At 42.9% G+C, this 66,712-nt stretch overlaps 4 protein-coding genes across 4 annotated transcripts; 3 read left to right on the forward strand and 1 right to left on the reverse strand.

Annotated features, from left to right (window-relative positions):
* The first annotated feature begins 3,251 nt into the window (after positions 1-3,251).
* LOC118800406 (probable phospholipid-transporting ATPase IM) lies at positions 3,252-28,443 on the forward strand. Its single transcript, XM_036560615.1, has 7 exons — positions 3,252-3,606; positions 25,431-25,654; positions 26,157-26,240; positions 26,765-27,012; positions 27,483-27,616; positions 27,909-28,039; positions 28,291-28,443. Exons 1-7 carry the CDS (start codon positions 3,252-3,254, stop codon positions 28,441-28,443), a joined length of 1,329 nt encoding a protein of 442 aa, XP_036416508.1.
* Positions 28,444-32,356: 3,913 nt separating this feature from the next.
* LOC118800410 lies at positions 32,357-34,791 on the forward strand. The gene is made up of 5 exons (XM_036560618.1): positions 32,357-32,873; positions 34,097-34,198; positions 34,296-34,394; positions 34,470-34,580; positions 34,685-34,791. Exons 1-5 carry the CDS (start codon positions 32,384-32,386, stop codon positions 34,789-34,791), a joined length of 909 nt encoding a protein of 302 aa, XP_036416511.1. The 5' UTR covers positions 32,357-32,383.
* A 41-nt stretch (positions 34,792-34,832) lies between these two features.
* Positions 34,833-37,723, forward strand: LOC118800411. Its single transcript, XM_036560619.1, has 6 exons — positions 34,833-34,971; positions 35,076-35,174; positions 35,355-35,459; positions 35,713-35,820; positions 36,623-36,762; positions 37,322-37,723. Exons 1-6 carry the CDS (start codon positions 34,848-34,850, stop codon positions 37,721-37,723), a joined length of 978 nt encoding a protein of 325 aa, XP_036416512.1. The 5' UTR covers positions 34,833-34,847.
* Positions 37,724-53,782: 16,059 nt separating this feature from the next.
* On the reverse strand, positions 53,783-63,405 carry LOC118800407 (class I histocompatibility antigen, F10 alpha chain-like). Its single transcript, XM_036560616.1, has 8 exons — positions 63,293-63,405; positions 62,532-62,688; positions 56,506-56,766; positions 56,137-56,409; positions 55,381-55,663; positions 55,157-55,294; positions 54,908-54,940; positions 53,783-54,787 (listed from the first exon to the last, which is right to left on the reverse strand). The coding sequence occupies exons 2-5, from the start codon at positions 62,587-62,589 to the stop codon at positions 55,467-55,469; spliced, it is 789 nt and encodes a 262-aa protein (XP_036416509.1). The 5' UTR covers positions 62,590-62,688; positions 63,293-63,405; the 3' UTR covers positions 53,783-54,787; positions 54,908-54,940; positions 55,157-55,294; positions 55,381-55,466.
* Between the last annotated feature and the right edge of the window lie 3,307 nt (positions 63,406-66,712).

Consider the following 66,712-nt stretch of genomic DNA (forward strand, 5'->3'; position numbering starts at 1 on the left):
TGTGGTTTATTTACTGTGCTTGTATTTTTCCTTTTGTGTGTCACGTGAGTGGAAGTGATTTGACTTTAAGCCCAGTGGGTTCTACCTTAACCGTGGGACAATCAGTGAAGGTTGTACTGGCCATATAAGTATGTTTAAGACTTAATTATGGAACCTGAGTGCAGTTAAACTTTTATTTGTTTAGTTTTTAATGTACATCTGCCATCTGATGTTCATTTATTTGAACAGACCTTCTCTCATCTCCTTATTGAGAGTGGCTCAGTCGGATAGTTTGGGCTTTTAAGGGGACCAGCGCCGCCGCTCACGCCCACATATGTGTCTTTGACCCTGGTTTTAGTGACCATAATGATCAAGCCTTTTTAAATGACCTGGCGCTCAGCGACATCCACTACACCTCTGAAATCTCAGATATCGATTTAGCGCTAGACCATTTTTGCTAAAAACTTTCCTGCCTGGTAAATAAGCCTATCCCCTATAAAAACATGGGAATCTGAGATCAAATCCCTGGTTCATCTCTGGAATATCTTCTTGCTCATGCAGTAAATAAGCAGAGAACTGGTGCCATGCGCCCCACTGACTTACCGCTCAGCAGCTGAGGAATAAATGTACTTACATCAGAAAAGCTGAAGCAGAATTCTACCTCCAGATATTTACAAACTCCTCTAAATTCTGGAAGATGATTCATTTGCTCAATAATAAATCAGTGCCCATTCTAACTCATACTTGTATTACGATCACGCTCACTGAGAGAGAGAGAGATTTGCGAGCATTTATACTTGCACTTTGAGGCCGCTGGACATTTATTTGATAATATTAACATGAAGCACCTCTCAGTCACTCACACACAAAACACCTTTCATGCGTCTCCGCTTATGCAGAGACACATCCTGAACATATGTTATGTGTCAGAACTCTGCGTAAGAAGTCTGTATTCAGGCTAACTTAGTATTGACATCTCTCTTCACTTACTACGTTCACTATTACTGTTCTCTGTCAACTCCAACACTGACAAGCATGAGAACCACCACAACCACACTAATGATGACACCAACCAACCCTCTATCTGAAACACCTGAGTGTTACATAAGGACATCTGTTATCTGCCCCATCAAATCATTTTTGAAACTGAAACTGAAAAGCGACTCAAACCTTGCAGGACTCTGAGATCAGACACCTGTAACAGTCCTTTTCCAGGCTGCTGTGCTGTGCACTGGTGTGCAGTCATGTTGGAACAGGAAGGGACCGTCCCCAATCTATTCCCACAAAGTTGGGAGCAAGAAATTGTCCACAATCTCTTGGTGCTGAAGCATTAAGAGTTCCTTTCACTGGAACTAAGGGGCCGAGCCCACCTCCTGACAAACACCCCCACACACTATCCCCCTCCACCAAACTTTACACTTGGCACAATGCAGTCAGACAAGTACCGTTCTCCTGGCAACCGCCAAACCCAGACTCGTCCATCGGATTCATTAAATTTGAACACGTCTATAACTGACAATAAGCCTCAGTATGTTATTCCTCATCATCTCTGCTGTTGGAATGACGACAACCAAGATAACAGAGCAGCTGAGTTCAAACAAACAGAACTTCTGCATTAACAATAAAAATCTGAATCTCCGAAAACATAAACTAGGCTGTGAACTACATTATAGTCTGTATGGAAGCACTCAGTGTTTCAGTTTCTGAATTGAAATGACTGTTAAAAACATGAAAAATAAGCCCTTTGGCGCATATGCAGTGGTTACAGTTCAGTATTACCTCTGTTTTATTCTGAGAAAAGATACAAATTATTACATTCCCCAAGCACTACAAGCACTGTGTCCATGTTCATACACTTTATCTCCATCACATTATCAGTGCAGCAATGATAGTTTCTTAGAACGAACTCTATAAATGAATTAATGTGGAGTTTTCTTACTACTTCTGAGCACCTTGTGAAGAAACGTCTTCACCAGAAAATCTCACATCTACTCATCAGACCTTCATACCACCCCACAATGTCCAACAAAAAGGACTGTCCTATTGTACAATGCTAACTTTGTACATTTAAATACATCTGAAATAAAATCAGTTTCAAATGATTACATTTAAACACATGCAACATGAAGTATATACACTAAATAAATTAGTAGTAAAGTAGAATCTGTTCAACTAAATTCAACTAATGGCAGAAATGAAAACTCAGCAAACATTAAGCAGAAGGCTTATGTGATAAACCCAGACTACCCATAATGCAGCAGTGACCTAATCTGATTTTACAGTGCCACCTTGTGGTGTCACTGTATGAGAGCTACTCATATTCAGATCAGTGAGTGTCTGTAAGGTAAAGTGTTATTAGAAGCAGATAGACGTGTTTAAAGTGTTTCAACTACCTTTACAACTCACTCATTTCATCTCTGTCAAACAAGCAAACCCTACAGCAGCCTCTTCTCTCTGCCACATGGATCTTTTTTAGAATCATTAAAACAAAACAATGTTGTTTTATCACTGTTTAAAGTTTGTGGCCTTCCAGCATCCAAACAACACGGTTCAGTCCATCATTAGGAGATGATTAGTGAGTTCAGAACCCACAAATGCAATCTTTGTCAAGGCAGCCAAGAGAGCCAGGAGACCCAGAGCACGTCTTTCTTTCACACTGATGGTCTCTGTTTCGCTCCCTGTGCTGATACTGATATAGTTTCAAAGCACCAGCCGCTAAAACCTTTCATGAAACTAGATCTTGTGAGATTTTTCCTTTTTGTTGAATCGACCTGAGTGGATGTAGATGTTCGACTCCCAGTTCCTCTGATACATCTTTCATATCTGAGTTGCTTGTAGACCATTTAATGGCATACATCCAAGAGGTCTCACCTTTTTTCTGTCGAAGCTTCTCAGCTAAGAGCTTCCAGAAAATCCAGAGTGAGGATACTCGGACCGAGGCAGCTCAGGAAGTGAGTAAAATCTTACTTGAGTCTTCAAGCTTCCTTGTAAGTTCTCCACGTTCCCGGCATGCTCACACTAGCCAAAGACATTGAAGTGTGGAACCAACTCCGTCGGAATGCTTGGTTAAGGCATTCGACCTCGTCGATTCCGTCATTGATGGAATTTGCAAACATCTGGATTCTACAACATCACCTGATGGTTTGAAAGAAACACGGTCTGAAGCTTTGGGTTGGATGGAATCAGGTGTTGACGCCCCTGAGGAGATTCTGTGCTACACTGTGTGTAGTACTTACAACAGTGCCATGAAACGCCTAAGGGATTTTTCTGCAATGTATCAGCAGAAACCACCTAAGGTGGATCCTTTAGAGATCAGTGTTGGGGGAACTGTTGGTAAGAAATCACACCTTGAAAGACCATCAGTGATTGATGAACACGAGCCACCCAAGAGCAGAGAGAGGGTTTCAATGGCCTCTTTACTGGACACCATGATGGCCTCCCTGGATTTACAGAGCTCAGGTCCTTTTAACTCTCTTGAGGAGTTATCTGCAGCAGCAGAAAGAGTGGAGGACCTGTTTTCAACCGCAGCCCCTCAGGAGTTGGCCAAAATGGTCCAGCTCATACTGACAGACAGATTAAGTTCTCTGAACATGTCAGTTCTACAGCGCTACCCTCACACCCTTTTTGGTGTGAAACACTGTTCTAGAGAAACTTACAGAGTCAGAGCTTTTCACAGTGGTGGTGATAGGAACCAGACGACCACCTCTAACAGCTCCCTCACAGACAGTTACTACATGACATGGTTATGAATTCACTGCCTGATGACTGACACATTATTTTACCTTAGTTTAGAGAAAGTTTGGGCCTAAAATGTCTTGTTAATCCATTCATGGTGGAGGGACACATGCAGGACGTCGTGAGGCAAAACAGTCCACCCAAAACGTATCACTTTCAGATTTATGACTATTTTCCCAAAATTAACATTCCATATAAACTCAGAAGACTCGTGTAGGTTCACTGGTGGTTTTGAATAGTAATTAAAATGTCTATATTTGTGTTGTAGTCATGGCGACACCTGGTTCCTATCACCACCACTGTAAAGAAACCTGAACCTGAAGCCTCGTTAAGCTTTGACTTTGGAGATCAGTTAAAAGTGCTTTTGTGACTTTTTTAATCGATCAACCAATCAATCAATCAATCAATCAATCAATCAATCAATCAATCAATCAGTCAACCAATCAATCAATAAACCTTTATTTTGACTCAGAAGTACATTGAGGGTGACCTTCATTTACAGTGTAGCCGAGCAAATTAAACAGAAACTGAAAAAGCTGAAGTGAAATTCATCAACTAGAACAAGTGAAAATCAGCAGAACTAAAAGACGTATAAAACAATAAATACATAAATATTAATGTATATAAATCAATAACGGCTGAAATAGGAAACAGGCAGAACCATTTCTCCATGTAAAGAAACATAAAAGCATTGAAATGGTTCTCTATATACCTCCTGGTTCTAAACAGAACCATTCCCTTTATTAAAGAATCTTAAAGAACCATCCTTTTTAAAAGTAATACTAATATAGAAACAGCCGAATAATTTCACTGAATTTTCTTGAAAATTGTTCTAATCGATTATATATAATATAATATTGATGCAGTTGAATCAGCTCCTCCAGATTAATGAGCTTCAGTCTGGATGAAGTGCGAATCTCCAACTTTGCTGCTTTTACCTTCCAGCGACGCCAGATGTTGCTTGGATGCTACTCAATGTGTTGATGCATCTATAAACATATTATAAACATGCTACGTCAGAGAAACATGAAAGGAACAAAAAGAGGATCAATCGCTGATCTTGGTCCAGCTTTTTCGTTTTTGTCCGCGTTTTGCGCACCTTGCGCATTATACGCGTAAAAGCGCGCACACTGCGTAAAAGCGCATTATACGCGTAAAAGCGCGCAACCTGCGTAAAAGCGCATTGTACGCGTAAAAGCGCGCAATCTGCGTAAAAGCGCGCAACCTGCGTAAAAGCGCGCAACCTGCGTAAAAGCGCATTATACGCGTAAAAGCGCGCACCCTGCGTAAAAGCGCGCAACCTGCGTAAAAGCGCATTATACGCGTAAAAGCGCGCACCCTGCGTAAAAGCGCGCAACCTGCGTAAAAGCGCGCAACCTGCGTAAAAGCGCGCATCCTGCGTAAAAGCGCATTATGAGCGTAAAAGCCCCAGAGCGCGCTCGATCATAGCGTATCCATATGCTGAGTCTCTGCGTGTAGATTAAAAACAAACAAACAAACAAACAAACAGAAACAGAGCAGCACAGTTCATTCAGTACAGAGAGGCGCGCACCGGAAAAACAGATCAATGGGAGGACAAACAAAAGACTGGCGGGAGTTTCAGACCAATCAGAGCGCGAGACTCCGCCTCTTGGACGTTCGGTGTTGAAGCGCGAGCGCCGTTCCTCCTTTTAAAGCCAAGCGCGACCGTTACAGCCGTTTACAGTGAGCGACTCAGTCAGGTCGCTAACGCGGTCAGTTTAATCGAGTTAGTTTAGTGAGTGTTAAACCTGATAAGACTCTCTTACACTCCTTACTGAGACAGCGCCGCCTGCCGGGTGACGCGTTCAGCTCCACAAACGAGGAGTTTCAGCTGCGTAGCTGACTGAAGTTACCTGACCGGACCCACTGGATTCTGTGAGCTTGTGTGCAGCAGAATCAGTCTGTTGAAGCATTTAGGTAGCTGGAACAAATGAAAGGCTGCAGAGTGAAACCTAAGACTGATCACAGTGCAGCAGGGTCAGCACACTGAAACACACAACAATGAGACTGAACACAGTCCGTCAGTCTGTGTAGCTCAGAGAGGGTAGTAATCATTTTAATTTGCTCAGTTACATTTACTCCAGTAACGTCTCGGTGGATTTGTACTTTCCAGAGTATTCTTAAAATATATTATTTGTGCTTTAGTTTAATAAACTACGTTTTACTCAGCTACATTTTAGTCAGTAATATATAATGACCAGTTTGTTTTGTGTTTAAGTTCATTGTTATGCTTTGCTGTTATTATTGTTTTGCTGCATTTACCTCATGTGTCTGTTTGTTTTAGATGTTTCTCATCAGAAATCATCTGAAGCTGAGCAACTGGTGAGACTCAAGTTTTAATTTTTTAAATAAAACTATATGAATGTCAGACAGATGTTTAGATTTGGTGGGTATTTCAAACTAATATACTTCATGAAGTATTTATGGTAATACAGAAGAGCAGAATGTTTAGGTAAAGCCGGACTCAAATATCTGTGCTTTATTCATTCAACTTATTAATATGTTATTTTCCGTTACGGCTGTGTTCAAAATATCGATATGGTAATATCACCAACACTGTATCAATATTTATAGATTTACTTCTTCACAGTGCTTTAATGTGTAATACTGCAAGTCTCAGAGTTCTATAATTTATAGCATACAGCATGTGGTAAACATGATCTAATAGAGTTCAGCTCTTATTAATAATCATTCCATGTAATAATTCTCTGTGAGAGAGAATTCCTTTGTTACAAGATGATGTAATCCTATAACACAATCCTTATTGCCCACCTACCAGCGAGCTTGGCACGCCCTCACACAACACATCGCATCAACCGGGGGCCGTGTATTGGTGGAACCACTCTGGCGCTTGGTCAGTCAGAACCAAGTGAGCGAGCTGACTAATCAGAGCGTACTGGGCTCATCAGGAAGGAGGGGCTTAAAGACACAGGAGCTCTAACAGAGCGTTTCAGACAGAGGGTGAGTAGAGATTTACAGTATGAGAAAAATAATGTGTTTCAGCTGCGTAGCTGACTGAAGTTACCTGACCGGACCGACTGGAGTTACGACTGGAGTTACGACTGGAGCTACGACTGGAGTTACGACTGCAGCGGTCAGACTCTGCTTTAAAAGGTGAGTAGTGACCGAATGAGATAAGCAGCCTCACAAACGGTCAGCTGGAGTAAATTCTTCTGTATTTCTGGTCGATCTGCCGAGTGAAGACACCAGTGGTAGGTTAGCGTATGTAGTTAGCTAGGTTAGCTAGCGGCTAAGCGCCTTGTCTGTTTACGCCTCGCGGCTGCGTCAGATTAGCACCCGCTCCCAGCAGCGCCCTGTAACCATAGTGACCGCCCAGTTCAGCTCTGTACAGCTGTCTCACCCAGCAGCGTACTGTAACCATAGTGACCGCCCAGCTTCACATCTGTATAGCTGTCTCACCCAGCAGCGCACTGTAAACATACCACCCAGCTTCACATCTGTACAGCTGTCTCACCCAGCAGCGTACTGTAACCATGGTGACCGCCCAGCTTCACATCTGTACAGCTGTCTCACCCAGCAGCGTACTGTAACCATAGTGACCGCCCAGCTTCACATCTGTATAGCTGTCTCACCCAGCAGCGCTCTGTAACCATACCGCCCAGCTTCAGCTCTGTACAGCTGTCTCACCCAGCAGCGTACTGTAACCATAGTGACCGCCTAGCTTCACATCTGTACAGCTGTCTCACCCAGCAGTGCACTGTAACCATACCGCCCAGCTTCAGCTCTGTACAGCTGCCTCACCCAGCAGCGCGCTGTAACCATAGGGACCGCCCAGCTTCACATCTGTACAGCTGCCTCACCTAGCAGCACACTGTAAACATACCGCCCAGCTTCAGCTCTGTACAGCTGTCTCACCCAGCAGCGCACTGTAAACATACCGCCCAGCTTCACATCTGTACAGCTGTCTCACCCAGCAGCGCAGACCTCCGTCTCTGTAACAGTCAGAGGAAACACAGTCCAGTGCATTTAGGCTGAATCACAGTATTGTTGAAATGTAATCACACGATTTAATATTATTTATTTATTAATATACTGTATTATTTATGTAATACAGTATATTAGTATTCTGTATGAAATCTGTTTCTGCATTGCTAATATTAAAATATGACAAAAAAGTTTTTCTTTCTGCAGAACACGACTGACCACTCACTAACTTTACATCATTCAAAACATAATAAAACATCTGCTTACAAACTACTTACAAACACACACGTGGAATATATCTGTTTGTCTGTCTACCTACCTGTCTGTCTGTCTATCTATCTGTCTACATATTTATATGTCTCTGTCCACATATTTATCTGTCTGTCTCTATCTGTATATCTGTCTGTCTATGTCTTTCTATCTGTCAGTTTGTCTGTCTGTTCATCTACCTGTCTGTCTATCTGTATGTCTAGCTGTCTGTTTATCTATACTTCTGTATATCTGTCTGTCTGTCTTGCTTTCTGTCTACCTGTCTATCTATCTGTTTGTAGGTCTGCATGTGCATCTTTCTTTCTGTCTACATGTCTGTCTGTTCGTCTATTTATATTTCTGTCTAACTGTATGCTATGTGTCTATCTACTTATGTATCTATATATCTGTCTGTCTTCATATCTGTCTAAATGTCTACATATCTGTCTGTATATCTATCTGTCTGTCTGTCTATCTGTCTGTCTTTCTGTTCATCTGTGTATGTGTGTGTAATTCCAGGCGTGCGCTCTGGAGAGCAGTATGGAGGTGGTATTTTTTGTGTATCTGTCTGTCTGTCTCCATATCACCCATCTCCAAATTACCCATCTCCAAATCACCCCTCTCCAAATAAATTCTCTCCAAATCACCCGTCTCCAAATCACTTGTCTCCAAATCACCCGTCTCCAAATCACTTGTCTCCAAATCACCCGACTCCAAATCACCCATCTCCACATCAGCCATCTCCACGTCACCTGTCTCCAAATCATTTGCAAATATAGAATAATCTGTGTTAAATTAAAACACTTCATAGTTTGGTGCAAAATCTCATTTTTAAAATGTACGTCACAGAGCACCCCTCTCCACATCACTCCTCTCCACATCACCCCTCTCCAAATCACCCCTCTCCAAATCACCTCTCTCCACATCACCCCTCTCCACATCACCCCTCTCCAAATCACCTCTCTCCACATCACCCCTCTCCAAATCACCCATCTCCAAATCACCCATCTCCAAATCACCCCTCTCCAAATCATTTGTCTCCAAATCACCCATCTCCAAATCACCCCTCTCCACATCACCCCTCTCCAAATCACCTCTCACCAAATCACCCCTCTCCAAATCACCCGTCTCCAAATCATTTGTCTCCAAATCACCCATCTCCAAATCACCCCTCTCCACATCACCCCTCTCCAAATCACCTCTCACCAAATCACCCCTCTCCAAATCACCTGTCTCCAAATCACCCCTCTCCAAATCACCCCTCTCCAAATCAGCCGTCTCCAAATCACCCGTCTCCAAATCAGCCGTCTCCAAATCACCCGTCTCCAAATCAGCCGTCTCCAAATCACCCGTCTCCAATTTACCCGTCTCCAAATCACCCCTCTCCAAGTCACCACTCTCCACATCTCCTCTCTCCAAATCACCCCTCTCCAAGTAAATTCTCTCCAAATCACCCCTCTCCAAATCACCCCTATCCAAATCACTCGTCTCCATATCACCCATCTCCAAATCACTCGTCTCCAAATCAGCCATCTCCAAATCAGCCGTCTCCAAATCACCCATCTCCAAATTACCCATCTCCAAATCACCTGTCTCCAAATCACTTGTCTCCAAATCACCCGTCTCCAAATCACCCATCTCCACATCACCCATTTCCACATCACCCATCTCCAAATTACCCATCTCCAAGTGACCCCTCTCCAAATCACCCATCTCCAAATCAGCCGTCTCCAAATCACCTCTCTCCAAATCACCCCTCTCCAAATCACCCGTCTCCATATCACCCCTCTCCAAATCACCTCTCTCCACATCACCCCTCTCCAAATCTCCCATCTCCAAATCACCCCTCTCCAAATCACCCCTCTCCAAATCAGCCGTCTCCAAATCAACCGTCTCCAAATCCCCCGTCTCCAAATCAGCCGTCTCCAAATCACCCGTCTCCAAATCACCCCTCTCCAAATCACCGATCTCCAAATCAGCTGTCTCCAAATCATCCATCTCCAAATTACCCGTCTCCAAATCACCCATCTCCAAATTACCCCTCTTCAAATCACCCATCTCGATATCACCCCTTTCCAAATCACCCCTCTCCAAATAAATTCTCTCCAAATCACCCCTCTGCAAATCACCCGTCTCCAAATCACTCGTCTCCAAATCACCCGTCTCCAAATCACCCCTCTCCAAATCACCCCTCTCCAAATCAGCCGTCTCCAAATCACCTCTCTCCAAATCACCCGTCTCCAAATCACCCATCTCCAAATCACCCATCTCCATATCACCCCTCTCCAAATCACCTGTCTCCACATCACCCCTCTCCAAATCACCCATCTCCAAATCACCCCTCTCCAAATCAGCCGTCTCCAAATCAACCGTCTCCAAATCACCCGTCTCCAAATCAGCCATCTCCAAATCACCCGTCTCCAAATCACCCCTCTCCAAATCACCCATCTCCAAATCAGCCGTCTCCAAATCACCAATCTCCAAATTACCCATCTGCAGATCCCCCGTCTCCAAATTACCCCGCTCCAAATTACCCCTCTTCAAATCACCCGTCTCCATATCACCCCTGTCCAAATCACCTCTCTCCAAATCACCCATCTCCAAATTACCCGTCTCCAAAGCACCCGTCTCCAAATCACCCATCTCCAAATTACCCCTCTCCAAATTACCCCTCTTCAAATCACCCATCTCCATATCACCCCTCTCCAAATCACCCCTCTCCAAATAAATTCTCTCCAAATCACCCCTCTCCAAATCACCCGTCTCCAAATCACCCCTCTCCAAATCACTCATCTCCAAATTATCCCTCTCCAAATCACCCCTCTCCAAATAAATTCTCTCCAAATCACCCCTCTCCAAATCACCCGTCTCCAAATCACCCCTCTCCAAATCACTCATCTCCAAATTATCCCTCTCCAAATCACCCCTCTCCAAATAAATTCTCTCCAAATCACCCGTCTCCAAATTACCCCTCTTCAAATCACCCATCTCCATATCACCCCTCTCCAAATCACCCCTCTCCAAGTAAATTCTCTCCAAATCACCCCTCTCCAAATCACCCGTCTCCAAATCACCCTTCTCCAAATCACCCCTCTCCATATCACCCATCTCCAAATCACCCATCTCCAAATCACCCCTCTCCAAATCACCCCTCTCCAAATCAACCCATCTCCAAATTATCCCTCTTCAAATCACCCCTCTCCAAATCACCCGTCTCCAAATCACCCCTCTCCAAATAAATTCTCTCCAAATCACCCCTCTCCAAATCAACCCATCTCCAAATTACCCCTCTTCAAATCACCCATCTCCATATCACCCCTCTCCAAATCACCCCTCTCCAAGTAAATTCTCTCCAAATCACCCCTCTCCAAAGCACCCGTCTTTAAATCACCCGTCTCCAAATTACCCCTCTCCAAATTACCCCTCTTCAAATCACCCATCTCCATATCACCCCTCTGCAAATCACCCCTCTCCAAGTAAATTCTCTCCAAATCACCCCTCTCCAAATCACCCGTGTCCAAATCACTCGTCTCCAAATCACCCCTCTCCAAATCACCCCTCTCCATATCACCCATCTCCAAATCACCCCTCTCCAAATCACCCATCTCCAAATTATCCCTGTCCAAATCACCCCTCTCCAAATCACCCATCTCCAAATCACCCCTCTCCAAATCAGCCGTCTCCAAATCACCCCTCTCCAAATCACCCATCTCCAAATCAGCCGTCTCCAAATCACCAATCTCCAAATTACCCGTCTCCAAAGCACCCGTCTCCAAAGCACCCGTCTCCAAATCCCCCGTCTCCAAATTACCCCTCTCCAAATTACCCCTCTTCAAATCACCCATCTCCAAATCACCCCTCTCCAAATCACCCATCTCCAAATCACCCCTCTCCAAATCACCCCTCTCCACATCACCTCTCTCCAAATCACCCCTCTCCAAGTAAATTCTCTCCAAATCACCCATCTCCAAATCACTCGTCTCCAAATCACCCCTCTCCAAATCACCCCTCTCCATATCACCCATCTCCAAATCACCCCTCTCCAAATCACCCATCTCCAAATGAGCCGTCTCCAAATCACCCCTATCCAAATCACTCGTCTCCATATCACCCATCTCCAAATCACTCGTCTCCAAATCAGCCATCTCCAAATCAGCCGTCTCCAAATCACCCCTCTCCAAATCACCCATCTCCAAATCAGCCGTCTCCAAATCACCTCTCTCCAAATCACCCCTCTCCAAATCACCCATCTCCAAATCACCCGTCTCCATATCACCCCTCTCCAAATCACCTCTCTCCACATCACCCCTCTCCAAATCTCCCATCTCCAAATCCCCCCTCTCCAAATCACCCCTCTCCAAATCAGCCGTCTCCAAATCAACCGTCTCCAAATCCCCCGTCTCCAAATCAGCCGTCTCCAAATCACCCGTCTCCAAATCACCCCTCTCCAAATCACCCATCTCCAAATCAGCTGTCTCCAAATCACCCATCTCCAAATTACCCGTCTCCAAATCACCCATCTCCAAATTACCCCTCTTCAAATCACCCATCTCGATATCACCCCTTTCCAATCACCCCTCTCCAAATAAATTCTCTCCAAATCACCCCTCTGCAAATCACCCGTCTCCAAATCACTCGTCTCCAAATCACCCGTCTCCAAATCACCCCTCTCCAAATCACCCCTCTCCAAATCAGCCGTCTCCAAATCACCTCTCTCCAAATCACCCGTCTCCAAATCACCCATCTCCAAATCACCCATCTCCATATCACCCATCTCCAAATCACCTGTCTCCACATCACCCCTCTCCAAATCACCCATCTCCAAATCACCCCTCTCCAAATCATTTGTCTCCAAATCAACCGTCTCCAAATCACCCGTCTCCAAATCAGCCATCTCCAAATCACCCGTCTCCAAATCACCCCTCTCCAAATCACCCATCTCCAAATCAGCCGTCTCCAAATCACCAATCTCCAAATTACCCATCTCCAGATCCCCCGTCTCCAAATCAGCCGTCTCCAAATCACCCGTCTCCAAATCACCCCTCTCCAAATCACCCATCTCCAAATCAGCTGTCTCCAAATCACCCATCTCCAAATTACCCGTCTCCAAATCACCCATCTCCAAATTACCCCTCTTCAAATCACCCATCTCGATATCACCCCTTTCCAAATCACCCCTCTCCAAATAAATTCTCTCCAAATCACCCCTCTGCAAATCACCCGTCTCCAAATCACTCGTCTCCAAATCACCCGTCTCCAAATCACCCCTCTCCAAATCACCCTCTCCAAATCAGCCGTCTCCAAATCACCTCTCTCCAAATCACCCGTCTCCAAATCACCCATCTCCAAATCACCCATCTCCATATCACCCATCTCCAAATCACCTGTCTCCACATCACCCCTCTCCAAATCACCCATCTCCAAATCACCCCTCTCCAAATCAGCCGTCTCCAAATCAACCGTCTCCAAATCACCCGTCTCCAAATCAGCCATCTCCAAATCACCCGTCTCCAAATCACCCCTCTCCAAATCACCCATCTCCAAATCAGCCGTCTCCAAATCACCAATCTCCAAATTACCCATCTCCAGATCCCCCGTCTCCAAATTACCCCGCTCCAAATTACCCCTCTTCAAATCACCCGTCTCCATATCACCCCTGTCCAAATCACCTCTCTCCAAATCATCCATCTCCAAATCACCCATCTCCAAATCAGCCGTCTCCAAATCACCCATCTCCAAATCAGCCGTCTCGAAATCACCCATCTCCAAATTACCCGTCTCCAAAGCACCTGTCTCCAAATCACCCATCTCCAAATTACCCCTCTCCAAATTACCCCTCTTCAAATCACCCATCTCCATATCACCCCTCTCCAAATCACCCCTCTCCAAATAAATTCTCTCCAAATCACCCCTCTCCAAATCACCCGTCTCCAAATCACCCCTCTCCAAATCACTCATCTCCAAATTATCCCTCTCCAAATCACCCCTCTCCAAATAAATTCTCTCCAAATCACCCGTCTCCAAATTACCCCTCTTCAAATCACCCATCTCCATATCACCCCTCTCCAAATCACCCCTCTCCAAGTAAATTCTCTCCAAATCACCCCTCTCCAAATCACCCGTCTCCAAATCACCCTTCTCCAAATCACCCCTCTCCATATCACCCCATCTCCAAATCACCCATCTCCAAATCACCCCTCTCCAAATCACCCCTCTCCAAATCAACCCATCTCCAAATTATCCCTCTTCAAATCACCCCTCTCCAAATCACCCGTCTCCAAATCACCCCTCTCCAAATAAATTCTCTCCAAATCACCCCTCTCCAAATCACCCGTCTCCAAATTACCCGTCTCCAAAGCACCCGTCTTTAAATCACCGATCTCCAAATCACCCATCTCCAAATCACCCCTCTCCAAATCACCCCTCTCCAAATCACCCCTCTCCAATTCACCCGTCTCCAAATCACTCGTCTCCAAATCACCCCTCTCCAAATCACCCCTCTCCATATCACCCATCTCCAAATCACCCATCTCCAAATCACCCCTCTCCAAATCACCCCTCTCCAAATCACCCATCTCCAAATTATCCCTCTCCAAATCACCCCTCTCCAAATAAATTCTCTCCAAATCACCCCTCTCCAAATCACCCATCTCCAAATTATCCCTCTCCAAATCACCTCTCTCCACATCACCCCTCTCCAAATCACCCATCTCCAAATCACCCCTCTCCAAATCAGCCGTCTCCAAATCAACCGTCTCCAAATCAGCCGTCTCCAAATCACCCGTCTCCAAATCACCCTTCTCCAAATCACCCCTCTCCAAATCACCCATCTCCAAATCAGCCGTCTCCATATCACCAATCTCCAAATTACCTGTCTCCAAATCCCCCGTCTCCAAATTACCCCTCTCCAAATTACCCCTCTTTAAATCACCCGTCTCCATATCACCCCTCTCCAAATCACCTTTCTCCAAATCACCCATCTCCAAATCACCCATCTCCAAATCAGCCGTCTCCAAATCACAGATCTCCAAATCAGCCGTCTCCAAATCACCCATCTCCAAATTACCCGTCTCCAAAGCACCCGTCTCCAAATCACCCATCTCCAAATTACCCCTCTTCAAATCACCCATCTCCATATCACCCCTCTCCAAATCACCCCTCTCCAAATAAATTCTCTCCAAATCACCCCTCTCCAAATCACCCGTCTCCAAATCAACGCTCTCCAAATCACCCATCTCCAAATTATCCCTCTCCAAATCACCCCTCTCCAAATAAATTCTCTTCAAATCACCCGTCTCCAAATTACCCCTCTTCAAATCACCCATCTCCATATCACCCCTCTCCAAATCACCCCTCTCCAAATAAATTCTCTCCAAATCACCCCTCTCCAAATCACCCGTCTCCAAATCACCCTTCTCCAAATCACCCCTCTCCATATCACCCATCTCCAAATCACCCATCTCCAAATCGCCCCTCTCCAAATCACCCCTCTCCAAATCAACCCATCTCCAAATTATCCCTCTCCAAATCTCCCCTCTCCAAATCACCCGTCTCCAAATCACCCCTCTCCAAATCACCCCTCTCCAAATCACCAATCTCCAAATCACCCTTCTCCAAATTACCCGTCTCCAAAGCACCCGTCTCCAAATCACCCGTCTCCAAATTACCCCTCTCCAATTACCCCTCTTCAAATCACCCATCTCCATATCACCCCTCTCCAAATCACCCCTCTCCAAATAAATTCTCTCCAAATCACCCCTCTCCAAATCACCCGTCTCCAAATCACTCGTCTCCAAATCACCCCTCTCCAAATCAGCCGTCTCCAAATCACCCGTCTCCAAATCACCCCTCTCCAAATCACCCATCTCCAAATCAGCCGTCTCCAAATCACCAATCTCCAAATTACCCGTCTCCAAAGCACCCGTCTCCAAATCCCCCGTCTCCAAATTACCCCTCTCCAAATTACCCCTCTTCAAATCACCCGTCTCCATATCACCCCTCTCCAAATCACCTCTCTCCACATCACCCATCTCCAAATCACCCATCTCCAAATCAGCCGTCTCCAAATCACCCATCTCCAAATTTCCCGTCTCCAAAGCACCTGTCTCCAAATCACCCATCTCCAAATTACCCCTCTCCAAATTACCCCTCTTCAAATCACCCATCTCCATATCACCCCTCTCCAAATCACCCCTCTCCAAATAAATTCTCTCCAAATCACCCGTCTCCAAATCACCCCTCTCCAAATCACCCCTCTCCAAATCAACCATCTCCAAATTATCCCTCTCCAAATCACCCCTCTCCAAATAAATTCTCTCCAAATTACCCCTCTTCAAATCACCCGTCTCCATATCACCCCTGTCCAAATCACCTCTCTCCAAATCACCCCTCTCCAAGTAAATTCTCTCCAAATCACCCCTCTCCAAATCACCCCTCTCCAAATCACCCTTCTCCAAATCACCCCTCTCCGTATCACCCATCTCCAAATCACCCATCTCCAAATCACCCCTCTCCAAATCACCCCTCTCCAAATCAACCCATCTCCAAATTACCCCTCTCCAAATCACCCCTCTCCAAATCACCCCTCTCCAAATCACCCATCTCCAAATTATCCCTCTCCAAATCACCCCTCTCCAAATAAATTCTCTCCAAATCACCCCTCTCCAAATCCCCCGTCTCCAAATCACCCATCTCCAAATTACCCATCTCCAAATCACCCCTCTCCACATCACCCCTCTCCAAATCACCCTTCTCCAAATCACCCCTCTCCAAATCAACCCATCTCCAAATTATCCCTCTCCAAATCACCCGTCTCCAAATCACCCCTCTCCAAATCACCCCTCTCCAAATCACCCATCTCCAAATTATCCCTCTCCAAATCACCCCTCTCCAAATCACCCTTCTCCAAATTACCCGTCTCCAAAGCACCCGTCTCCAAATCACCCATCTCCAAATTACCCCTCTCCAAATTACCCCTCTTCAAATCACCCATCTCCATATCACCCCTCTCCAAATCCCCCCTCTCCAAGTAAATTTTCTCCAAATCACCCCTCTCCAAATCACCCCTCTCCAAATCACCCTTCTCCAAATCACCCGTCTCCAAATCACCCTTCTACAAATCACCCCTCTCCATATCACCCATCTCCAAATCACCCCTCTCCAAATCACCCCTCTCCAAATCAACACATCTCCAAATTATCCCTCTCCAAATTATCCCTCTCCATATCACCGATCTCCAAATCACCCATCTCCAAATCACCCCTCTCCAAATCACCCCTCTCCAATTCACCCGTCTCCAAATCACTCGTCTCCAAATCACCCCTCTCCAAATCACCCCTCTCCAAATCACCCCTCTCCATATCACCCATCTCCAAATCACCCATCTCCAAATCACCCATCTCCAAATCACCCCTCTCCAAATCACCCATCTCCAAATCATCCCTCTCCAAATCACCCATCTCCATATAAATTCTCTCCAAATCACCCCTCTCCAAATCACCCATCTCCAAATTATCCCTCTCCAAATCACCTCTCTCCACATCACCCCTCTCCAAATCACCCATCTCCAAATCACCCCTCTCCAAATCAGCCGTCTCCAAATCAACCGTCTCCAAATCAGCCGTCTCCAAATCACCCGTCTCCAAATCACCCTTCTCCAAATCAGCTGTCTCCAAATCACCCATCTCCAAATTACCCGTCTCCAAATCACCAATCTCCAAATTACCTGTCTCCAAATCCCCCGTCTCCAAATTACCCCTCTCCAAATTACCCCTCTTTAAATCACCCGTCTCCATATCACCCCTCTCCAAATCACCTTTCTCCAAATCACCCATCTCCAAATCACCCATCTCCAAATCAGCCGTCTCCAAATCACAGATCTCCAAATCAGCCGTCTCCAAATCACCCATCTCCAAATTACCCGTCTCCAAAGCACCCGTCTCCAAATCACCCATCTCCAAATTACCCCTCTTCAAATCACCCATCTCCATATCACCCCTCTCCAAATCACCCCTCTCCAAATAAATTCTCTCCAAATCACCCCTCTCCAAATCACCCGTCTCCAAATCAACGCTCTCCAAATCACCCATCTCCAAATTATCCCTCTCCAAATCACCCCTCTCCAAATAAATTCTCTTCAAATCACCCGTCTCCAAATACCCCTCTTCAAATCACCCATCTCCATATCACCCCTCTCCAAATCACCCCTCTCCAAATAAATTCTCTCCAAATCACCCCTCTCCAAATCACCCGTCTCCAAATCACCCTTCTCCAAATCACCCCTCTCCATATCACCCATCTCCAAATCACCCATCTCCAAATCACCCCTCTCCAAATCACCCCTCTCCAAATCAACCCATCTCCAAATTATCCCTCTCCAAATCTCCCCTCTCCAAATCACCCGTCTCCAAATCACCCCTCTCCAAATCACCCCTCTCCAAATCACCCATCTCCAAATCAGCCGTCTCCAAATCACCAATCTCCAAATCACCCTTCTCCAAATTACCCGTCTCCAAAGCACCCGTCTCCAAATCACCCGTCTCCAAATTACCCCTCTCCAAATTACCCCTCTTCAAATCAGCCGTCTCCATATCACCCCTCTCCAAATCACCCCTCTCCAAATAAATTCTCTCCAAATCACCCCTCTCCAAATCACCCGTCTCCAAATCACTCGTCTCCAAATCACCCCTCTCCAAATCAGCCGTCTCCAAATCACCCGTCTCCAAATCACCCCTCTCCAAATCACCCATCTCCAAATCAGCCGTCTCCAAATCACCAATCTCCAAATTACCCGTCTCCAAATCACCCCTCTCCAAATCCCCCGTCTCCAAATTACCCCTCTCCAAATTACCCCTCTTCAAATCACCCGTCTCCATATCACCCCTCTCCAAATCACCTCTCTCCGCATCACCCATCTCCAAATCACCCATCTCCAAATCAGCCGTCTCCAAATCACCCATCTCCAAATTACCCGTCTCCAAAGCACCTGTCTCCAAATCACCCATCTCCAAATTACCCCTTTCCAAATTACCCCTCTTCAAATCACCCATCTCCATATCACCCCTCTCCAAACCACCCCTCTCCAAATAAATTCTCTCCAAATCACCCGTCTCCAAATCACCCCTCTCCAAATCACCCCTCTCCAAATCACCCATCTCCAAATTATCCCTCTCCAAATCACCCCTCTCCAAATAAATTCTCTCCAAATCACCCGTCTCCAAATTACCCCTCTTCAAATCACCCATCTCCATATCACCCCTCTCCAAATCACCCCTCTCCAAGTAAATTCTCTCCAAATCACCCATCTCCAAATTACCCATCTCCAAATCACCCTTCTCCAAATCACCCCTCTCCATATCACCCATCTCCAAATCACCCATCTCCAAATCACCCCTCTCCAAATCACCCCTCTCCAAATCAACCCATCTCCAAATTAACCCCTCTCCAAATCACCCCTCTCCAAATCACCCCTCTCCAAATCACCCATCTCCAAATTATCCCTCTCCAATTCACCCGTCTCCAAATAAATTCTCTCCAAATCACCCCTCTCCAAATCACCCGTCTCCAAATCACCCATCTCCAAATTACCCATCTCCAAATCACCCCTCTCCACATCACCCCTCTCCAAATCACCCTTCTCCAAATCACCCCTCTCCAAATCAACCCATCTCCAAATTATCCCTCTCCAAATCACCCGTCTCCAAATCACCCCTCTCCAAATCACCCATCTCCAAATTATCCCTCTCCAAATCACCCCTCTCCAAATCACCCTTCTCCAAATCACCCCTCTCCAAAGCACCCGTCTCCAAATCACCCGTCTCCAAATCACCCCTCTCCAAATTACCCCTCTTCAAATCACCCATCTCCATATCACCCCTCTCCAAATCACCCCTCTCCAAATAAATTCTCTCCAAATCACCCCTCTCCAAATCACCCCTCTCCAAATCACCCCTCTCCATATCACCCATCTCCAAATCACCCCTCTCCAAATCACCCATCTCCAAATCACCCCTCTCCAAATCAGCCGTCTCCAAATCACCCGTCTCCAAATCACCCCTCTCCAAATCACCCATCTCCAAATCAGCCGTCTCCAAATCACCAATCTCCAAATTACCCGTCTCCAAAGCACCCGTCTCCAAATCCCCCGTCTCCAAATTACCCCTCTCCAAATTACCCCTCTTCAAATCACCCGTCTCCATATCACCCCTCTCCAAATCACCTCTCTCCACATCACCCATCTCCAAATCAGCCATCTCCAAATCAGCCGTCTCCAAATCACCCATCTCCAAATTACCCGTCTCCAAAGCACCCGTCTCCAAATCACCCATCTCCAAATCACCCCTCTCCAAATTACCCCTCTTCAAATCACCCATCTCCATATCACCCCTCTCCAAATCACCCCTCTCCAAATAAATTCTCTCCAAATCACCCGTCTCCAAATCACCCCTCTCCAAATCACCCATCTCCAAATTATCCCTCTCCAAATCACCCCTCTCCAAATAAATTCTCTCCAAATCACCCGTCTCCAAATTACCCCTCTTCAAATCACCCATCTCCATATCACCCCTGTCCAAATCACCCCTCTCCAAATCACCCATCTCCATATCACCCCTCTCCAAATAAATTCTCTCCAAATAAATTCTCTCCAAATCACCCCTCTCCAAATCACTCATCTCCAAATCACCCCTCTCCAAATTACCCCTCACCAAATCACCCCTCTCCAAATCACCCATCTCCATATCACCCATCTCCAAATCACTCCTCTCCAAATAAATTCTCTCCAAATCACCCCTCTCCAATTCACCCGTCTCCAAATCACCCATCTCCAAATTACCCATCTCCAAATCACCCCTCTCCAATTCACCCGTCTCCAAATCACCCCTCTCCAAATTACCCCTCTTGAAATCACCCATCTCCATATCACCCCTCTCCAAATCACCCCTCTCCAAGTAAATTCTCTCCAAATCACCCCTCTCCAAATCACCCGTCTCCAAATCACCGTTCTCCAAATCACCCCTCTCCATATCACCCATCTCCAAATTATCCCTCTCCAAATCACCCCTCTCTAAATAAATTCTCTCCAAAGCACCCGTCTCCAAATCACCCGTCTCCAAATTACCCCTCTCCAAATTACCCCTCTTCAAATCACCCATCTCCATATCACCCCTCTCCAATCACCCCTCTCCAAATAAATTCTCTCCAAATCACCCCTCTCCAAATCACCCGTCTCCAAATCACTCGTCTCCAAATCACCCCTCTCCATGTCACCCATCTCCAAATCACCCCTCTCCAAATCATCCCATCTCCAAATTATCCCTGTCCAAATCACCCCTCTCCAAATCACCCATCTCCATATCACCCCTCTCCAAATAAATTCTCTCCAAATAAATTCTCTCCAAATCACCCCTCTCCAAATCACTCATCTCCAAATCACCCCTCTCCAAATTACCCCTCTCCAAATCACCCCTCTCCAAATCACCCATCTCCATATCACCCATCTCCAAATCACCCCTCTCCAAATAAATTCTCTCCAAATCACCCCTCTCCAAATCACCCCTCTCCAATTCACCCGTCTCCAAATCACCCATCTCCAAATTACCCATCTCCAAATCACCCCTCTCCAAATTACCCCTCTTCAAATCACCCATCTCCATATCACCCCTCTCCAAATAAATTCTCTCCAAATCACCCCTCTCCAAATCAGCCGTCTCCAAATCACCCTTTCTCCAAATCACCCCTCTCCAAATCACCCCTCTTCTTATCACCCATCTCCAAATCACCTCTCTCCAAATCACCCCTCTCCAAGTCAACCCATCTCCAAATTATCCCTCTCCAAATCACCCCTCTCCAAATCACCCATCTCCATATCACCCCTCTCCAAATAAATTCTCTCCAAATAAATTCTCTCCAAATCACCCCTCTCCAAATCACCCATCTCCAAATTACCCATCTCCAAATCACCCCTCTCCACATCACCCCTCTCCAAATCACCCATCTCCAAATCACCCATCTCCAAATCACCCCTCTCCAAATCACCCGTCTCCAAAGCACCCGTCTCCAAATCACCCATCTCCAAATTACCCCTCTCCAAATCACCCATCTCCATATCACCCCTCTCCAAATCACCCCTCTCCAAATAAATTCTCTCCAAATCACCCCTCTCCAAATCACCTGTCTCCAAATCAACCCTCTCCAAATCACCCATCTCCAAATTATCCCTCTCCAAATCACCCCTCTCCAAATAAATTCTCTCCAAATCACCCGTCTCCAAATTACCCCTCTTCAAATCACCCATCTCCATAATACCCCTCTCCAAATCACCCCTCTCTAAGTAAATTCTCTCCAAATCACCCCTCTCCAAATCACCCGTCTCCAAATCACCCTTCTCCAAATGACCCCTCTCCATATCACCCATCTCCAAATCACCCATCTCCAAATCACCCCTCTCCAAATCACCCCTCTCCAAATCAACCCATCTCCAAATTATCCCTCTCCAAATCTCCCCTCTCCAAATCACCCGTCTCCAAATCACCCCTCTCCAAATCACCCATCTCCAAATTATCCCTCTCCAAATCACCCCTCTCCAAATCACCCTTCTCCAAATTACCCGTCTCCAAAGCACCCGTCTCCAAATCACCCCTCTCCAAATTACCCCTCTTCAAATCACCCATCTCCATATCACCCCTCTCCAAATCACCCCTCTCCAAATAAATTCTCTTCAAATCACTCCTCTCCAAATCACCCGTCTCCAAATCACTCGTCTCCAAATCACCCCTCTCCAAATCACCCCTCTCCATATCACCCATCTCCAAATCACCCCTCTCCAAATCACCCATCTCCAAATTATCCCTGTCCAAATCACCCCTCTCCAAATCACCCATCTCCAAATCACCCCTCTCCAAATCAGCCGTCTCCAAATCACCCGTCTCCAAATCACCCCTCTCCAAATCACCCATCTCCAAATCAGCCGTCTCCAAATCACCCGTCTCCAAATCACCCTTCTCCAAATCACCCCTCTCCATATCACCCGTCTCCAAATTACCCCTCTCCAAATTACCCCTCTTCAAATCACCCGTCTCCATATCACCCCTCTCCAAATCACCTCTCTCCACATCACCCATCTCCAAATCACCCATCTCCAAATCAGCCGTCTCCAAATCACCCATCTCCAAATTACCCGTCTCCAAAGCACCCGTCTCCAAATCACCCATCTCAAAATTACCCCTCTCCAAATTACCCCTCTTCAAATCATCCATCTCCATATCACCCCTCTCCAAATCACCCCTCTCCAAATAAATTCTCTCCAAATCACCCCTCTCCAAATCACCCCTCTCCAAATCACCCCTCTCCAAATCACCCATCTCCAAATCACCCCTCTCCAAATAAATTCTCTCCAAATCACCCGTCTCCAAATTACCCCTCTTCAAATCACCCATCTCCATATCTCCCCTCTCCAAATCACCCCTCTCCAAGTAAATTCTCTCCAAATCACCCCTCTCCAAATCACCCCTCTCCAAGTAAATTCTCTCCAAATCACCCCTCTCCAAATCACCCCTCTCCAAGTAAATTCTCTCCAAATCACCCCTCTCCAAATCACCCGTCTCCAAATCACCCTTCTCCAAATCACCCCTCTCCATGTCACCCATCTCCAAATCACCCATCTCCAAATCACCCCTCTCCAAATCACCCCTCTCCAAATCAACCCATCTCCAAATTACCCCTCTCCAAATCACCCCTCTCCAAATCACCCGTCTCCAAATCACCCCTCTCCAAATCATACCTCTCCAAATCACCCATCTCCAAATTATCCCTCTCCAAATCACCCCTCTCCAAATAAATTCTCTCCAAATCACCCCTCTCCAAATCACCCGTCTCCAAATTACCCGTCTCCAAAGCACCCGTCTCCAAATCACCCATCTCCAAATTACCCCTCTCCAAATTACCCCTCTTCAAATCACCCATCTCCATATCACCCCTCTCCAAATCACCCCTCTCCAAATAAATTCTCTCCAAATCACCCCTCTCCAAATCACCCGTCTCCAAATCACTCGTCTCCAAATCACCCCTCTCCAAATCACCCCTCTCCATGTCACCCATCTCCAAATCACCCCTCTCCAAATCACCCATCTCCAAATTATCCCTGTCCAAATCACCCCTCTCCAAATCACCCTCTCCAAATCACCCCTCTCCAAATAAATTCTCTCCAAATAAATTCTCTCCAAATCACCCCTCTCCAAATCACTCATCTCCAAATCACCCCTCTCCAAATTACCCCTCTCCAAATCACCCCTCTCCAAATCACCCATCTCCATATCACCCATCTCCAAATCACCCCTCTCCAAATAAATTCTCTCCAAATCACCCTCTCCAAATCACCCCTCTCCAATTCACCCGTCTCCAAATCACCCATCTCCAAATTACCCATCTCCAAATCACCCCTCTCCAAATTACCCCTCTTCAAATCACCCCTCTCCAAATCACCCCTCTCCAAATAAATTCTCTCCAAATCACCCCTCTCCAAATCAGCCGTCTCCAAATCACCCTTTCTCCAAATCACCCCTCTCCAAATCACCCCTCTTCTTATCACCCATCTCCAAATCACCTCTCTCCAAATCACCCCTCTCCAAATCAACCCATCTCCAAATTATCCCTCTCCAAATCACCCATCTCCGTATCACCCCTCTCCAAATAAATTCTCTCCAAATAAATTCTCTCAAAATCACCCCTCTCCAAATCACCCATCTCCAATTCACCCGTCTCCAAATCACCCATCTCCAAATTACCCCTCTCCAAATCACCCCTCTCCACATCACCCCTCTCCAAATCACCCCTCTCCAAATCACCAGTCTCCAAATCACCCATCTCCAAATCACCCCTCTCCAAATCACCTGTCTCCAAATCACCCATCTCCAAATCACCCCTCTCCAAATCACCCATCTCCAATTCACCCGTCTCCAAATCACCCATCTCCAAATTACCCATCTCCAAATCACCCCTCTCCACATCACCCCTCTCCAAATCACCCCTCTCCAAATCACCAGTCTCCAAATCACCCATCTCCAAATCACCCCTCTCCAAATCACCTGTCTCCAAATCACCCATCTCCAAATCACCCCTCTCCAAATCACCTGTCTCCAAATCACCCATCTCCAAATCACCCCTCTCCAAATCAGCCGTCTCCAAATCACTCGTCTCCCCCTCCAAATCTGAGTTTAATCTATGTTTATTGATAATAGTGCATTATACAGTGTCAGAAACCATATATTCGTTTCTATTAGAGATACTGAACACCTCCACACAGTTTGAGGCCAGTGTGATGATTTCCTCATGCAGTTAGCACCAGGCTAATTAGAGGAGTAAAGTCCTCGTAGCTTAGTGCTAAAACTAAAGGAGCACTTCAGACACCAAACACAGGACTTAGTAAACCTCTCATAAATCCAGGGCCAGTTTGTACATTACAGCTCACAATGCTAACGTTACCTTTTCCTTCTCTCTGTCTGTAGCGGCTCATATCGGCGTGGGTATCAGTGGTCAGGAAGGCATGCAGGCCGTTCTGTCCAGCAATTTCTCTTTCGCTCAGTTCCGCTTCCTGCAGCGCCTCCTGCTGGTGCATGGCCGCTGGTCCTACCTGCGCATGTGCAAGTTTCTGCGTTACTTCTTCTACAAAAACTTCACCTTCACCTTCGTCCACTTCTGGTACGCCTTCTTCTGCGGCTTCTCTGCCCAGGTGAGGAAACGTCCACTAACGTCCTTTCTCCAAACATCCTGACCAGAGCACTTACTCCAGATACAGTAGATCAGCCAAGACATGTTTGGTGCCTGAAGATTAATTCTTTGGTTCTAGCACTGGAGCTGCAAAGCTAATGTAGCTATCAAGAATGGAAGCTTATACCACATCAATTAGCATGGTGCTAACTGCATGTCTACATCATCACACACTCGTCTCAAACTGTGTGGAGGTGTTCAGTATCTCTAATGGACTATGTGGTTTCTGACTCACTTTTATCTGTAAACCTGGACAAAACTATGTTAGCATTGCTAAAAGTAAAAGCATCCTGAATTTTGTCTGCACTGCTGTCTAGTACAAAACTAAAGAAGCAGATATATTTTGGCTGATACACTACAAAGGGGACACTGGACTGCAGATGTGGTCATTTTCATCTTTTAATACATTTTCTGAATTTCTCTCAACTGTATATTAATGTGATTATGTTGTTCATTTTCTGCAGACGGTTTATGATGAAGGCTTCATTGCTCTCTACAGTTTGGTGTACACATCCCTCCCAGTCTTGGGCATGGCCCTGTTTGACCAAGTATGCTGAATGGTGATTTCGAGTTGTTTGGTATGAAATGGTTGATTGTAGAGACTCCGATTTCTTTACAGTGGTGGTGATAGGAACCAGGCGTAACCATATATATGTATACCACCAGTGACCCTACACGTCTTCTGTTTATATGGAATGTTAATGATGGCAAAATAGTGGAAATTTTAAAACATTAAGTTTTTTTAGGGGACTATTTTGCCTCACAATGCACTACATGTGTCCCTCCACCATGAGTAGATTGGAATTTTAGGCCAAGACAGGCAGTGAATTCATAACCATTTAATGTAGTAACTTTCTGTGAGGGAGCTTTTAGAGGTGGACGTCTGGTTCCTATCACCACCACTGTGAACAATTCTGACTAAGTTTCTCTAGAACGGAGCGTTTCACACCAAACCGCTCCAATTGACTCTCTTTACACCCTAAACATTTAATTCTGAAAAATTGGTGGACTTCCCCTTTGAACTGAGCTGAACTGAAGGGAGCTGATGCTCTCTCTGTGTCTCTGTGTTCAGGATGTTAATGACGGCTGGAGTCTGGAGTTTCCTCAGCTGTATGTTCCGGGTCAGCTGAGTCTGTACTTCAGTAAGACTGCGTTTATGAAGTGCGCTCTGCACAGCTGCTACAGCTCACTGGTGCTGTTCTTCGTTCCCTACGCCACCGTGTACGACTCCATGCGCAGCGACGGAAAGGAAGGAGCCGACTACCTATCATTCGCCCTGCTCACTCAGACCTGCCTCACCTTCACTGTGTGCCTCCAGGTGTGTAGAACCAGAGCTCAACTACTGTTTCTGTATGAAACAGTAGAAGCCATATCGCCCCCTACACTTCCTGTAGTGTATTACAGTCTGTCAGAATGACTGTGTGGATCATATGAACATTATAGAGGCTTTTTAAATGAAACAGTAGAAGCCATATCGCCCCCTACACTTCCTGTAGTGTATTACAGTCTGTCAGAATGACTGTGTGGATCATATGAACATGATACAACATATCATATTAAACTTAAAAGGACCTTGATGCATTTTTAATAGAGGGTAAAAGAAAAAAGAATGAAACAATTAAACATGAAAATAATGAATGTGTAAAATACAGTATTAATGTATAAAAATGAGCTAATGAGCTGCTAATAAAATGGTGAATGAAATAAGCATATAAAATGTTGCTGTCTGTAATCAGGATGCTGCATTATCAATCTTTTGAATTCTCTCTTCTCTCTCCTCTGCGGCTGAGCTTGGACCTGTCCTACTGGACAGCGGTTAATCATTGGTTTGTTTGGGGCAGTTTGGGGATGTATTTTATTGTGACGTTCACCATGCAGAGTGACGGACTGTACCAGCTTCACCCACCATCCTTCCGTTTCGTAGGTGAGTGCCAACAGCTTTCACCACAGTTTCAGACATAGCACAAAACAGTGCACTATATAGTGAATAGGACATCAATTCAGTTATATAGCTGAAAATATGGCACTATATAGTGGCGAATAGTGTTTTTCTGTTTTACAACACTACTGGGCTGCTTAACATGTCTGGAAAAAAATTAAAAATCACTTAATCTAGCCAGTTTAATGGAAATAATGCACTGAATTTATTGAAAGGAAATATTGTACGTCTTTACCGTGTGAGCACAGACAGTAACTGTATGTGTTTGTGCTGACAGGTACATCTCGTAACTCTCTGGATCAGTTCAGCGTTTGGCTGACGGTTTTCCTGACGGCCGTACTGTGTGTTCTACCAGTGCTGGTTCATCGATTCATCTTCATCCAGCTTAAACCCGCCATCAACGACAAGGTACACAGACAGAGTTCATCCTTCTACACCACTGTACACTCTAACTAACCAACTCCCCTCTACCACAGTCCAGTTTAGACTTGCAGTCCTTTCTGGTGTCCATCTTTTGGTGTATTGTGTGTAGTAATATCCAGTAATAGCAATGCATAATGTTTGGGTGTTATATATAACAGAAAAATAATAATATGACATTATTATTATTATAATCATTATGAATGGATAATAACTCCACTGTCTTGTTCTTGATGCAGGTGAGATTTAAGGTCCATCAGAAGAAAGACCAGCGTCCTTCCCCTCAGCGTCGGACCAAAATCCGTCGCTCCAGCACCCGCCGCTCCGGCTACGCCTTCTCTCACGCACAGGGCTACGGTGACCTCGTGACCTCCAAACGGTTTCTATGGTGACCTGCAGCCCCACGCTCCACAGGCTTCACCCCGAAGGGCCGCTCGCCCGGATTCAAACCCACAGGATGATCGACTGGTTACAGTCCGTCCAGCATTAAACTGAACACAGTCCGTCAGTCTGTGTAGCTCAGAGAGGGTAGTAATGAGTTTAATGTGCTCAGTTACGTTTACTCCAGTAACGTCTCGGTGGATTTGTACTTTCTAGAGTATTTTTAAAAGATATTATTTGTGCTTTAGATTAATAATCTACGTTTTACTCAGTTACATTTTAGTCAGTAATATATAATGACCAGTTTGTTTTGTGTTTAAGTTCATTGTTATGCTTTGCTGTTATTATTGTTTTGCTGCATTTACCTCATGTGTCTGTTTTGTTTTAGATGTTTCTCATCAGAAATCATCTGAAGCTGAGCAACTGGTGAGACTCAAGTTTTAATTTTTTAAATAAAACTATATGAATGTCAGACAGATGTTTAGATTTGGTGGGTATTTCAAACTAATATACTTCATGAAGTATTTATTGTAATACAGAAGAGCAGAATGTTTAGGTAAAGCTGGGTTACAGTATTCAAATATCTGCGCTTTGTTCATTCAATTTATTAATATGTTATTTGCCATTACAGCTGTGTTCAAAATATCGATATGGCAATATCACCAACACTGTATCAATATTTATGAATTTACTTCTTCACAGTGCTTTAATGTGTAATACTGCAAGTCTCAGAGCGCTACAGTTTATAGCATAAAGCATGTGGTAAACATGCTGTAATAGAGTTCAGCTCTTATTAATAATCATTCCATGTAATAATTCTCTGTGACAGAGAGAATTCCTTTGTTACAAGATGATGTAATCCTATAACACAATTCTTATTGCCCACCTACCAGCGAGCTTGGCACACCCTCACACAACGCAGCGCATCAACCAGAGGCCGTGCAGAACCACTCTGGCGCTTGGTCAGTCAGAACCAAGTGAGCGAGCTGACTAATCAGAGCGTACTGGGCTCATCAGGAAGGAGGGGCTTAAAGACACAGGAGCTCTAACAGAGCGTTTCAGACAGAGGGTGAGTAGAGATTTACAGTATGAGAAAAATAATGTGTTTCTGGAACACTGAAGCATGTAAATATATTATAGTAGACCCAAAATAAAATTATGAACATTGGAAATTAGCATAACAGGTCCCCTTTAAATTCAGCCTGCTTGTGTACGCAGATCTAAAAGTAATTTCAGTGATTTTCCATACCCCCTTAAATTACATTACAGTAATTTATGTGAACTTATTATTGTTCTTGTTCTCCTTCTCATTATTATTATTTTAAAATTTGATAAAATGATACCTTCATTAAAAAATGAAGCAACTGTAAAAATAGTAATTGTAGAAAAATGTATTTTAAACACATTTTTGAAAACAATTAATTTTTGAAAGGATTAATTACTATAAAAAGGTTTACATTTTGCAGCAACACTGTATTATAAATAATTAACAATTTTTTTTTGCTGTAAATAATGTTACATTTTAAAATTCCCTTAAAAATATTTAAAAGTAGAAGATTTATTTAAAAAAATTTAAAAATACAGATTATGCATCCTACATCTTAAAACATCTTGGGATGTTATTATAGCCAAAACATCTTAAGATCCGTGTCTATAGACGTCTTAAAGACATGTCTTCATTTCTTAAGACATGCCTCAAGATGTCCTAAGACATCTTCATAATGTGTCTTTAGACATGTCTGAAGACATCCCAAGACATGGTAATGGCTGGGTATGAAAAGGGGGCTAACAAAGTATCAGAGAATCAGATGGACTACAGACTGTAACTGTAGAAACAAGGAGGTGGTCATAATGTTATGACTGACCGGTGTTTATCAGAATTAAAGACACAAACACAGCCGGTTTAACTGTGAGAGATAAAGAGAGTTTGGAAAACATTCATGTAAAAATGAATTATGAATTATTATATTTCACTGTTCTGTACAGGGAGGCCCAAAACCCCACTGAGCAGCTCACTGAGAGTCTGGGATGTCTTCATGAAGCCTTTTGAATGAAGAGGAACTGTTGAAGGTTCTGCTGTGGTTCTAGCTCACTGTTTAAACTGGAGCAGATCTGAGACGCTGACCATGCTGAGCTCTTTGTGCTGAAAGCTCAGGTTTGGTTTTAGTCTCGTCTCTTTCAGTGAAGCTCGTGTTCAGGCGACTCTCAGGTGGATCTGATCTGCTCATCAGAGGCTTTTACACAGACTTGTGGACGTCATGCAGCTCGAGTGGACGCTGTCATTAAAGCTAGAGAGGGACACCCCACCAAATACTGAGAAATTCGGACATTCATGTTCAAATTTCAAAGATTCTACTGTTCCTGATTTGTGGTGAAAAAGGTGCATTAAATTAGTAGTGAAGGCTAAACAGAAGCCTTTTCTCTAGCGCTCTCAGACTTTCAGACCCCATTGTATTGATATTTAAATGTAGGTTCTTTTTGACTTTCACTAAATTATATATTTTGGCTCCACGTTTCGTTTTAATCAGTAAAAGTTTGACACAAAATCTCCACCCAGAGATCCTCCTTCACTGAAGTAGAGCTTCTCTGTCCTTTTTCCTCCTCTGCTTACAGTAAATTCAGACGTTTACTGTAGTTCACCTCAGGATCCTCCACACGTCCTATAGATTACTGTAAAACAGCTCCACAGGAGCGCCACACAGAGGAGGATATAGATTATTACAGCAGGATTATACACAAATATAGATATCTGAGAGTTTATTATAGTGCTACTCTGGATTTGTACTGTAAGGGTGATGAAAGTGTGAGTTACAGCACTTTATCTTAAAGCTGTCAATCAGCAGAAACTCTTTCTGACTCAGATTATGTGTTAAATATTTGGGGATCTGATTAATTAAACAGCAGCTTCACTGTAATTCACCTGTGAACAAGAAGCAGATTTAATACAGCAACATTAAACCTGAAGATACAGAGAACAATAAAAGTACATTTTTTAACATACTGTTAAGACACACAAAACACTTAAAATTATTTTTAAATGCCATCAACCTACCTGGATTTTTAGTGTAATGTTTTCTAAAGAAATGACTTTTAAAGTTCGCTTTATTACATTTTGTTGCATTTTCATTGCAATATATTTAAATTTAAATATCATAGTGATATTGATGCATCTAAGAGTTCACATTTAAAATGTTTAATCTTTAATATTTGTAATATGTATTTTAATATATTTAGTGCATGTAAGTGTAGAAGAATTTGAAATTCATCACAACATAAGTTCTAGTTTAGAACAGAAAAGCACTTGTAGACAAAGAAGATGAATTTCAACATTAGTTAAATATAATCAAAGTGGTTTTAAGTTGTATTTATTAATTTCTAATATATTTTAATTCAGTGTTTATACATTAACTGTTTTTGAAAGTATACTTAAATACATATTTTATTTGTTTAATGTATTTAAGTATATTTACATGATTCCAAGTGCATTTAAGTGTATTTTGGTTGCACTATAACTCAATAAGTAGGACTGAAGTGTTTCAGTAAATCAAGCAGAATATTTAAAATCTATTTCTCGTGTAATAAAAGCTCATAAGTAGTTCAAAAAAAGCACCACAAAACAAAACTAAATGCGTTTAATATATTTAATTACAGCTAAATTCCAACTTAAACACAAACATCATCATAAGATGGACAAAAGCAGCACATTCAGTCTGAACTAAAGGAAGTTTAAAGTGTGAACATTAAAAGTTTGTACTTTTCATATTAAACACACTTTTGAAAAGTTCACTTGAATGTGTTTCTCTTCCTCAAGGGTCACTACAGTTTGTCCACTAGACTGTAGCTTCTCCCTCACTGGTCAGCAGTGAGAGTGATAGATGTAGAAAGCTGTTTGAAGTTGTGCTCTGACGTCATAATGGACTAAAGGCTACAGGGTGTGAGGTCATAAAGGTGATGCAGATAAGTTCCGTCACGCGGCCGTTTCACAACATTCCGTGTGGAGCTGCGAAGAGAATAGCTGCGACAATGAGCTGCCTCTGGTTCTGGTGCTGCCGAGTTCACGAGGCCGACTCGGACACGGACAGCAACAGAAAAGAGGAGCAGCAGAGTGAGAAGAGAAAGAAAGGAAAGAAGAAGAGGAGCAGGAGGAAATGGAAAATTCATTGGAAGAAAGAAAGAAAGAACAACATCAACAAAGAGGAAGAAGCAGAAAAAGAAAAGAGGCCAACAAACCAGCAGCCAGCAAAGGTGGAGGAAGAGGCCGATGTTCTGGACCTGCCAGTAGGCCTCGAGTCCGGCAGCCTTAAAAGCGTCTCGGCTGAGACGCTGGAGAACACGGCACCTCCACTACAGGAGAACCTCACTGAAGAGGGAGATGAAGCCATTAAACATCTAATGAAAATGATGCTGGATGAGGTGGAGACACGCATAGAGCAGCTTCTGAGTGAGTTAATGAGATAATATTCATAGTAGACACTGAATAATAGTAGTGATAACCAAATATTCATAATAGATACTGAAAGATTCAAAGTGGACACAGAATAATTAATAGTAGATATTGAAAAATTCATAGTAGTGACCAAATATTGATAGTAAACACAATAAAATTCATAGTGGGTACTGAATAATTCATAGCTGTCAGTAAATATTCAAAGTAGATTGTGAATAATTCATTGCAGATACTAAATAATGTGTAATGAAGACTGAATAGTTCATAGTAGTCACTAAATATCAATAGTAGATACTAAATAATCCACCATGGATAATGAATATTCATAGTGGACAGTACACAATTCATAGTGGATGCTGAATAATTCACAGTGAATACGGAATAATTCATAGTAATTCCATAATAATTTGTAATATATGCTGTATAATTCAAAATGGATACAGTATCATTCATAGCACACTGAAAAATTCATAGCAGTCACCACATGTTCATAGTACACACTGTAAAATTCACAGTAGATACTGAATAATTCATTACAGATACAAAATAATCCAGAATGAAGACTGAATAATTCATAGTAGCATGAAATATTAATGGGAGACACTAATAATCCATACTGGATACTGAATAAAGCAGAGTAGATACTGATTAATTTGTAGTAGTCACTAAATATTCATTGCTGATACTCAAAAATTCATAGTGGATACTGAATAATCATAATGGTCAGTAAATAAATCATAGTGCATATGAAATAATTTATAGTAAATATATAATACTTTATAATAGATACTGAATAATCCATACTGGGGATTCAATAATTTATAGTGCATATGAAATAATTAATATTAATTACATAATAATTTATAACAGATACTAAATAAATCAGAGGTCATTATATAAATAAAGGTTGATAGTAAATAATTCATAGTAGGTGCTGTATAATTCACAGTGGATACTGAATAAATCATAGGAGGTAAAGAATATTTCAGAATAATCATGGAACGTTCATAGCAGCGACTGAATAATTCAGTACACAATGTTCATAGTAAACACTGAATTCATATGAAATATGGGAATATTCATATTTCATACTGAATAATTTGGTACTGAATATTTCAGAGTAACAGCTGGAAAATAAGAGGGAGTTTTTGAAATCATTTTCCAAACTGAATAATATTCAGTGTCCGTTATGATTGACTGTATTTTTATGAAAACAGAAGCTGAGACAGTGATGATGACGGTGGCTGATGAAGCGGCTGCTGAAGCCACCAACGAAACCATCAGCATCTGTCTGGACAAGGCTGAGCAGAAACATCTGGGTAAGTAAAGGAAAAGAACAGATAGTGAGATGATAATAACACATTTAGTCAATATTAAAGCATAATATGAGCTCCAATCTGTCTCAATTCACTCAAGATCATCTAGTGAGCACCAACAATGATGTAGCTGAAGCCATCAGAGAGCTCCTGGAGATCCTGTTCGATGATGCTTTGTCAGCGAGTGTCCAGCCTCTGGGTGAGTAAAAGAAATAAACATATTACAATAAAAAAGAAAAAGCTGAAAAACTGACAATATTTATTTGTATTAAAGCAGAAAATGAAATGATGACGGTGGCTGATGAAGCGGCTGCTGAAGCCACTAATGAGCTCATGGACATCAACCTAGACGAGCCTGAGGAGGAAACTCTGGAGAAACATCTGGGTAAGTAAAGGAAATGAACAGATAGTGAGATGATAATAACACATTTAGTGAATATAAAAGCAGGAATTCATCTTAATATGAGCTCTAATCTGAATTCATTCAAGATCATCTAGTGAGCTCCAACAATGATGCAGCTGAAGCCATCAGAGAGCTCCTGGAGATCCTGTTCGATGATGCTCTGTCAGCGAGTCTCCAGCCTCTGGGTGAGTAAAAGAAATAAAAAATAATAAAAAAAAATTAAAAAGCTGGAAAACTGACTGTATTTTTATGAAAACAGAAACTGAGACAGTGATGATGACGGTGGCTGATGAAGCGGCTGCTGAAGCCACCAACGAAGTCATGAGCGTCTGTCTGAACGAGACTGAGGAGGAAACTCTGGAGAAACATCTGGGTAAGTAAAGGAAATGAACAGATAGTGAGATGATAATAACACATTTAGTGAATATAAAAGCAGGAATTCATCTTAATATGAGCTCTAATCTGAATTCATTCAAGATCATCTAGTGAGCACCAACAATGATGCAGCTGAAGCCATCAGAGAGCTCCTGGAGATCCTGTTCCATGATGCTGTGTCGGCGAGTGTCCAGCCTCTGGGTAAGAAATGGAAATTATTACTAGATATAATGATGACCATAAAACAGCTGCTAATTGTTTCCTGATCATGAATTAATAATTAATAAAAGCTGCATATCTTATGATAAATAAGTAATAATCAAATCAGATCCAATCACAGTGATTGATCTGGACAGCTGATGATGTTTCTCCGTGTAACAGCAGGAGACGAGCGGCTGAAGCTGAAGGACGATGTAGCTGAAGCTGAAACTGCTGAGGAACATCTGGACCTGAAAGAGGCTTCAGACAGTGATGACCAGCCTCTGGGTGAGTAAATGAGATAAATCTCAGATTCTGGAGTCGGAACACAACGGAACATCTGTTCACACCAAAAATAATGGCATGGATGTACGGTTCTAGGAAAAGGGCTCAATTTGTATAGAACTGTTACACGATACGAAGATGCTCTGGTCATTAAAAAGGCTCTTTACACTGGAGAGCCGTCCACTGAAAGGTTCTTTAGGGAACCAGAAGTGGTTCTTCTAGGGAAAGAACTTCATTTGAATTCGTCTCATTGCAGAGAAAGATGTGATCAGCGTAATAGAAGCTGAAGCTCAGCCTGAAGCCACCAAAGACAGTCTGAACGTCTACCTGGAAGAGACTCAAACCCCAGAGAACCAACTTCTGAGTGAGTGATAGAAAGAACTGTAAAACATTCTGATGATAACTAGAACCGTTCTGGTGTGGCTCGGGTTTAGATGGATACTTGATAGGGTACTTTAGGTGGTTATGAGGTGGTGGCTGATTTGTTTTGAGGGAGTTTTATTGTAGCATGTTCTAGAAATGTTCTGCTTGTTTTTTCTGGGTTATTGTTCTACAGTTATTCTCTGGGTTTTTTCTGACAAAGACTCTTGTGAAGGTGGGGCTGGTTCACCTTTGGGGGTCTGTGTGTCAGATCAGACAGGAACTGGGTGTCAGTCGGAGTTGAGCGCTGATAGAGTGCAGATGTGAGCTGAATGTAGAGCTGGCTGTTAGCTAAAGCCTCACTTATTGTACGGCGTACAAAGCACATCGGCTTGTGCATCAGCCGTGTGTCCTTCAATAGCATTAAACATTACAGTATTTTAAATGGTTGCTAGGGTGTTGCTAAGGGGTCGCTAAAGTATCCAAAATAGTTCATAGGATGTTAGTATTTTGTTTCATGTCTTGGTCTTTGCTATGGAGTGTCTAGGTCATTACTATGTTATCCCAGATGGTTGCCAGACTGCTGTTTCTCGGTTAATGTTATTCCAGGTTGTTGCTAAGGAATTACTGTGTAGTTGCTATGAAACCTCTGGCGGTTGCTAGGGAATGTTTTGGTATGTAAATATAACATTTAGATAAACTGATTTGAAATATGTTGTAACTTAAATGCTGTCTAGTATTTCTGTGCTCCAGGACAGACTATCTGAGAAAAGCTGGTTACTGATTTATCTAATTTTGCTTTCTAGCTGAACAGGATGTGAAGAAAAGCGACCCTCCTGAGGAAGAAGAGACCAAAAAGAGAAAAACCAGGAGAGGAACCAGAGGAAAAGGACGGAAAATCCACTATAATAAAGACAAAGATCCAAATGACAAACTTAACGAACAGGTACAGCTTTTAGTCCTAGTCATGGTCTGTAATCTGTCATGGTCACTAAACTGTCCATCTTTTAGTCCTAGTCATAGTCCCAAAACTGATTTTCATGTGCTATTCAGGGTCCTTAATCTGTGGGTGTTTTAATTCTACTCATGGTCTTTAAAGTATGGTTATTTTAGTTCTAGTAATGGTTCCAAAACTATGGATATTTTAGTCCTAGTCTTGGTCCATGATCTGTGCATCTTTTAGTTCTAGTCTTGGTCCCTAATCTGTGGATCTTTTAGTCCTAGTCATTGTCCCTAAATTGTGAATGTTTTAGTTCTAGTCATGGTCATTAATCTGTGGATCTTTTTGTTCTAGTCGTTGTCCCTAAACTGTGGATCTTGTAGTCCTAGTCTTGGTCACTAAACTGTGGATCTTTTAGTGCTAGTCTTGGTCCCTAATCTGCGGATCTTTCCTCCTAGTCTTGGTCCCTAAACTGTGGATCTTATAGTCCTAGTCTTGGTCCCTAATCTGTGGATCTTTTAGTCCTAGTCACGGTCACTAAACTATTAAACATGTTTTTTTATAGAGAACCCAACAAGTCTTTTTGCCGAGAGGTTCTTCTGGACAGACGAACAACATAAAGAGCTGTGATGATGAAAGCAGGGAGGTGGTCCGTCCCAGACGGGTGCAGGAAGAGTGGGATAGCAGATCTAATGCAGTCCCGTACACCCTCACAGTCTGGAGGACAGGATGGAGAGAAGAACAAACGACAGAAGGACCCCACCGGTGGCAGCATGACCTAAAGAACTGCGATGAAGAACGCAGGCAGGTGTTCCATGCCAGACGGGTGCAGGAAGAGATGGACACGGGTTATTATGCAGTGCCGTTCACCCTCATAGTCTGGGGGAAAGGATGGTGGCAGGAACACCAATCAACACTAAAACCTGAGAGAGACAGAGAACCCGAGAGAGACCAAGAACCTGAGTGAGACAGAAACCTGAGTGAGACACAGAGAGAAGAAAAAATGGAGAAACACAAAAAGTGGAAGAAGAAATCTGTGGGTTGCTGTTTACAATGAAATACACTGATTCACTTGAACTCACACACCACTGAGACACTCACACACACCACTGACACACTCACACACACCACTGACATGCTCACACACACCACTGACACACTCACACACACCACTGACATGCTCACACACACCACTGACACACTCACACACACCACTGACACACTCACACACACCCCTGCAACACTCACACACACCACTGACACACTCACACACACCCCTGCAACACTCACACACACCACTGACACACTCACACACACCACTGCAACACTCACACACACCAGTGACACACTCACACACACCACTGAGACACTCACACACACCCCTGCAACACTCACACACACCACTGACACACTCACACACACCACTGATACACTCACACACACCACTGACACACTCACACACACCACTGACACACTCACACACACCACTGCAACACTCACACACACCACTGAGACACACACACCACTGAAACACTCACACACACCACTGCAACACTCACACACACCAGTGACACACACACACACACCACTGAGACACACACACCACTGAAACACTCACACACGCCGCTGACACACTCACACACACCACTGACACACTCACACACGCCGCTGAAAACACTCGGGCGTGCCGCTGAAACACTTGCACAGTGATGAATGCGAGTGTTTCAGTGGCATCTGCGAGTGTTTCAGTGGTGTGTGCGAGTGTTTCAGGGGTGTGTGCGAGTGTTTCAGTGGCATGTGCAAGTGTTTCAGTGGTGCGTGCGAGTGTTTCCGTGGCATGTGCAAGTGTTTCAGTGGCATGTGCGAGTGTTTCAGTGGTGTGTGCGAGTGTTTCAGTGGCATGTGCAAGTGTTTCAGTGGTGTGTGCGAGTGTTTGAGTGGCATGTGCAAGTGTTTCAGAGCCATTTGCAAGTGTTTCCATGGTGTGTGCGAGTGTTTCTGTGGTGTGCGAGTGTTACAGTGGTGTGTGCGAGTGTTTCAGTGGCATGTGCAAGTGTTTCAGTGGTGTGTGCGAGTGTTTCAGGGGTGTGTGCAAGTGTTTCAGTGGCGTGTGCAAGTGTTTCAGTGGCATTTGCAAGTGTTTCAGTGGTGGGTATGAGTGTTTCAGTGGCATGTGCGAGTGTTTCAGTGGTGTGTGCGAGTGTTTCAGTGGTGTGTGCGAGTGTTTCAGGGGTGTGTGCGAGTGTTTCAGTGGCATGTGCAAGTGTTTCAGTGGCGTGTGCGAGTGTTTCAGTGGCACGTGCAAGTGTTTCCGTGGTGTTTGCGAGTGTTTCAGTGGCATGTACAAGTGTTTCAGAGGCATTTGCAAGTGTTTCCATGGTGTGTGCTAGTGTTTCAGTGGTGTGTGCGAGTGTTTCAGCGGCGTGTGCGAGTGTTTCAGGGGTGTGTGCGAGTGTTTCAGGGGTGTGTGCGAGTGTTTCAGTGGCATGTGCGAGTGTTTCAGTGGCGTGTGCGAGTGTTTCAGTGGCACGTGCAAGTGTTTCCGTGGTGTTTGCGAGTGTTTCAGAGGCATTTGCAAGTGTTTCCATGGTGTGTGCGAGTGTTTCAGTGGTGTGTGCGAGTGTTTCAGTGGTGTGTGCGAGTGTTTCAGCGGCGTGTGCGAGTGTTTCAGCGGTGTGTGCGAGTGTTTCAGCGGCATGTGCGAGTGTTTAAGTGGCGTGTGTGAGTGTTTCAGTGGCATGTGCGAGTGTTTCAGCGGCGTGTGCGAGTGTTTCAGTGGTGTGTGCGAGTGTTTCAGCGGCGTGTGTGCGAGTGTTTCAGCGGCGTGTGGGAGTGTTTCAGCGGCGTGTACGAGTGTTTCAGGGGTGTGTGCGAGTGTTTCAGGGGTGTGTGCGAGTGTTTCAGTGGCATGTGCAAGTGTTTCAGTGGTGTGTGCGAGTGTTTCAGGGGTGTGTGCGAGTGTTTCAGGGGTGTGTGCGAGTGTTTCAGTGGCACGTGCAAGTGTTTCCGTGGTGTTTTTGCGAGTGTTTCAGTAGTGTGTGTGAGTGTTTCAGTGGCATGTACAAGTGTTTCAGAGGCATTTGTAAGTGTTTCCATGGTGTGTGCGAGTGTTTCAGTAGTGTGTGCGAGTGTTTCAGCGGCGTGTGCGAGTGTTTCAGCGGCGTGTGCGAGTGTTTCAGCGGGGTGTGCGAGTGTTTCAGTGGTGTGTGCGAGTGTTTCAGGGGTGTGTGCGAGTGTTTCAGGGGTGTGTGCGAGTGTTTCAGTGGCGTGTGCGAGTGTTTCAGTGGCACGTGCAAGTGTTTCCGTGGTGTTTGCGAGTGTTTCAGTGGCATGTACAAGTGTTTCAGAGGCATTTGCAAGTGTTTCCATGGTGTGTGCGAGTGTTTCAGTGGTGTGTGCGAGTGTTTCAGGGGTGTGTGCGAGTGTTTCAGTGGCATGTGCAAGTGTTTCAGTGGCGTGTGCGAATGTTTCAGTGGCACGTGCAAGTGTTTCCGTGGTGTTTGCGAGTGTTTCAGTGGCGTGTGCGAATGTTTCAGTGGCACGTGCAAGTGTTTCCGTGGTGTGTGTGAGTGTTTCCATGGTGTGTGCGAGTGTTTAAGTGGCGTGTGTGAGTGTTTCAGTGGTGTGTGCGAGTGTTTCAGCGGTGTGTGTGCGAGTGTTTCAGCGGCGTGTGCAAGTGTTTCAGCGGCGTGTGCGAGTGTTTCAGTGGTGTGTGCGAGTGTTTCTGGGGTGTGTGCGAGTGTTTCAGGGGTGTGTGCGAGTGTTTCAGCGGCATGTGCAAGTGTTTCAGCGGTGTGTGTGAGTGTTTCAGTGGTGTGTGCGAGTGTTTCAGGGGTGTGTGCGAGTGTTTCAGTAGTGTGTGCGAGTGTTTCAGCGGCGTGTGCGAGTGTTTCAGCGGCATGTGCGAGTGTTTCAGTGGCGTGTGCGAGTGTTTCAGCGGCGTGTGCGAGTGTTTCAGCGGCGTGTGTGAGTGTTTCAGTGGTGTGTGCGAGTGTTTTAGTGGTGTGTGCGAGTGTTTCAGCGGCGTGTGCGAGTGTTTCAGTGGTGTGCGTGAGTGTTTCAGTGTATTTCACCTTAAACAGCCACCCATAGACATCACACACACACACACACACACAATGACACACAGAAAAAGAACTGACCCTCATACACACAGAATAACACACATATAAAAAGAAATCACTTACACAAATTGACATGCACAAACACACAAAAGACAAAAAAACGACAAACACACACACACAAACACACACACACACACACACTTTAAAAGTAAGAAATCACACACACTCAATATGACACACACACACACGAACATGAACAAAAACAAACTAATAAAATATTAAAATATCTTCAGCCTCTTTGTTCTTTATTGTTCCTATGATCCGTTGTTCAGATGTTTTATTGAACACCCTGCTGAGAGAATACAGGCTTTATTAGAGGTGTGGTTTATTTAAAGGCTCCAGATCACAGAAAAGCTTTTTCCTCACTTTTGAAAAATAAATGAGTTTGATGTTGTTTAGAAACACTGCTGCAGTTTCAGACGTCCAGCAGTCCATACAGTCCAAACATGGACAACAAGCTGCAGTCCATTCATGTATGTATCCACCTATTCATCCTACAGCAGTTTAGCCCCGCCCATTCAAAACTGAATTGAGCTGGTTTTTGAACGATGCACAATGCAGGACAGCCAATCACAGCAGAGCTTATTTACATATATGTCAGTATTAAAGGCACTGTAACAAAAGCAGCCTGTTTGGCTGTAAGGAGTAAAGAGAGGCTGGAAAACATGAAGAAATGAATTATGTAGAATATTTAACAACAAAATCAAACTCCAGAACGCTGACCGATCACATGATCAGAGGAGTCAAGGAACTAGATACCTTTAAGTACATGTACTTCAGTACAATACTGTGGTGGCTTTTTATCAGTGTGGGAACAAACTGAAAGAACAGTTTATAGAGGAAATGGTTCTATTTAGAACTATGAGTTTTATATAGAACCGTTATTAAAGGGTTCTTTGGATGGTGAAATGGTTCTTCAGATTGATGGAGAATGTGTTGAATATGGTTCTATATAGCACCAAAAAGCATTCTGCTACTGTTACGATGTCAAAGTTGTATACGATTGCAGAACCCTTTCTGGTGCTACATAGAACCACTTTTTCTTTTCTTAAAAGAACCTTACACATGTTCTCCATTAATCTGAAGAACGACTTCGTCCTTAAATGGTTCCTTGGATGTTGAAAAGATTCTACAGATTAATGGTTCCAGCTTCAACTCTTGAGGAACAGGCGCTTGCAGAGGGAGGTAGAGATGGACTGTGCGTATGTGGTTCCTGCGTTCTAGCTTCAACTCTTGAGGAACAGGCGCTTGCAGAGGGAGGTAGAGATGGACTGTGCGTATGTGGAGTTGAAGCTGGAACGCAGGAACCACATCCGCACTACAGTAACAGTACTTGTACTTGAGTAGGGATTTTCAGTCCTCTGTACTCCTCTGAATACTGGCCAGCACAGACGTCTGTTAGCTGGCGTAACAGAACTGGAGGTTCGTGTTCTCCTCCGAGCGCGTTTAGCTGCCCAATGACGTTTCCCGTGACTCAGAGGAAGCTTGTGTTTGCCTTTGTCCTCTTTGGTATCATGTGACTGGGGGAGTCCCACCCATATGGAGAAAAGATATATTCAAGATACATTCAAAATGGCCAAAAAAGTGTTTGTTAAATCTATTTTTAAAAAGCTCTCAGTTATATTTATTATTATATGTGTTCAGTTGTGTGTAATGAAGGTTACAGATGTAACTAAACGTACTGACTTCTGTGATCTGCACTGTACTTTACAGTAACCATGTACGTCTGCAGTGAGACTCTCACACACAATGTATTTCACATAAACAAGATATCAGATCATAACTGCATTTCACAGAGTATCAATACCTACATCACTCGCTTCTGTCCTGTTAAAGGATCATCTGATCAGATTTAAAATGAAGAGACTGGGACACAGATTCATTTCTAAAGGGATCAGACAGTGAAGAGCATCAGACAGGATTTTGGTTCTCATACATTTTCAGTGGATTTTCACACATTTACGCTCATCTGCTGCATTTCTATGTGTAATATTTCCCCATAAACGTATGTTAAAATATATTTGGTTAATATGGCTAAATATTCTGAAATACATGTTAGTGTTCAGAATGTATTTCAGTACTGCAGTGTATTTGACATATATTTCAAATATATAAAAATATGTCCATATTTGTTTCCATATAGGAAGATATCTGTTCTTTTATTATGTTCAAATCATTACTGAAGGACTACAAAACAGCAACATACAAATTATGAAATATATTTTATGTTACGAGCAGTTATACGCTTCAAATAATCTGTTATAATTTCTAAATGTCCATGTACTGCTGCTACAGCACCCTGTTAGCAAAGCCTTAAGGTGCCTTTTGGAAACAAGCATTACTGAAATTGTGTAAATTAGATAGATTCAGGCTTCCTTGATGCAAATAAAACATTCCTGCACTGAACATTTCCATGTAATGAAATGCTACCAGTCTGACTCTGTCTGACTCTCAGTGTAAGCAAAATTATTTTACGTTGACTTTGAGCATGTCTTAGCCAAATGGCTGAATGTAAATCAGCCCTGTCTTAGCAAATTCCTATTTTTATTATGCTGCGCTTTTACGCAGGGTGCGCGTTTTTACGCTTATAATGCGCATTTACGCAGGTTGCGCGTTTTTACGCAGGGTGTGCGTTTTTACGCTTATAATGCGCTTTTACGCAGGATGCGCGCTTTTACGCTTATAATGCGCTTTCACGCAGGTTGCGCGCTTTTATGCAGGGTGCGCGTTTTTACGCTTATAATGCGCTTTCACGCAGGTTGCGCGCTTTTATGCAGGGTGCGCGTTTTTACGCTTATAATGCGCATTTACGCAGGTTGCGCGTTTTTACGCAGGGTGTGCGTTTTTACGCTTATAATGCGCATTTACGCAGGTTGCGCGCTTTTATGCAGGGTGCGCGTTTTTACGCTTATAATGCGCCTTTACGCAGGTTGCGCGCTTTTGCGCGTATTTACGCTTTTACGCGTATAATGCGCAAGGCGCGCAAAACGCAAACAAAAAGGAAAAAGCTGAACCAAGATCAGAGATTGATCCTCTTTTTGTTCCTTTCATGTTTCTTTGACGTAGCATGTTTATACATGTGTTTATAATATGTTGATAGATGCATCAACACATTGAGTAGCATCCAAGCAACATCTGGCGTCGCTGGAAGGTAAAAGCAGCAAAGTTGGAGATTCGCACTTTATCCAGACTGAAGCTCATTAATCTGGAGGAGCTGATTCAACTGCATCAATATTATATTATACATAATCGATTATAACAATTTTCAAGAAAATTCAGTGAAATTATTCGACTGTTTTTATATTAGTATTACTTTTAAAAAGGATGGTTCTTTAAGATTCTTTAATAAAGGGAATGGTTCTGTTTAGAACCAGGAGGTATATAGAGAACCATTTCAATGCTTTTATGTTTCTTTACATGGAGAAATGGTTCTGCCTGTTTCCTATTTCAGCCGTTATTATTTATTATTACATTAATATTTATGTATTTATTGTTTTATATGTCTTTTAGTTTTGCTGGTTTTCATTCGTTCTAGTTGATAAATTTCACTTCAACTTTTTCAGTCTCTGTTTAATTTGCTTGGCTACACTGTAAATCAAGGTCACCCTCAATGTACTTCTGAGTCAAAATAAAGGTTTATTGATTGATTGGTTGATTGATTGGTTGACTGATTGATTGATTGACTGATCGATTAAAAAAAGTCACAAAAGCACTTTTAACTGATCTACAAAGTCAAAGCTTAACGAGGCTTCAGGTTCAGGTTTCTTTACAGTGGTGGTGATAGGAACCAGGTGTCGCCATGACTACAACACAAATATAGACATTTTAATTACTATTCAAAACCACCAGTGAACCTACACGAGTCTTCTGAGTTTATATGAATGTTAATTTTGGGAAAATAGTCATAAATCTGAAAATGATACGTTTTGGGTGGACTGTTTTGCCTCACGACGTCCTGCATGTATCCCTCCACCATGAATGGATTAACAAGACATTTTAGGCCAAAACTTTCTCTAAACTAAGGTAAAATAATGTGTCAGTCATCAGGCAGTGAATTCATAACCATATCATGTAGTAACTGTCTGTGAGGGAGCTGTTAGAGGTGGACGTCTGGTTCCTATCACCACCACTGTGAAAAGATCTGACTCTGTAAGTTTCTCTAGAACAGTGTTTCACACCAAAAAGGGTGTGAGGGTAGTGCTGTAGAACAGATGCTGACATGTTCAGAGAACTTAATCTGTCTGTCAGTATGAGCTGGACCATTTTGGCCAACTCCTGAGGGGCTGCGGTTGAAAACAGGTCCTCCACTCTTTCTGCTGCTGCAGATAACTCCTCAAGAGAGTTAAAAGGACCTGAGCTCTGTAAATCCAGGGAGCCCATCATGGTGTCCAGTAAAGATGCCATTGGGTCCACAGACGTCCAAAATGCTCAGCATTTAATCATTTATTAACTGCAAGTAACACGATGTGGATGTCAAAACTGAAACCTTGTGTTTTCTGTGAAAAAGAGGCGGAGCTTAGCCTTATTAGCCCATAATACTTCCCCATTTTTACTTAAAAGAACTATTGTGTTTGATATATTTCAATATTGTAAAAATGCTTCTTTCATTAAGTTTTAGAAAAGTTTCCAGTCAGGATTCCTGTGGTGTCCCATTGGTCAGGACTCCAGGAGCTGCACTACATTATAGGATTGTTCCGCCATACTGGCAGGGTTCATTCTTTGTTTACATGCGGAAAAAATACTTACACTCACTCACTGACAGATTTAACCCAGTTACTGACACGTTTCTCTCACTCACTGGCAGATTTAACCAAGTTACTGACACATTTCACTCACTCACTGGCAGATTTAACCCAGTTACTGACACGTTTCTCTCACTCACTGACAGATTTAACCCAGTTACTGACACGTTTCTCTCACTCACTGGCAGTTTTAACCCAGTTACTGACACGTTTCTCTCACTCACTGGCAGATTTAAACCAGTTACTCACACGTTTCACTCACTCACTGGCAGTTTTAACCCAGTTACTGACACGTTTCACTCACTCACTGGTAGTTTTAACCCAGTTACTGACACGTTTCACTCACTCACTGGCAGTTTTCACCCAGTTACTGACACATTTCACTCACTCACTGGCAGATTTAACCCAGTTACTGACACATTTCACTCACTCACTGGCAGATTTAACCAAGTTACTGACACATTTCACTCACTCACTGGCAGATTTAACCCAGTTACTGACACATTTCACTCACTCACTGGCAGATTCAACCCAGTTACTGACACATTTCACTCACTCACTGGCAGATGTAACCAAGTTACTGACGCATTTCACTCACTCACTGGCAGATTTAAACCAGTTACTGACACGTTTCACTCACTCACTGGCAGATTTAAACCAGTTACTGACATGTTTCACTCACAATGACAGATTTAACCCAGTTACTGACACATTTCACTCACTCACTGGCAGATTTAACCCAGTTACTGACACATTTCACTCACTCACTGGCAGATGTAACCAAGTTACTGACGCATTTCACTCACTCACTGTGCTGTTTAAGTAGAGTTTCTCCGAAATGGCTGAATGAACCTTCTTTTCCAATCTGCTTCTCTTGATTTTGCACTGATCTTTGAGCTTGTTGATGTAGATCAGTGGTCTCCAGTCCTGGTCCTGGAAAGCTACATTCCTGCAGAGTTTAATTCCAACCTGTATCCAGTCAGCTGCCCCGCCCCCTTACTTAACGCTAATACATCTGATCCAGCCAATCAGGAACTTGGAAAGAGGTTGATTAGCTGGAGCAGGTGGAACTAGGCTCTGCAGGAAAGTAGCTCTCCAGGCGGGTTGGAGGCCACTGATGTAAATCCACACAAATTTGATTGTGATTTGGAGAGAGGTGATTTGGAGAGGGGTGATTTGGAGAGGGGTGATTTGGACAGAAGTGATTTGGAGACGGGTGATTTGGAGATGGGTGATGTGGAGAGGGTTGATTAGGAGAAGAGTGATGTGGAGACGGGTGATGTGGAGAGGGGTGATGTGGAGAGGGGCGATTTGGAGACGGGTGATTTGGAGAGGGGTGATGTGGAGAGGGGCAATTTGGAGACGGGTGATTTGGAGAGGGGTGATTTGGAGAGGGGTGATGTGGAGAGGGGCAATTTGGAGACGGGTGATTTGGAGAGGGGTGATTTGGAGACGGGTGATATGGAGATGGGTGATGTGGAGAGAGGTGATTTGGAGACGGGTGATTTGGAGACGGGTGATATGGAGACGGATGATTTGGAGACGGGTGATGTGGAGTGGGGTGATTTGGAGATGGGTGATTTGGAGACGTGTGATTTGGAGATGGGTGATGTGGAGATGGGTGATTTGGAGATGGGTGATTTGGAGAGGGGTGATTTTGAAAGGTGATTTGGAGAGAGGTGATATGGAGAGGGGTGATTTGGATATGGGTGATTTGGAGAGGGGTGATTTTCTCTCAGCCACAGATGAGCTGTGTTGGTGACTTTATGTTTACCACTGTTCCAGTTTTCCCAGATTTAATGGTCCCATCTTTAGAGAGACCCCATCAGGATTTAGATTTAGACAGGCCATTTCAAAACAGGCCATAATTCTGTCCTAAAATATCATCTTTTTAGTCTCACTGTCATGAATAGGAGACCTTTATAGTCAGTCTGAAATCAATACCGACTGTTTTACTTTGTTTAGTAAAATTATATTCATAAATAATATATTTAATCTCTAATCAAATACACTTCCACACAGAGCCTCAGAAAACTCAATCGATCACAGTTCTTAGCCTCCCTGCTCACAAGAGCACAGCCTAGCGCTTAGGGCCGCCATTACCGCCAGAGCCTGTAGAGTAGAAGGAGCCCGCCTACAAGGATATCTGACCAATAGTGGCTGAGCAACGGAGGCTCTAGCCAATCAGGTTCTAGACCGCTCCCTACGGACGAGTAAGGAGTCCGCTCTGCTGCCCGAGCGCCGCCCTCAAACAGAACCACCGTTTCTGACTGGCTGAAACCTCCGTCAGTTAAAACACCGAGCTTTGCCCGCGATGGACTGAGATTCTCCCCCGAATCAATAGAAGTACATTATCAGTACAGCAACAGTGACGCCACACGAAACAACTCGCTCAGAAAACGACAACCGGCTGCTAAACGAGTTTAAAATGCGGAGACACAGCAACACAACATTCACCACACCTGCAGCACAAACCGCGATTAAAGCTCAAACAGCACAGAATCACCACAAAAAGCACAGAATTACCACAAAACAACCACCACAACACAAACCTGCACATCGCAAAGAAGCACAACAAGCTCACACTGCGCAGCGGCAGCCATTAAACCCACTTTCCTCACCTTATGAAGACTAAAGCGCTGGAGAACGTCTGAAGAGTGACGATTAAATCCTTAATAAACACAACACCGGAACAAATCTGACCAGATGAGGACAAACAAGCTGTAAAAGTGGCGATTTACTAAACCAAAGCTCTAAAGTACATTAAAACAGGTAGTTTAGCGATTTCTGACCAGGAGAACGAGCCTGTTTACGCACGACTTGATGGTCTGAATCTAAGAATCGATTCTTGAACCATTCGAGTCGACTCCTTTCCATCACTAGCGAATAGCTGAATGGAATGAACTCCTGAGGATGACTCGATTGAATCAACAGAATCGATTCCATTGTCATTGGTTTCTGTCACTGGTGGGTCTCAGAGAAAGGAAGCGACTCTGTTGATTCAATCGAGTCGTTTCCATCTAGTATATCCGCACTGTGCCGAGTCAAACTCTTTTTTAGTGCTAGATACTCAGTTGTTCATGCTCTTGTATTGTATTAGCTAGGAATAAAGCGAGGTGCAGCTTACCGAGGCCGTGATTCTGTTCATGTACTTGAAGTGTTATTTACATATAAGATGCACATTTGTACTTACAAAACCTTTCTCCCCCCTAAGTACAGGACAAACACCAGCATAACCAGAGTTTTATCCAGCAGGGCTGAGTTTCCCAAAAGCACCAATGTCACTGTTTTATTCACAGATTAATGATCCTGTATGATCAAAGTCACTTCTGTTCTGTGTTGTTGCCTGCTACTGTGTCATTTAATGAATGGAAAAATGCATTCATTTGTCCACCAAATTAAAGCTGCCGTATAGATAAGGCTGTATCTTCTTGACCTTTGGGCCTAGAGTCACCGAAGTGGCATATGGTCAGCAGCCTGTTGCGACGACAAAATGTTTCAAGTTTGGTAGCTGCATGACCATCTCCCACCCAACCAGACCTTAGAATGTATATTTTGCCCACTCACAGACTAGAATCCAAAATACAGCTGCCATATGTATAAGGCAGTATCTCCTTAACCTTTGGCCATAGGGTCACCAAACTGGGATATGGTTGGCAGCCTGTTGGGACAACAAAGTGTGGTGGCTCTACAATCTATCCCCACCTCACTGGACCTCATAATGTATGTTTTGCCTACTAACTGCCCCCACTCTCTCACTCTACTCTCCCATTCCCCCACATCCTCTTATGGTCTTGGGTGCTACATCATTGTCTAGCTAATACACACATTTGTAGGCTCAATTACTGCACCACTGTATAAAACACAATCAAAGTGCTGTGCAGTTTTTACCTGAACCAACTGTGTAACAAGTCTTAAGTGCACCAAGTCCATTAAAGCCTGTAGTCCACCTGTTGGGGAATGATGTATATCTATATACACCTTTGGGTTGGTCTACCAGACAGAGATGAAGTGTTTTCTTAGACCAGACTGCATTTTGAAATGAGGTTCTCTTTTCAAATAAAAAAGTAGTCCAGGACTAGACTTAATCCTTGTCTGGGAAACTGAGTCTTAATGCCTGTACAAACCCGTTTCCAAAAAAGTTGGGACGCTGTGCAAAATGTAAATGAAGAGAAAATGCAATGATGTGCAAATCATTTAAACCATATATTTAACTGAAAATAGTACAAAGACAACAAATGTTAAAACTGAGAAATTTGATTGTTTTTTTGAAAACTATTTGTCCATTTTGAATTTGATGGTAACAACACATTCCAAAAAAGTGGGACGGGGGAACAAAAGGCTGGTAAAGTTGTGTAATGCTAAAAAACACCTGGTGGTTGATTGACAACAGGTCAGTAACATGATTGGGTATAAAAGAGCATCTTAGAGAGTCTTTCAGAAGTAAAGATGAGGAGGGGTTCACCACTCTGTGAAAGACTGCACCATCAACTTTTTTGGAACATGTTGTTGCCATCAAATTCAAAATGGACAAATAGTTTTAAAAAAACAATAAAACTTCTCAGTTTTAACATTTGTTGTCTTTGTACTATTTTCAGTTGAATATATGGTTTAAATGATTTGCACATCATTGCATTTTCTCTTCATTTACATTTTGCACAACAACTTTTTGGAAATGGGGTTGTATTTCTAGGAAGCTCATTTTGTTTATAAAGCCGATTTTAGGTGGTGATGAGGCGCAAAGCCTACCAAAGAAAGACAGAGCAGCAAAGCAGCAAAGAAGAAAGGAAACAGACAGTGATGAAGATGCAGAAATGGATGGTGAGTCTTCACCCCTTTAATAACTTGGTCTAAGGCCTTAAGTGGTCATAAGTGGTCAGCACTAAGTACAAGTGTGAAAAGGGTTCAGTGTGTCTTGAAGACACACTGTAATCCGATTGCTCAAACCACATTCGGAGGTGGTCAGAGACGTGCATGACTACATTTGTAGTGTAAACACGAAGGCGTCTTGATGCATCCCTGACTGTAGTGAAGTACCGCCTGTATCATCCACGTCATGGCCTGCTAGAAAATACGCAATAACTGTGAGACTGTTTTGAAATTGCTCTGTACTGTAAGGTCTTCCTGTACTGTAAGACGCTCCTCATGGCGGGTGCGCTAGCGAAACAAGAAGCCTCATCTTCATTTGGGCTGAGGATGCAAAAAGGTGCAAAGAAAACCTCTTATAACCAAGGCTACCAGGGTATTTGGAGAAACGGACACAGCCGAACCTGAATACCAGCTCAAACATCAAACCTCTAATATTTAAAATACTTAAATACTTAAAAGAAACACAGTGAGAGACTGACATAGTGAATGTGCACAGTGCTCTTCCTCCAGTGGAAATGATGTAAGAAACCCCACCTCAAGGGGCCGTAGGAGAACGTGTTTTGGCAGTATTGTGATCTCATCACCAGAGACACCTTCAGTTATGAACTTCTGTAAAATGTATTTGAAAAGCTGTTCTATAAAAAGAAAATGATGTTTTGTTTTCTTTCACAGAGGAGGAGGATGATTATGTCCCCCCTACTGTTTGTAAGAAGAAGGCGAAGAAGAAGCTGCTGACAGAACAGCCCAGTGAGTTTTAGCATGTCTATTCTAAAGCACTGCCCTGCACTTTTTAGAGCTGGGGTCACCAGTCTTTTTCACAAGGAGCCAGTGTGACTGCAGGTTTTCACTGCTTTTAAGGAGACGCACACCTGAATCCAAACGTTCATCATTTGGTCTCATTCTCCAAAGAATTTGTTAGCAATATGAGGTTTGATCCTGGCTGCTTGGACAGAAAACACTGGCTCTTCATGGAGAAGACTGGTGATCAGTTTAGGTATTAAGAGTAAAAGAAAGCTGATGGAAGATGGTGGTGAGTTTTAATGTGTATATACTGAAATGGTCTGAACGTCCTCTTAAACATAACGGGCCAGATTCATAAAACTCCACCCCTTGTTTCTACACTCTCTGTCCATTATATCAGCTCTGTTTACCACACGGTTTCACTTTGTAGTTCTACAGTTACAGACTGTAGTCCATCTGCTTCTCTGCATACTCTGTTACCCTGTTCTTCAGTGGTCAGGACCCCAATGATTCTTCAATAGTCAGGACAGAGCAGGCACTATTTGGGTGGTGGATCATTCTCAGCACTGCAGTGACGCTGACGTGGTGGTGAAGTGTTAGTGTGTCAGTGTCACTGCAGTGCTGAGAATGATCCACCACCCAAATAACTATATGGTAAACAGAGCTGATGAAATGGACAGTGAGTGAGTGATACTAGTTCTGATCCCATTACTTTTGGCACATCAGTGTATCAGTCACACCATACCCCATTCATCGTTGGTCAGTGTCTGACCACAGGACCGCTGTTGTCCAGATGTTATTTGGGTGGCGGACTGTTCGCACATTACAACTGTTACATGTTACCTTCACTTCTCTGCTGCTTTCAGACCGCGCTCAACACAGGAGGCGAGCGTGGAGCGAAGACCAAACAGCTGCCGTACTCAGACGTTTGGGAGTTTTCCTTGAACGTTACGAGGTTCCAGAAAAAGGACTGCATTTCATGTATCGAGAATGAGAACACTTTAAGATCTCCAACATGGAGGGATGTTAAACACTTCATCCACAACAGAACTGTCAGTCTCACCAAAACAAAGTCAAATTCATGTTGGTGATGGAACTGTGACATTCATGTTGGTCATCATTGTGACTATCTTGGGCATAATTCATGTTGATTATAAACAATTATGTTTATGCAACAGTCACTCTTAAAATTTGGGAAGTAAAATTTCTTCAAGTTTTCCAAGTCCCACTGCATCATTATTCACTTATTGATTACCAATGGTTACCAGATCAGATAAACTCATGGACCATAGGTAGTCAGGGGAAATTCATTCATCTCTTCAGCTAATGATGACTACAAGACATACTAGTTTCTGGTTCAAAAATAATCTGCATTGTTTCTTCTGTTTCTGCAGTTTCATCTGATTTATTCAATCAAATAATGAACTCCTTAACACCCCAGGCTTATTACACACTAGAGCTGATTATTCAGTCACTACAGGGACTTCAGTGCAAACTAACTGAGCTATTCTCTTAGGTTATAGAAGCGTGTAATAAAACCCTGGCAGACCCTGGGCTTAACAAACCAAGTTGAAGTGGCCATGTTAGAGCAAGAATGTCTTCTAAATGCCAACATAACCTGAACTATCAGGAAGTGACACATCCACATTTTCACAGGCTGCTGAATGTTTGACAAACCAGGGAAGGATGATGAACATCTTAACTGGTAGAGAGAGTTGAATGTAATGCTCACTTTAGCACTCTAGCAGTGACATTGGTGCTTTCGGGAAACCCAGACCTGCTGGATAAACTCTGGTTATGTGTTTGTCCTGTACTTAGGGGGGAGAAAGGTGTTGAAGTATTGAAGTGTTATTATGTAAATAACACTTCAAATACATGAACAGAATCACGGCCTCGGTAAGCTGCACCTCGCTTTATTCCTAACTAATACAAGAGCATGAACAACTGAGTATTTAGCACTAAAAAAGAGTTTGACTCGGCACAGTGCGGATATACTAGATGAAACGACTCTATTGAATCAACAGAGTCGATTCCCTTCTCTGAGACCCACCAATGACAATGGAATCGATTCTGTTGATTCAATCGAGTCATCCTCAGGAGTTCATTCCATTCAGCTATTCGCTAGTGATGGAAAGGAGTCGACTCGAATGGTTCTAGAATCGATTCTTAGATTCAGACCATCAAGTCGTGCGTAAACAGGCTCGTTCTCCTGTTCAGAAATCGCTAAACTACCTGCTTTGATGTACTTTAGAGCTTTGGTTTAGTAAATCGCCACTTTTACAGCTTATTTGTCCTCATCTGGTCAGATTTGTTCCGGTGTTGGGTTTATTAAGGATTTAATCATCACTCTTCAGACATTGTCCAGCGCTTTAGTCTTCATAAGGTGAGGAAAGTGGGTTTAATGGCTGCCGCTGCGCAGTGTGAGCTTGTTGTGCTTCTTTGCGATGTGCAGGTTTGTGTTGTTGTTGTTTTGTGGTAATTCTGTGCTTTTTGTGGTGATTCTGTGCTGTTTGAGCTTTAATCGCGGTTTGTGCTGCAGGTGTGGTGAATGTTGTGTTGCTGTGTCTCCGCATTTTAAACTCGTTTAGCAGCCGGTTGTCGTTTTCTGAGCGAGTTGTTTCGTGTGGCGTCACTGTTGCTGTACTGATAATGTACTTCTATTGATTCGGGGGTGAATCTCAGTCCATCGCGGGCAAAGCTCGGTGTTTTAACTGACGGAGGTTTCAGCCAGTCAGAAACGGTGGTTCTGTTTGGGGGCGGCGCTCGGGCAGCAGAGCGGACTCCTTACTCGTCCGTACGGAACGGTCTAGAACCTGATTGGCTAGAGCCTCCGCTGCTTAGCCACTATTGGTCAGACAGCCTTGTAGGCGGGCTCCTTCTACTCCACAGGCTCTGGCGGTAATGGCGGCTCTAAGCGCTCGCTATGCTAATCGCTAAAGCACAAAAGTCCTGCAAAATCCGTGAGGTGTTTAATAATCACTCTTAGCCATGACTTTTATTATTTAATCTGGAAACACAGGACTATTAAAGTCAGTTCCCGAACACAGTCTGATTAAAATAATGTACTGCAGTAGTTGGAGGCGCTGGGCGTTTAAAAGTCAGATTCCATTCAGATGATGTTGTTTGAGCCCAGCGGTCCTCAGTTTAGCGGTACAAAACTTTTTCGGTAATTCTACTATTCACTCAATTTCAAGTGACACCCCGCATGTGGGCGACATCTAGTGGCTCAACACTCAACAGCTCGTCTCTAGATGCAGCAGAAACCATGGTCCTCAGTCTCCCTGGGCTTTTACCCAGTCCTCACTTTGGGGCAATTACACGAATGTGTGTGTGTGTGTGTGTGTGTGTGCGCGCGCATAATGGTATGGAAGAAAATGTGATGGACTGGTCAGTCTTCACTGAAGCTGCATTGTTTATCTGTCTGAGATAGAGCAGTTTCCATTCCAGACAGTGCTGGACTGGTCAGTCTTCACTGAAGCATCAGCCTCAGCCTCAGCCTCAAACCAGTGTGAGTCTCTCTTTACACGATGGTAGATGATTCTTCTCCATTAGAGGCTATAAAACATAAAATATTCAGCATTAAAACTCAGAGATTCATAATAAAGAGGATTAAACAATAAACTAAATAATTCATTAGTTTTTAATGGTTATTTAATTTGACAAAGGCTCACTCACGGTCACTGTGGTCTCCTGTTACAGGCTAGAAGCCTAAAGGTAAATGAAAGATATAAGATTAGCAGTATGAACAGTTTGTTTGATTGTAGATACTCTAAATACTCATCCACTGTAAATTAACTGCTACACATATGAACTGTGAATGAAAAAGTGATATAAAGAGCTACAGAAGATCAGCAACACTGAACACATCCTCAATAACACATATATAACATCATAGTGAAAAACACTTAGTTATGTCTGACTCACCAGGTCTCCTCCTCCTCCTCCACCTCCTCCACACAAACACTCCAGCAACAACGATAAGGAGAAGTACAAGAACAACTATGACTGCAATTCCAGTATTGAACCGATAATCTCCAGCAGTGGTGTCCGCAGATCCTCCACCTGAAAAACATTAGTGTAAGACTGACCTGCTGACCTTATCAGTGATGTGTTAAAGCAGAAATATTTTGTAAGGTTTATTTTTTCACCTCTGCGTTCAGACACCTGCAGCACCACCTTCTTCTCCAGGCTGCTGTGCTGAATGATGCAGGTGTAGTCGTGTTTGTTCAGCTCCTCAGGTGAGACAGTCAGAACGCTCCTCCTCTGGAAGGTTCCATCCTGGTTGGGTAGCGTCTCTGAGCTCCACGTCCTCATGCAGATCCTCTCCATTCTTCTGCCAGGAGATCATCACTGCTTTGGGGAAGAAACCTGTAGCATGACACACCACTGGAGAAGAAGAGTCCTTCTGGAACAGAGACGCCTCAGGAGAGACTGGAGAGAGAGAGAGACAGAGAGAGAGAGAGAGAGAGAGAGAGAGAGAGAGACAGACAGAGAGACAGACAGAGAGAGAGAGTGAGAGAGAGCGAGACAGACAGAGAGAGAGACAGAGAGAGAGAGAGAGAGAGAGAGAGAGAGACAGAGAGAGAGCGCGAGAGAGAGATGGTCAATATCCACTAAATTACTACCTGTATTACCAGTTTATTACAATAATGTAACAAAGCTAAACACAAACGTGTCTCACTGCAGTGACAGTGTTAATTATGCTGTTCATTATCAGCTGTATTAATGCTGTATTAATGCTGTATTAATGCTGAGTCAGTATCAGGTGAGTCAGTGTTGAGTGGATGGATGTTTCTCCTCCATGTTCTGGTGAGTAATCAGTGAGTAAATGATCAGCAGGTTTTCAGTGATGATGGTGAAACAGTGAGAGTGAACAGTTACAGTAACAGATCAGATCACTGTACCTTTCCTCTCCAGACTGGATCTGCTGTAACCCACATACTTCTGTAACCATGCAGTGCATTCATTCTCCAGGTAGGCTTTAACATGAGGAGCTTTATCTTCACTCTCCCACCTCCTTTTGGTAATAACAGCTTTAGGATGAGCTGCAGTCCAGGTTTCAGTGTTCAGATTCAGACTGATGAAGTCTTCTCCATCACAACCGTACAGCCAGAATCCTCTAATAGTGCCATCATCATCCAGCTCACAGCCGTACATCTGCTGCAGTGTGTGAACTCCTGCACACACACACACACACACACTGAATAAATCCATGACAGCAAAAAACACTCCACACTTGTTCTAAACACTTCTTTACTCATCAGTAGACTCACCTCCAGTCTGGTTGAAGCGCTTCATTAGATTAACCACATCATGTCTGAACCTATCCTGATGATCCTGACTGCTCTGTGTCTCTTCATTCCAGTAATCTTCACCCTCATTCTTCTCCATCCACTCAGTCTTTGGGATCTTCTTCCTGATGTTACTGTCATAGTAAACAAACTGCTCTCCATCCACCAGACCCACGGAAATGAACTCTGGGAAATGTAGTCCTGGTGTGATTGTGGTATAATGGTACTGCAGAGAATTTGAGGCTGTAAAGATAAAAACAAGTACTGGGATCGTTGTTCAGTCAGTTTCATTCAACTTTATTCTGTTATGTACTTTACTGGTCCTATAAGGGAATGTTGTCATGTCCTACCCATAGGTCATGTGGGGCCGCTATTTATTTTCCATAAATTTTATTGTGTGACACACGAAATGGGACAAAATGTGCAACGAAACACTAACACTGAATGTGTGAATGTTACAAAAATATTTTATTATTATTATTATTATTAGTAGTAGTATTTTTCCCTGTGTATATAACGTTAATAATTGTAACAAAAACAACAAGGTACAGGCCTACCCCATCAAATGGATAAGAATTTGTACCAAGCTGATTTTTTTTTAATAAAAAATGAATTTGTTTTCTAATCCAAATTGTCATTGTCATCCATGAATAAGCAACATATAGTCAAAATACCAACTGAAAGCTTCGCCTTTTTCCTTTAAAACCTCCATCACTGCTTAGCGATCGTTGCTATAAAGCTTTCAGTTCTATTGCACTGTTTCAGTGTTTCATATATTTTGCATTTAAGCCCCAGTTGAGGTCAAAAGATGTGTCTGAGTGACCTGTAAAAACAGGGCTTTACATGAGTTACATGATGCAGACCAGCCCAAAACACACACACACAGACACACACACACACACAGCATGCTAATGTCCTGCAAAGTCATTAAATCAGCCTATAGGCTCTATAGGCTTTTCCTTACATCAGTGCTGTCATGTTCCAACACTTCCCCAATACAAAACAATAGCAACCAGTCAGAAATCACACAAACACAACCAACGCTGCAGGACCTCCACAATAAAACTTGCGTTTGCTCACCACAGACACAACTTCTGTCCAGAAAAGATGACCAAACTAGGTTCAAATCAGACCGAAACTTATACAAAGTTAAACCTACAAAGTTAAAGATGTTAGAACCTAATATTAAAGCCAAAAACCCAGATTACTGCCACAGCGGGCAGAACCAATGAAGACAACATCCATCCATCGTCTAAGACTCTTGTCCATCTGGGTCGCACGGGGTGCTGGGAAAATAATTGGGCAGAAGACAAGAAGCACCATGGACACGTCGCCAGTCCGTCGCAGGGCAGATGCACAGACATACACATTCACACTAATGGGCAATTCAGCATCTTCAATCAGCCTGACCCCATGACTTTGGACTGTGGGAGGAAACCCACACAGACATGGGGAGAACATACAAACTCCACACAGAAAGGACTCTGGTCACCCAGCCGGGAAATCGAACCCAGACCCTTCTTGCTGCAAGGCAACGGTGCCTCCCACCACACTGCCCCCCCAGAGTTCAAGCCTTTTTCTCTGTTACAAGAAGATGCAAACTTGTTATTACCCACCTACAGGCAAGCTTGGCACACCCTTACACAATGCACAGCAACTACTGGAGGCTGAGAAGAGTTTGCTTTACGCATTAAGGTAAAGGGGCCGACAGGTTTATATGTCCATTAAGGTAAAGGGACCGACGGGTTTATATGTGCGTTAAGGTAAAGGGACTGACGGGTTTGTGATGTAGCAGTTATGTTCAGATGCCTATACGGACGTTACCTGCATTGAATAATTACAAGCAAAACATAAACAGACCATCAACATGCTTTAGTCTAGGATGATGAGGTTTAGGCCTTTAAGTTTGCTGTGTTGTTTCTCCTCATCTCTGCACATCAGCTATTAGATTAATGTTGTTTTTATTGGGTCTGCACTGCTGGGCAGTAACCTCTGTTTTTGGCTTCAATAATCAGGTTTTAAGTTGGTGCAGCTTTAACTTTGTATGTTTAACATCTCAACTGTCTGATTTTAACTTCGTTTTGTCAATTCTCTGGACAGAAGTTGTGCCTCTGCTGAGTGGACGCATGTTTTCAACTGAAGGTGTAGCAGGGTTGGCTGTGTTTGTGTGAATCCAGCTTTCTGATTGGTTGCTATTGTTTTGTATTGGGGGGAACTGTTAGAATATGCGGGGTGATGACTGCGCTGACGTTAGGAAAGGCCTGTAGACTGATGTAATGACACTGCAGGACATTAGTGGATTTTTTTGTGTGTAACTCCATGTCTGAAAATCTGATCTAGTGTTTAGTATTAACACACATATAATCGTCTTCGAGTGCTCCAGAGGAGTGGACTTTTGTGGATTAAGCCTGCAGTTCTAGTCTAAACCATTATGTACACTCAGTTTGATGGCTGTGTACCTCCAACCGTCAATAAAGAAATATCCTGTTTATAAAACTGAATTAAAAAATTATTTTTAAGGAAAAACGTTTTCCTCTTCACTTTACGTACATTTATGAGCATTTTTAATTTCAGTTTCATTTATGAGCACTTTTTTATTTCATTTTCAGTAAAAAAAATGTCATATTTCTTATTACTTGAGTGTTTTATAGGATTACTAGTACTTTTACTTAAGTGACTTGTGTACGTCTGCCACCTGCACACCTTTACACCATTACCAGATTCCTCAATGCTCCAAATGACCCCTAATATTGCACAGTGAGTGTATAGTTTGCTACATGTTCTTATCTAAACACTCTCTTTTGATTAAGTATCACAACTGGCTGAGGAATAAAAAGTTGCTAATTAAGTCTTGACTTCGGTGCTCTAAAACGTCTGTTTAAAGACAAAATGTTTTATTCACCATGTAGAACATGATAAATCAGACAGAACTAAACATAATCTTTCCATATTTGCCCTACAGGCTGCTGTAAAATCATCCTTTGAAGATTGACCTACAATCTCAATTTTACTAAAAAACAGCTATACCATGCTGTCACACAGTACTGCATCCCACTCTGGATTACAAAATATAATCTGATTATTGACCCCAAAAGATCTTAACCTTAACCTCTGTGTGTGTGTGTGTGTGTGTGTGTGTTTTCAATGATATTAGGATATTATTGGATCAATATGCACGCCAGGTATTCATATGACAAATTTCCTGATTATTAAATCTTAATTGAGGTGGCTGTAAAGTAGTGAGACCATAAAAGATCTCCTTTGTATGAATGCCATATTAGACTCTCCACACACAGTGAGATGGCACTCATTTAATAGAGAAGTGCTAATCTAATGTGGATAATCCATACTCAGCACTAACAATCATTGTAAATAAGGTTATAAACTGAAATACGTTTGATACAAATCCACCAGAGGAAAAACAATCACACCAGTGAGTTCTCTGTGCTTCGCCAACCACACAGTCATGCCTATACATTAACATCACACAAACATGAGTATCAATCGCGACCTTCTCCTTTATTAAGGTTCATGCATGCAGTAACTGGAATTGTTAGGCTTTTCGAATTCTATATATTTTGAGGACTATATGATGATCCTATCCCACTTTCTGAGGGCTGTTATCTTTAAACAGTATCATTTTATGTGATGTAACTGTACTGAATGTAATCCAGCAGTGTTACTGACTACCAGGCAGCTTCACTGAAGTGCCTGACTGAACCAAATGCAGCATCTGTGCATGTATATTTATGGCAGAGCGTTTGGTTGGAAATGTAACAAAAAAATGAAAAAACAAAAACAAATTAAAAAAAAACTATGTGTAAACAGGTATATGAAACTATGTAAACAGGGCATGAATAAGTATATTACAAATATTTAATGGATTACAGATACAGATACAGAAATCCTCTCTTAATACTTCAGCTGAACGATCAGTTTTGACAGAAACTGCACTGTTAAGAATTCAGTGTCAATAGTTCAGAATTAATTTAGGGTCTATAAACAAGTCCAGAAAAGGGATTTTAGGTAGGAACCATAAGTTTATATATTCAACATTCTCACAAGTCAGTCTGGCAGACGGGGTCTCTGTAACTCTGATAGTCTGTCCAGTAACACACACTTTTCAACATTCTCACAGGTCAGTCTGGCAGACAGAGTCTCTGTAACTCTGCCATTCTGTGGTCTGTCTAATAACACAGAGTTTAACCTTTGGCTCTGATCAATGAGCTCTTCAGGCACTAGTTGATCATTGAAATTTTAAACTGACACAGGTCTGTGTGGTTAATCAGAGTCAGTGTTTTATCCTATTTATACTTTTTTACTCACCTGCTGATGCCAGATCAATTATAACAGTCAGATATGAGGCAGACATTCCTGTACGGCTGTACTGTAATCCAGTTTCAGGGCAGGCGGCTCTGTCACTTATTTTTTTTAAAGCTCTTATTGTCTTAAATTTTATAGATATTAAGTAATGAAATAGTGAGGATTTGAATTGATGGGGTCTAAATTACATCATAAACTAATTTCATTCATTCATTCATCCAGCTTGTTATCTCCCAAAATAAAACATTTCATCTCATTAGAGTCACATTTCTAATATAAAACAAAACCTCTTACTGATTTTATACTGACCTGCTGGGACAGTTTATTAGAGTAGCTGTTTCTGTCTGACTAAATAAACTTAAACTAATGGTTCCTACCTAAAACTGACTCTGCACTGGACAAAATATTTGGCACTGACCAAATAGTTAACCAGCAAGGCTTTTTTAGATAAGAAAAAATGATTTGTCCTAAAACAAAAAATAAATGTTATAAAAAATACATTAATATAAATAAATGTCATTAAAAAGCCATAAAAAGGCATTAAATTTCACTTTCTGATCATGCAGACACTCTGCTACAGCACTAATTTTATCTTTTTAAAACGAGTTATTAGTATAAACTGTTTGTGTTCCTCAAAAATAGTTGCTTCTTTTCATGTTTTGTCAGACAGAACCTTATAACTCCAAGCAGAAAGTGAGTTCTTAGGGTTAGAAGGTTCTATCTCCATCGGACCTGTTCCAGAAGAACATTTATATATTAACAGGATGTTGATATTGTAGATTTAGAACACATTTAGGGTGTCTGTCATTTTCATGTGGGACACAGACGTGTTCCATATATCAGTTTGGCTATTTAGACTGCAAACTCTTTGAAGCTCAGTATCTCAGAACAGCTCAGAACGCAGACAGAACCTTATAATCCCAATAGGAGGAAATGACTTTAACGTCCCCTACAGAGACGTTAGTAACATAGTGGACAGGATGTTATAAAACACTTATACAGCAAGATTTCTTTATTCACACAAAACTTAATATTTAAAGAAATGAAAGAGAAAAGCTCCCATACTAACTTCCCCTGTCTGCCTGTTTACTTTACTGACCAATGAGTTGTTGTATAGACCATTAAAAGCTCTTCTGGACTCGGCCCATTTTTCTTTGCAGGGGAGTGTATATATATGAGCATAAGAGATGTGTTTAAAACAATGAAGATTGATCATACAATGAACAGCCCGAAGTATCATTTTCATTCTACACAGTGCTGCTAATATAAATCTACTGCCCACACCTGCCCTTATTGTATCACTCACATTACACCATGGAGTTAAAAAAGAGGGATTTCACCCAACATGGCAACCCTCAAATTCCCCCGCCCAGTTGTTCGAAACTGAAAGTAGATCAGCGTTTGAGCGGCTGGTTCACTCATACAGTCACATGACCTCCAAACCCACCACGCTGGTGCGCCTACACAGACAGTGGGTTGTGAAAAGAATATTTTAAAAAATATTCGTTAATTAATGGACCATAAAATTATATCATATTTTGTTTGTATGCTCTTGTTGACGTACAGAGTAAACAACATTACTGAGCATCAAACATCACACGGTGTAATTTCAGATGGAGGAAGTTCGCCGCGATGACTGACTGCGTATTTTAGCGGAAGATCGTTTTATCTGAGATCAGACTCACCTGATAACGCGAGACGAACAGTAGCCACCAGAAACAGCCACCAGACGATCTTCTCCATGTTTATCCAGTGTAGATGTGCGTCTTTGTGTGTTTATCATGATATATTCATCGTTTACTCGAGCAGCGGTTCTTCTCTGTACACCGAGAGCTAACCGGTCTGAAGGAGGAAGTGAACAGGGTTGCCACATATATTGATTCTCCTCTTGTGAGGCGTTAACAACATAAAGCAGTAAAGTAAACATGCAACAGTTTCTTTTTGAAATTATGTAATCATGTTATTTTAAAACAAGTAAGTCCCTTTTCATTGTACACAGCCATATACAAATGTTTGAACACCCCTAATTTAAGTGTAAATAAGTGAACACGTTCTCTACAGACAACACACTTAAATATGACATTTTTCTGCTAATTTTTGATTTCTAAATCTAAACATTTCTACTCTAGTTGAGTTTCACTAACTAGAAAAATACATAAACTGTAAAATATGCCACATTTTTTGCACATACATTTTATGTTTCAGTTTTTTCCAATACGTTAAATTCAGTAAGTAAACAGAAATTGTGTGTGAAAATGTGCAGAAGTGAGAATGTGAAGAAGTGAAACTGATAAAACAGCGAACAGTATGAGTTTATAATTCTACACAGTGTTGATTATAGAAACCCTACACCCTCATCTGTCCTCACTGTATCACTCACACCATTTCCCACAAAGTTAAACGATAAATGACTTCCCTCAATATGGCAACTCTGCAGGCCTCCTACCCTCAGCAGAGCTGCGTCTGTCGTGCCTTGCTGCCTGTGCGGTATCATAAGTCAGTGCCCAAGAATGCAGCGTTGTACACGGAGTCAGTGCTGCTGTTTGCTGCTAACTTTCCAAACACGTCAGCTCTGACACAGAGGATTATGGGAAATGTAGTCAGTGAAGGACACATCTACACTGCCTTCAACACACAGCTGAACGGAGGAACCTCAGAGCTGTTACAGAGCCTTGAGGACTGTATTCATAACTGCAGTACTGAGAGAGGAAAGGTACGTTATGTTTAATTTGAAGTGAAGTCCGTTACTCTAAATGTTCATCCACTGTGATTAACATGGTAAGAAACTTAGAAACTGTCTCATTACATTACAGCTGTGTGCTAGTGAAGACATATAGCTAACTAACTAGCTCTGTAATGTGCGTTTTATTTATAAAATAACCAGGCAGTATTGCTGAATATGACTGTATTGTCACATTTCCTTTTGTAATATGACTGTTTGGCTCTACTCTCTTCTAAGTGTACCCAAAATGCTAAATGTTTGAATCTTAAATGCAGTTAGCAAGCAAACTTGTTTTGTAATACTCTCAGAGCAGCAGCATTAGGCAAGAGGATAGTGAAGGCAAACCTGGCCGTCCACTGGCGTTTTGCTCAGAGTATTCTGGGCGGCCCACCGGTGGTTAGAACAAATTCCACTTGTCATAGCTTATTTTCCAATCACAGTGCAATTCACTTTTTTTTTTCTTTCTTTCTTTAGTATACTTTGCATATACTTTGTAATATTAGTTTAGTAAATAATTTTAATCTAGCACAATATCAGCAACAACATTTTCTATGAAATTATTGTTTATTAGGCCTAGTCTTTATTTTCTGTCACTTGTTTGTAATATTTGTCTTAGTTTATTTTAAGACTTTGTGCATTTGAAATCTGTTTAAGGAGATAAAAACATGCTTGTATGCAGGACAGTAATCTGGGTGGTCCGAGGGTGGACCAGCAGTGGCAAACAGTGAGGTGCCAACCTAATTGAGCCAGCAGACCGATATATGCTAACTATCTGGGTAGTTTATAAAGTTTAGTCTGAACATTAATGAAGATTGTTGTCTTAGACTGTAAACTGTAACTGCTGGCAAAAGAGGGTGTATTTCCGTTAATAGTCTTCAGATGGTAAACTGTAAATGCTGTTTTTCTGCTCCATTTTCAATTTCTGTGTTCCAGATAAATGGTGAAATGGTTACACCTCTCAGAGCAGCATCAGATATAGTGAAGTGGGCACTACTCTCTAGGTGGTCTCTACTACTCTTGTGAAGTGAGTAAAATGGTCACCATTTTTAGAGCGGCACAAAATGTACTGTAATGGTAACTTCTCTAAGAGCAACATACACTGAAATGGTCACTACTCTCAAGGCGGTATTAGATACATTGCAATAGTTGCTGTTCTCAGAGCAGCATTAGATACAATGAAGTCATCACAACTCTCAGGGCGGTATTGGATGTAGTTAAGTGGTAAAATGGTCACTACTCTCAGAGCAGCATTGGATACAGTAAAGTGGACACTACTCTGAGAGCAGCATTAGATACAGTAAAATGGTCACTACTCTCAGAGCAGCATTGGATACAGTAAAGTGGACACTACTCTGAGAGCAGCATTAGATACAGTAAAATGGTCACTACTTTCAGAGCAGCATTAGATACAGTAAACTGGTCACTACTCTCGGAGCAGCATTGGATACAGTAAAGTGGACACTACTCTGAGAGCAGCATTAGATACAGTAAACTGGTCACTACTCTCGGAGCAGCATTGGATACAGTGAAATAGGGCTGCAACAAACGACTAATCTGACAGTCAAATAATTGATCGATTACTGAAACGAATAATCAATTATTCGGATTATGAATCACTACATTACCAAATAACTTTTATGTAGCTATTAGCTTTTAATTGATCTTGAGGTTGTTTTATGCATTTGCTGACTAACAATGAAGACAATGATAGGAATACCATTCAAGAATTCACTGTTTTAATAAACTTCCCTGCTAATGAAAAAGATAAAAAAATAAAACTCCAATATATTTTTCCTGTCAAAATTTATAGGTAAAAAATTTCAGGTAAATAAAAATAAATCTAAAGTAAATGTTACATTAACAGTGCTCTGTGCGTTCTGCTGTCTGTCTACACTCAGCTGAAACTACATTCTACAATCACAGGTCTTTACTGAATCGGAGGAGGGTCAGTATCTCTCCGTGCTCCTGTAGGAGTCTCAGATACTCCCCGCTGCAGAGGAGACGCGCTCTGATGCAGCGGATGGGAAAGTGGGGAATGTTTGTGGCGAAATTCTCAATGAACAGTTCAATTTGAACGATTTTGTGTAAAGTTTCATTTCAGCGGTAACCCTCTGTCCAGCTGCCCTGTGTGTTTACGGAGAACTGCCTCCTGGAACTGTTAGCGAGTGGAGCTAAACGTCCTCGGAGAACGGAAGACTGTTTGAAAACGCCCTCCTGTGTTCGTCGAATCTGACCGCACCGGCGGCCTCGGCGTTAAGACGACGGTGCGGTGTTTAAAGGTGTAAACATTATCTGTAAAGTGAACAAGGTTACTGTGAATAATAGTTACATGCTTCTCTGTTTCAGCTGCACTGACGATTCCAGAGCTCAGACATTTCGAAATAGAAGATGTTCCAGCTCAGCTCACAACATGAAAACGGACTTTAACATTAGCATTAGCTAACTAACGTTAGCTCGCTAGCACAACTATCGCTGCGTCCCAAACCACACACTCCTGTACTTCACACGCTACACTAATGAGTGCACTTCTAATGGTATACGCGCTGTTTTTACTCACTATCTAGTGCGCTAGTGTGCGGTTTGGGACGCGGCGTATCTCACCGAGACGAATCTTCTTCACCCAGTGAGCGACGAGGTTCCTCTTCAGTGCTCCATCATGGAGGATGAGCTCCGTGCCGGCTGAGCTCGGCTTTACAAACAGCACATCTGACCACCTGTTTCAGTTCAGCTCCGCACTTCTGAGGATTTCGTTCTCGAGGCTCCCATCGCGCTGTCGTGAAGTGGTCTCCGATTTTAGTGGACTAAGTCGAATAATCGTTGCACTCCTACTCAACGTGCACAGTCCTTTGTTTAAGGAACTTCCGTTGCCTTTTCATTCAGTCAGTGCTGAATGTTTTTTAACTTTGTGCTGGGTACAAACATTGTGGTGAGGATTGGTTGAGGCTTCTGCTAAAGCTAAGGTTTATGTTACCAGGCCATATTTTCAGGTGTAAAGTCATTTAAAAATGCTCTTGACTTTTACTCATACAGTGATTAAAGCAAATGACCGTTACGGGCTGCTCAGGACGGGAAAAGCGTGTTTCTCAGATCTGCATCATCCAGAAACAATGATCTGGTAAACGATGGTATCGCTTGTGACAACAT

Source organism: Colossoma macropomum, unplaced genomic scaffold, assembly GCF_904425465.1.
Source record: "Colossoma macropomum unplaced genomic scaffold, Colossoma_macropomum, whole genome shotgun sequence".
Taxonomy (NCBI): Eukaryota; Metazoa; Chordata; class Actinopteri; order Characiformes; family Serrasalmidae; genus Colossoma; species Colossoma macropomum.

Bases quoted from the DNA above. Each gene is read 5' to 3' on its own strand.
- LOC118800406 (XM_036560615.1), top strand. From the start codon at position 3,252: ATGTATCAGCAGAAACCACCTAAGGTGGATCCTTTAGAGATCAGTGTT. The intron at 3,607-25,430 runs GTGTGAAACACT...CTCTGTCTGTAG, and splicing joins CTACCCTCACACCCTTTTTG to CGGCTCATATCGGCGTGGGT. The intron at 26,241-26,764 runs GTATGCTGAATG...CTCTGTGTTCAG, and splicing joins GCATGGCCCTGTTTGACCAA to GATGTTAATGACGGCTGGAG.
- LOC118800407 (XM_036560616.1), bottom strand. From the start codon at position 62,589: ATGGAGAAGATCGTCTGGTGGCTGTTTCTGGTGGCTACTGTTCGTCTC. The intron at 56,767-62,531 runs GTGAGTCTGATC...TTATCTTTACAG, and splicing joins TGTTCGTCTCGCGTTATCAG to CCTCAAATTCTCTGCAGTAC. The intron at 55,664-56,136 runs GTACAGTGATCT...CTCTCTCTCCAG, and splicing joins ATCCAGTCTGGAGAGGAAAG to TCTCTCCTGAGGCGTCTCTG.
- LOC118800411 (XM_036560619.1), top strand. From the start codon at position 34,848: ATGAAAACAGAAACTGAGACAGTGATGATGACGGTGGCTGATGAAGCG. The intron at 34,972-35,075 runs GTAAGTAAAGGA...AATTCATTCAAG, and splicing joins AACTCTGGAGAAACATCTGG to ATCATCTAGTGAGCACCAAC. The intron at 35,821-36,622 runs GTGAGTGATAGA...TTTGCTTTCTAG, and splicing joins CCCAGAGAACCAACTTCTGA to CTGAACAGGATGTGAAGAAA.
- LOC118800410 (XM_036560618.1), top strand. From the start codon at position 32,384: ATGCAGATAAGTTCCGTCACGCGGCCGTTTCACAACATTCCGTGTGGA. The intron at 32,874-34,096 runs GTGAGTTAATGA...TTATGAAAACAG, and splicing joins ACGCATAGAGCAGCTTCTGA to AAGCTGAGACAGTGATGATG. The intron at 34,581-34,684 runs GTAAGTAAAGGA...AATTCATTCAAG, and splicing joins AACTCTGGAGAAACATCTGG to ATCATCTAGTGAGCTCCAAC.